The sequence below is a fragment of the Lactuca sativa genome, chromosome 4 (assembly GCF_002870075.4).
Source record: "Lactuca sativa cultivar Salinas chromosome 4, Lsat_Salinas_v11, whole genome shotgun sequence".
In the NCBI taxonomy this organism is placed as follows: Eukaryota; Viridiplantae; Streptophyta; class Magnoliopsida; order Asterales; family Asteraceae; genus Lactuca; species Lactuca sativa.
Genome location: NC_056626.2, coordinates 240407627 through 240479715, shown reverse-complemented (window position 1 = coordinate 240479715; position 72089 = coordinate 240407627). Strand labels below are relative to the sequence as shown.

Sequence of the window (72089 nt, the reverse complement as noted above, 5' to 3'; positions counted from 1 at the left end):
TTTTAGAATTGAAATGAAGTATAATTTCCTCTCCCTTAATTATAGCAAAACAACTTTTCCAACCCCTGCAACTTCACGAATTGAAACCTTTTCTTTTCTATAATTAATTTTGCTAACTTGCAATACTTATCATAATTATCATGCTCCCACTAACATGATGATTATTAGCATAACACTTATGCTGCCCCTAGCTTTGACATGTATCCAGAAAACAGCTAGACTTCTATAAGTCAATACTTTATTGTCTTTCAAAGTTCAGATTTCTGATACGAGATTGCTTTGATAATACTTTATCAAAAATCATACACCTTATCTTAGATAGCTCACAGGTGTGTCTAAAAAATTTCAGAACTATGAAAAGGGATGCCGTAATCATATTCTCAATTGCTTAGACCTTTGCTATTTCTCATAAGTCCATGTTAGTGTGCTCTACTAACGACTTTGAGAATGCAAAGATTGTTATCTACTTAAAATCTACTTGGTGGAAGTGTTTCCTCACCATCATTTTTCATGAATCGGAGAGAAACCTTATGACCCTTAGATTTTGTGGTGTATGTGTTCTTATCCACATGAATTGGTCAAAACCATAATCACAAGACTAAGTTAGTGACAAATCCTCACTCATATGGATCGAACTTGTGCAATCTTAACTTCTTTCCACCTGGCAGTACAGGGCTTGTCATTGCTTCCAAGTAATTATGCAAACAACTGAGAACATGTAGAACTCAAATGTATAGCCAACTTTACTCGAATGGGCACAGAAATGTCAACACGATAGATTATAAACCTCTAGTCGTGTGCTAGTGATGAATTTTAGGTTTTATTCTTGATTAGTTCTTGAGAATTTCAAAATCTTTAAGACTCCCACTGTCCTCTTGACATATAAGACTCTCTTGTCAAACATTCAAGAGATGGCGTGGATTATGTATTAGGACTAACACTTCACACAATTGGCCTAAGTTGGTCTCTGTTTTATCCAAAACATCACAACTTACCAAATTCAAATGTACAAGAGTAGAAAACATTTTACTCTTACATTTGACTGGTGTTAATAAACCTTCTTTAAGATGTGTCACTCAAGTTACAATCTTGGAGTATGACTCTAAGAATTGTTTTTGGAACGAAGTATGAAGTATCTTCTTGATCTAACCATTATAACAGTTCATGTCTCTTCTTCTTAGCCATAAGAGTGCACTAAGGTGTCCTTATAGGATGAATTGTGACATGGTTTGTTAATCATTAAGATGATCATATATCATGATACTAAAGTACTCTCCCATCTTTTCAGATTTAAGAAACTTTTATCCTTCTGCCTAATTTGATTCTTCTTATTCGCTCTGCCATACATTGAAACTTTTCCAATGTTTCAGAATTATACTTAAACTTGTAAGTATAACCGTATTTACTGAGCTTTAGTAAATCATGACGAATAGTCTTATCGATCTTTGTGGTGGACTCGACCAGTGCATAAGAATGTGTACTTGATCCCTTAGTCCTTCACTTGACTCACATATACATGTGAACAAGAAACAAGTCCTAATTTTTTACAAAAGATGGAAATTCTCATTCATCATGCTATACAACTAGCATGATTTTAAGTTTCTATCCAACTGAAACTTGGGTGATGAGAATCTTTCCTTATTTGGTAATTTAGACACTACCACAAATGAAAGAATCAAATTCATATTTCCCCTCTTGCTATTAATGGAATCATATAAGCAACAAAAATTTTCACAAATGCCATTGTAAGGATATTTTAAAGTAAATAAAATCAAAATTTTTCCTTTTATTTTAAAAACTTTGCGGAAAAACTATCCTTACAGCACATGAGAACTTTGTTGTTATCTATTCCTAAGCAATATATCATAACTCCTAAGAAGTAGCTCAAGAATCCGATCTTCAAACTATGCGATAGAAATCCATCTACGCGATCAAATTCAGCATATTCTTTCTTTAGGTTTCTTCACTTTTCTTTGATTCTTAAAACATCAACATGTGACCCAGTCACATCATGTATCAAGAATCTCATAATAGAAACTTAACAAAGTTAGATAGTGGACTTTACCTGAAGTAGAGTCAAACTTATTGACTTAACATCCTTAGATAAAATTGGCAGCTTCGCAACTATGCCCCTTCCTTTGGCAAGAGAAACATATGGACTCTTTGGGAATGGTACATGAGACTATCGTAGACTTAACCTTTCTCTTTACCATTTGGTCAACCTAGTTGACTATGGTCAATCTCTTTCCTTGGGAAGAGAAGGTTTTTTCTAGATATCCAAGCTTACTATTGTCAATGTCCATGGTAGTTTGGGAAGTTGATCTACTAATCAAATTTACTCTCCCAGTGCTGCTAATTTAGCGGCACCAAGCAAATAGATAAGATCATTAAGGATCATGTCATAGTCTGTTTCATAGTAGTCCCAAACAAACTCACTATTTGACTTAGAAAGTGATTGAACAACCAACTTTCTTAAGACTTTGACACCCAACTCTCCCGGCTTGTCTATATGTGACTTCATCTCCAAGATGTGAGCACACATAGACCTTGCTTGCCAATAGGGCTAGAGTGACCTTGAATTGTGGGATAGGGAGAATAATTGGAATAATTGGAGGAGGTGGAGGAAGTGAAGTTCCAAGAGATTTGGGAAGATCATAGATGTCTGAACTAGACATCTTTTAGGAGATATTCAAGATAGTTGATCTAAAGTCCTTAATATAATACCCAATATGAAATATTAAGGTTAGGACCCAACAAACTATTTTATAACTTGGAAGAAGGATGTCGTAATCCAAGCTATAAAATATTTGAAGGTAGGTGAATGACGACTCACCAATTTCCACCATGAAAACGAAATAATATTATTAGGTTTTGTTTGGATTTGAAATTCCTAGATCTTTTGAGAGTCATTGAACTGTTCAATGGCATGTTTCAATCTCGAGTGTGCCCTTCAGGTTTTGTGACTAAGATGCCGAGGATCACAAAACAAGGTGTGAATAACCATGCAAATATACTTGGTACCCTTAATATTTACCCCTCAATTGATGTGCCGGTTAACCACACACGCTCCACCGATGCTATGATAAACATTAAGTTACCCTTTGCCTACCTTCTTAAATCAAGCTAGTGTGTCGGTTAACCACACACGCTCCACTAACTGACTTAAGCAAAGTGCAAAGTGTTATTTCATTGGTTAGCACCACATTCACATTTTCCTAAGTAACTAAGATTGGGAATTTATAAATGTTTAGTTACTTAGTATTTATCATTAATACTTTTAATGAACGGAGAATTGTAGTCCTTGTCCTACCCGTTCGGCTAACAACCCTCCACCAGTCAAGGAAGCGGTGGGTGAGAGTTCACACCCATTAAATTGCCATTTTATAGGCGATAACCATATACCCCCCTTATAGACAGGTTTCGTGAATGAGGCCTACTAACGGTAAGACTGACATGCTCTTATACATATATAAATATTATTAACCTGTAATATTATAAAGTATAAGGGTTTAATTTTAACTTTTTTAAAATTCTATGGGCTTAACTTGGAATTAAAGTATTCATGAGAGAAACTTTATAAATTCCAAAACTTGAGGGTAAGTTTTGAAAATATTCAAAACAATTTAATTCCATAACTTATGTGTTTAAAGTAGTTTTAATTAAAAACTCTTCAAGTTCCATAACTTGAGGGCAAGTTATGGAAGACTTTAAACTATTAAAGAATGTAACTTTTCTTCTTTTGTAACTTATGGAACTAATTAAGGCTACACATTTTTAACATTTAATGAAGAGACTCTCGAAAGTCCATAACCTGAGGATAAGTTATGGATTCATAAAACCATTTAATGAGGACAAGACTCTCAATTTTGTAACATTTGCCAACTTTTATGAGTTTTAAGAAACTTAAATGTGACCTTTCATGTAACTTGACGACAAGTTACACAAACGCATTTTAGGATCAACTCTTAGATTAAAATGGATTAAAGAAACATAATCAATTAACTTTTTCTATTAATCTAAGCAACTCATATGAACAAAGATAATTCACATCAAACTTTTTCATGTAATTAGCATAACTTTTAAACTAATACAAAACATGAATCTATTGACAATTATCTTTGAAATTGGATTAGCATGAACATTACCACATAAAAAACAAGTTTATAAGGTCAAAAACAGTTTAGGGTAATGTTCCTAGTCTAATTCCAGCCAAAACAATCGAATATATGTTGTCTGGAGGTCCAACTCATCAAGTGCATGAACAAACTCGGCGAGTTGGATGCATTTTTCCTTGGACTCAGTGAGTCCCTCCATGGACTCGGCGAGTCTGTTGTGCAGACAGCAACAAAATTTGTTTTTTTAGCTAAATTTGCAAGTATAACAAGAAAACAAGCCTAGGCTCTGATACCACTGTTGGGTTTTGAGCATTCTAACACTCCTAAGTGTACATGCAACCCTAAATACCTTGGATCTATATTTTTTATATTATACATAATAATATGAATATTCCAAGGTATTACCCTATCTAGCATACAATCTATGATACTTGGGTGATAAAACAAGTTAGAATACATACATTGTTTATGTAACTTGTCTTCATGAAGCTTGAGTGCCTAGTGCCCCAAGTGTGACACCTCAAATGGTTCACACAACACCATGAACACTTGGAATAACCTTGAGAATAAGGATACTTTGGTTCTCTCTAGTGAAATTGACATTGCCCTTTTGTGTACACACACTTGTATCAATTTCACCAACCAAGGACATCTTTATATAGTGTGGAGGCTAGGGTTAAACCCATGACCTTTCATTTCATATGATCCATGGGTTAAACACTCCATGGACTATCCATGAAAGCTTAGCCCAACCTAAATGAACTTGGCCCACTACACATATATATCTAAGAGTCCATATTTAATTAGTTCCTTTTGATCACTTAATTAAAATTAAATTAATTCTTGATCACTACTAATTAAATAATATGATTATATATTAATATATTAGAACTTATAATATATTAATATAGATCACTAGTATCCTTTTTCCTCATCTTGTCAATCCAATTGTCTCGATGCCATGCAACCCAAATGGACCATGTTGGGTCGGGTCAAGTCTTACCAATTAAAGTTATGGACTTAGACATTAATCCAACAGTTGAGGGGGAGCAAACTGAAAATAAATTTTTTGAGGGGGAGCTAAATATGTAAAATAATAATCAAGATGAAATTTTTCATGACCTAACTGATAATGTTTCTGCTGTAGGTTCTGAAACAGAAGAAATGTTCGAATATGCACCATTAGATTTTGATCATTCATATCCTCTAATGGATAAATGGGTTATAAGTCATCCTAAAGAAAAAGTGATAGGAGATCCACATGAATGAGTGTTGACAAGAGCTCAAATACACGCAAAGAATGAGGTACTCAATACTCATCATGATTTTTGCATGTTTAATGTTTTTATTTCGAAAATTGAACCAAAGTCAGTTAAGGCTGCAATGGAACACTATGATTGGGTTGTTTCAATGCAATCTGAATTGGCTGAATTCGAAAGAAACAAGGTTTGGAGATTAATTTCTAAACCAAAAGATGTTTCAATTGTCGGATTAAAATGGATTTTCAAAAATAAAACTGACAAAGATGGTAATATTGTTAGAAATAAAGCTAGGCTAGTTGTAAAAGGTTATTCGCAACAATAATGTATTGATTATGAAGAAACCTTTGCCCCTGTTGCAAGACTCAAGGTTGTTCGAATTTTTTTAGCCTATGCAGCTCATAAAGACTTTGACGTCCATCAAATGGATGTCAACTATGCATTTCTAAATGGTGAACTCGAAGAGACAGTGTATGTGGAACAACCTCTAGGTTTTGTAAATGAAGAATATACTTGTCATTGTTATATACTAGATAAAGCATTATATGGATTAAAACAAGCACCAAGAGCATGGTATGGAACTTTAACCTCTTTCATAAAACAATCAAAATTTAAACAAGGATCAGTTGATCCCACTATCTTTTGAAAGAAAGTTGGGGATCATCTAATGTTTGTTCAAATTTATGTTGATGATATTATTTTTGGCTCTACTGACCCTGCTTTGTCTAGTAAATTCAAAAATCTGATGAAAAGCAAATTTGAGATGAGTATGATGGGAAAAATTAACAACTTTCTTGGATTTAATATTCATTAAAGCAGAGAAAGCATTTTTATAAATCAATAAAAATACACAAAGAATCTGCTTGAAAATTTTGGCTTGACGAATAGCACAAAATTGCGAGTACCAAGGCTCACACCTTCGTTAGATAAATCTGTTGTTGATCTTACTTTATACAGAAGCATGATAGGTTCATTACTTTATCTTATAGCAAGTCGACCTGACATTATTTTTTCTGTTTGTAATTGTGCTAGATATCAAACGAATCCCCGAGAACCTCATTTAACAGTAGTGAATGATATTTTTCGATATCTCAAAGGCACTACTTCGTTAGGATTGTAGTATCCTAACATGATTTTTCATACAAGCATTTTCAGATGCTGATTTAGGGGGTTGTAATCTTGATAGAAAAAGCACAAGTGGCGGATGTCAATTACTCGATGGGAAACTTGTGAGCTGGTAATCGAAGAAGCAAACATGCGTTTCGATTTTGACGGCAGAAGCAGAATATGTAGCTGCTGCATCTTGCACTTCTCAAATTATTTGGATTCAAAGCCAACTGCGAGATTATGCAAGTAACATGAATAAAATTCCATTATATTGTGATTCACAAAGTGAAATAAGAATTTGTCAAAACCTTGTTCAACATTCGAAAACCAAGCATATTGCTCTTCGATGTCACTTTATAAAAGATCATGTAGAGGATGGCAATATCGAAGTTCATTTTGTAAAAACCACTGATCAACTTGTTGATATTTTTACAAAACTTTTGGATGAAAAATCATTTGTTCGAATTTTAGTAGGGTTAGGAATGATCGAAGGAGGTTCAGTTCAAGGAAGTGATTTGAAAGAATAATACGGTGAAAAAGAAAGACAGCAGACAGAGTCAACGATTACTGTTCATAGTCTAAGGCTTCTATATGCTTCGATTTCGACATCTTGGTGAATGTCTAAAATGAAAAATCTTCACAAGTTTAGTATATTTACTTTTCTTGTTTTCGAATTTTTTTTTCGAAAAATCAAAAACACCAAAAACATTTTACTTTTGTTTTGTCTTTAATTTTTGAAAAAATTCAAAACTCTAAAAATATTTTCTTGTTTGTTTGTTGGTTGTTTTTCTAGTTGTTATTACAGCTTAAAGTGAAGACCATTATTGGTTCAGGCTTGCAGTTCTAGAGTTAGGTATATTTTCGAAAAACTTTGTACTAGTTAGGATATCCCTAGAAGCATGTCGCAGCATGTTGACCCAAGCCTCCTTTGACTAAATGTGTGATTTCGAAGCCTTAATGAAGTTTTCATCACGAAAACTTCTACCAAATCAGACTATATTCACATTAGTCCATGAGCTACCATACTCTACTCAAATGAGTTTAGAGTAATCTGCTTGGTCCAACAAATAGCAGTGTTACATTCGAAATTCTTTAACCAATCTTTTTCATCTAAAAGTTATTACAATTTCATACACAATGACATATGTCCAAGAGATCTCTTGTAAAACCAATCCGGATTTAGACATATCAACATTCTGTGTTAATGATCTAACATCATGAGACCATGATGAAAGTGAAACCCTAAATATCAAACCATGTAAGGAATTGACAGGGAGCATTGTTCCATATTTTACGAAACATTTGTTTCTGTACCAACCTTCGATACTCCAAATCATATTCGGTTGTTTTGCGTGGTCTTGATTAAATGTTTGAAACCCACGACATTTGTTTCCCAACAAAATCCAGATGATATTTTGTTTTCTTGAATATTATTTCCAATATTATTTGTTGCTTGAGTCAATTAAAAAAGTTTTTCCAAAACCTAATTGTCACTGACTAAACTGGTCAAACAAGTAATTTCTGTTACACTTACTCACATTTATATTAAGTGTTGATATGTAAAGAAATCTTAAACCACCCAAGAAGCTTATAAAAAAGAGGCCCTTCGATACTTCTTTACAAGTATTTGATTGTAATTCACGGGAAACCACACAAGTTGTTAGTCATCTCTCTTGATGAATAGCGAAGCAATCTTTGCCCGAGATTTATCTTCTTTTATGTCGAAAACTTAATTTTTCGACATCACAGATCCAAATTTTTCTTTATTTTCTTCTTATCTTTTTCCTTGTCACACTCCACTCACGAAATCCTTGAGGTTCTGAGTATTACCAACTCAGGCTGATGATTTCGGCAGTCTGGCATATGACTTCGATTTTCCACAAAAAAGTGAAAGAGTCTAACCTCCATTCTGAAGGTTTCTGACGGTTTTTATTCCATTGGGTCATGTTACCAGGCTGTATGACATGACGTTTTGTATTATGTCTGGGTTTCAAGGAGAAGTGATGCTCACATTATCACGCATGGCTATTTTGTCGGCATATGGGTGCGATTTTCAAGGTGCCACGTCAGCTATCTTTAATGTTGATCTCGCTTCAAATTCAAATCCAAGGGTCACCTATAAAAAAATGTTTCAAGGGTTCATTACACGGTTACGCTTACTGAAAATTCCTAAATCACAAAAAGAACTCTTTGTCTTCTTCATTCATCTTCAAACCCTAATCATGGCTAATCCCGCTATTGTTGATGCTCCATCTCAAACAACAGAAGATGTTTCTTAACAACCCATCATGAAAATCCAAAACACAAATTATCAAGTCGAGAGTGATGTCTCTGTTTATCTTGAATAATTATAGATGTTGATTATGGCTTTACAACACTCTGTTCTGAAGACTGCAATGTTCAGTTCCATTGTAGTTCCAATTTCTTGGCTATCACTTGTAGGTTCTATTACCACATATAGCAAAACATTGGATGTAATCACCTTCAATCTAATCAATAAAAAGAAGTTTCGTTTGTCTAAGAAACTTTTCTATCAAATCCTAGAAATACCCAATTCACCTCCCTTCTACAAAGTCACAAATGATTAAGTTTTTCATATGTTCAACGAGATGGGTTATCAACCCATTCTCATTAAGATAAGCCATCGGCGGAGGGGGTCCCCCTTTTCACCAAGGAAGGGACGAGCCGCATTGACGATGAAGAAAAGGTAACACGAAAATAGAACAGCACCTAGACTCTTAATCATAGACAGACTTGCAACCTCAACATAAAAGGATGAGCCTGGTCTGCGGGTAGTGAAAGTGGAGCAAGAGAGGAATGATTTCTCCAACAATTGGCATACAACCGAAGCATATCTTTCTACCATCCTCATCAAAGGTCTCGAGATTTAGAAAGCTACTAACCAGCTTATAACAAACTGAATCCTGCCGACCCATGAATTCTTCAGAGCGGGCCGGCAGGCCGGGCGTACGGGAACTGTCGAAGAAGTGCCTCAATGCGCCGAATTCAAGAAATCAAGCCTCCCTTGTATTTGGAATTTTCTATTTGGCATATACCTTCGATGCCCTATTGGTCGAAGTGTTGGATTAGATAAATGGAGATTGGAAGTTTATGCTATGGTTGCTTGCGTATACTATGATATTTCTGTGGATTATGCTACACAGATGTGGAAGGAATTTCTCAAGAGTGTTGAAAACACAAACATGGTGGATGAGATATCTTGTGCTAGATACTGGAGTCTGATTCTTAGATTTGCATATGAAAAGGAAGGGATAATGGTACCAACTGATGAGGCCACAGCAAAATTTTTGAAGTATAATTTTCCAAAGGCAGTTGAAGATGATGCTGAGGAATTTCCTAATGCTGCTAGGATTCCTGGTGGATTGCTTAAAAAGGTGGATCCTTCAAATTCAGTTACAAGATTACTTGTAGACTATCAATCCCTCAATCGAGACTAGTGTTCTATTACCTTGATCTAAAGAGGGTTCTTCCAAACGTTCTAGATGTTCAAAGAAGGCTGAGAAGAGTCCTTCGAAACCCATTCAGGAGAAGAAAAGGTCAAACTCTCCAAAGAAGAAACAAACAGAAGAAGTTGGTGTTTCAAAGCCGGAGGAAACACCAATTGCACCAGAGACTGATAAACCTCCAAAGGAAGTGGTTCCTTCAAAAACTGGGTTGTTCAAGAGAATCAAGAAGATTGCACACAAGTCAAGAAGTTCTTCTGACTGGTCTCCTAGTTTTTCTCCATCAATGATTCGCAAGCCACACGTTACAAGAAAAGGTGTTGTACTTCGTGAAGTTCACGTTCCTGTTTCCCATCAGCAAAGAAATGCAAAGCCGAATATATGGCCAAACACATTTCCAAGAAACAGAAAAAGAAACTTCGAAAGTTGGTGATTAATGGCGAATCTACAGAAGAAGAAGTTGTTAAGGATCCTCCGGTGACAACATCTCAAGTCCTTCAAATGTCGAAGTGATTGGTATCTCTTCGCAAGTGTCTCAATCAGAACCAATCATTGTTTCTCTTCCTTTAGTGTCAAATGTTGAAACTTCACAGCTTTAAGGTACACCTATTATTGTTTCTTCTCTCTTCAAAACTTCAACCATTAACAATTCATCCAAATTACCTCCATTTGTTACCACTTCACTTAACACCAACTCACCCACTTTTGATAATATTCTCAATCAACCTATTACTTCATTATTTTCTTCACAATCTACTGGACCCCCGGTTACTCATGAAGAAGCTCATACTTCATCTGATGATGATGAGAATATTTTTAGTGTCACTTTTGTAGATATTCAGTTTGATCCAGAAGAGGAGGAAATTCCAGACAATATGATTCTTACAGGTAAACAATTCAAAATCCTGAATCGGAAGCTCAATTCTTTATTAAAAATTCAAGCTGATGGAGGAAGGAAACATTCGGTATCAAGTATGGAAGTTGATCTTATGCTCAAACGATAAGAAGGCTGTCTTCATGAGGCAATTTCTGATGTTGACAGGAATAATGAGAAATGTGTGAAGAATCAATTATCTACGTTCTCTTTCAATCTTAAAGACCTGAAAGATGTTGCAAAGGAACATCACATCTTGTTCATTCAAGATGCCAAGAAGGTTAGGGAGGATGTGAACTTAAAGATTCAAGAACTTTGAGATGATATGAGCAAGGAGATAGTTGATGTTCAACAAGACTATGCTTCCCTAGATCAAAAAATTCACATAATTGTTGATTCAGTTACGAAATTTGTCAAGTTATATGAAGTTCTTGGTCCGAAGGTTGAGCAAATGTCCAAGGATGACGTTCAGAGCTTTTTGGAAATCAAAAAGTTGTCGACTGAATTAAAAGAACTTGTTTCGAAGTCAGGGTCTTCTACTTTGATAACTCCTGAGTTTTTGTCTCAAAAGTTTTGATTATTTAAAACAGTTCTTCAAAAATAATTAGCCCCATTATCTCAGCTTGTCAGTTTTCTACCAACAAATGCCCCACCTGTTATCAAAGGGGTGCAAGGGGGAGAAAGGAAGTATGTTGGTGAAGGAGCTTCTGGGAAAACTGAAGATGAAGCTAAGGTTGTTGGTAAAGTGTTTACAACAAACATTCCTACAACAAAGCCAATAATGTCGAAAGCTGACCTAGTGGTTTCAACTGGTACAACTACAAGGAAAATTTTAAAAGGCATTGTGATTGGGACAACTGGTGAAGGGAGTGCATCGAAACCAAAAGAAACACCAAGAAATCAAGACATGGGGAAAAAGGTTATAATTGAAATATCAAAAGAAGAAAGAAAGGCAGATATAGAGGCTGAGATGGAGAAGCAAAGACAAATCCAAAGCATTTTGAGACATCGTCAAAGTGATCCTCCACATTTGAACAAAGGAGATCCCAAAAAATTGCATAGTTATGAAAACATCGAAGCAAGGGTTGCTTATAATGAAATGCATGAATTCGTAAAGAAACCCATGAATAGTTATGCTATCGAAAAATCATAAATGAATCAACTTGATTTCCCAATAAATGAGATGATGTTCATTACTGCTCAGTACAAGATTGTCGATTAATTCAAGAATCCAAATGATTTCGCTCATATGAAACTGAGATTTCATGCAGTTTTAGGAAAGTAACAAGAAGAGGTATGGTCACTTGTGAAGATTGTCCAAGTGATAAGTGCTACAAAAGATGACTTATTCGAAAATATGCTGCAAAATTTTCGATATCATGTTATAAGGGCTAACAAGGTTGCATGTAATTTCTCCATAGTTGAATTTCCTTTAATGAAATTGAATGATCTTATTCAAGTTACATACATTCTCAAGGATTCAGATGCTTCGAAACTTCAGGGAACCAGCAAAGAATTATTGCACTTGGGATTAGGGCATATCAAGCTTTTCATAGACAATTACTATGATTGTCTAGCATTGACTGACAATGAATTAGCAATGTCAATGGGACAACAAATGTCAGTTCCTCAATCAATGTTGAAAAGCCAAGCTGATCTGAAGAAATATATCGATGGTGAGATATGCTTGAAACCTTTTGGAGTAGTTTTTGTTGGGAAGAATAAGAAGGGAAAACAAACAAAGTTTCTGTTCCAGACAAGCAATGTGGAAAAAGATACAACTGCTCAATATACAAACTTAGTTGTTCGTATGAATAGTTGTAAGAAGAATAACGAAGGGGATAAAGCTGAGTTAAAGAAAGTTATGAATTGGTAAGCAGAGATTCGAAGAACTTTACATGTTGTTGCTCAAGTTTTAATCAATTGACTTCGACATTTATTAAAAAGGGGGGAAATGTTAGTGTCGAAATGTTTGTAATGTGTCGAAGTTTGTATTAGCAGTTTCGAAAGTCATTTTATCTATTTACTAAGATATTTTATGTTTCAGCATCTTGATGTTTAGTCCTTAGTATTTTTTTGTATACTTTCAGATTCTCCTATAAATAGGAGTTGTACTCAGGGATTAGATAGAACTTTTCTAGGTCTTTCTGACTAAACATTCTCTGTGTATTCGAAAGTATTATTGAGTTATAAACCAGATCTTATTTACACCTCGTGTTCATATTACTTTGATTACTCTTATTACTTTCATACTCGATTAATTCACTTCTACAGATAGCTTATGCTTCGAGGCAGCTGAATCCTCACGAAGCTAGATATCTGATGCACGATTTAGAGCAGGGGGTGGTGGTTTTTGCTCTGAAGATTTGGTGACATTACCTATATAGGGTCTGTTGTACCATTTACACTGACCATAGGAGTTTAAGGTACCTCATGGATCAGCCGAATCTAAACATGAGGCAGTGTCGGTGGTTAGATGTGGTGAATGACTACGATTTTGAGATCCTTTACCACCTGGGGAAGGCCAACGTTGTGGCTGACACGCTTAGCCGCAAGGCAGCCCCGATCAGAGATATATGTCTGAGGATAACAGTAGTGACTCTGCTGTTGGAGCAGATCCACGAGGCGCAGGTGGAGGGTTTGAAGGAGGAGCACCGGAAGTGCGAGTGGATCGTGGGCCAGGTGGCCTCGTTTGACTATTACAGTCGCGGCCTGCTGACCCTACACAGGAGGGTCTGTGTTCCATATTAGGGTAGAGTGTGGCAGATTCTGATGGATGATGCCCACAAATCCAGGTTTTCTATCCATCCTGGGGCGACAAAGATGTACAGAGATCTCCATCCTGACTACTGGTGGCCCTGCATGAAGCGGGATGTAGCCTGGTACGTCGAGAGGTACCTAACCTGTAGAAAGGTGAAGGCAGAGCACTAGAGGCCTCACGGCAAGACACAACCGTTGGACATCCCCATGTGGAAATGGGAAGATATTACTATGGATTTCATCACCAAGCTTCCCAGGACCGCACGGGGAGTGGATTCGATATGGGTCATCATGGATCGGTTGACCAAGAGTGCCCATTTCATACCGATCCAGGAGAGAATTTTGGCCGAGAAGCTGGCTGACATCTATATTCGGGAGGTTGTAGCCCGACACGGAGTGCCAGTCTTCATGATTTTAGATAGAGACGCGCGGTTTACTTCCAGATTCTGGAAGAAATTTCATGACGAGTTGGGCACTTGTCTACACTTTAGCACTGCTTTTCACCCACAGATGGATTTTCAGAGCGAGCGGACCATTCATACATCGTAGGATATGTTGTGGGCTTGTGTTCTAGACTTCGGTAGTAGCTGGGATACCTACCTTCCTTTGGCAGAGTTTTCCTATAATAATAGCTACCACGCGAGTATTGACCGTCCTCCCTTCAAGATGTTGTATGGAAGGAAGTGCAGGACCCCGATATGATGGGGTGAACTTTGGCAGAGGGTCATGAGGAGCACTGAAGTAGTGCTCAATACGATGGAGAGGATTCAGCAGGTTTGGAGCAGGCTTCAGACTACTCAGAGTCGGCAGAAAATTTATGCAGACAAGCGTCGTTCGGACCTGGAGTTCCAGGTTAGGGATATGATCCTCCTGAAGGTGTCACCTTGGAAAGGTGTCATCCGATTCAGGAAGCGGGGCAAGCTGGGTCCCAGATATATTAGACCTTTCAGGGTTGCATCCCGGGTGGGCAAGGTGGCGTATAGGTTAGACCTGTCGGCCGAACTTAGCCAGATTCACAACACCTTTCACGTCTCCCAGTTGCGGAAGTTCCTGGTAAACGATTCAATAGTGGTGCCCCTAGAGGATATTCAGGTGGATGACAGCCTGAACTACATCGAGCGGCCAGTAGCTATCCTCGACAAGAAGTCGAAGGATCTGAGGAACAAGAGGGTCGAGCTGGTAAAGGTGAAATGGCAGCACCGCAAGGGCTCAGAATGGACTAGGGAGCTGAAATACGAGATGAGGGAGAACTACCCCGAGCTTTTTTCGGATTCAGCAGCAGACTTCGAGGACGAAGTCTAAAATAAGTGGGAGAGATTTATAGCACCAGGTTGCTGGTACGTATTTTTAATTCAAATAATTGCATGTTTTACACTGTGACTCGACGAGTTGGAGGCCCTACCCGACGATTTGGAGGCTCTACTCGATGAGTTGGAGGCCCTACTCGTCGAGTAGACTGGATTATGGTCACGGGATTTAAGTAACCTACTCGACGAGTCGGGAGACCGACTCGACGAGTAGGACTGCCTGGAGGAAACCCTAATATTCAATGTTTACACCCGATTTAAACACCTTAACTGGGTTCCTTTACAGCCTCCAGCACCCTCAGATCACCCTCACGAAACCCTAATCAATTTTGAGTAACTTTGAGCTCTTGGTGCCATTTTATGTGTGTTAGAGGCTTGAGAAGGAAAAAGTAGACTTGGAAGATCAAGAGAAGGCTAGTAGATCCAGAGGTTTTGCATCATTTCCAATTCATTCAAGGTAAAAAGCTTCAACCTTGACTTCCAATTTTATAGATCTTCTCTAGGACTTAAATCTTATCATTTTTGGGGCATTTTTGGGGCATTTCTAACTTTAGATCTAGAGCCATTGAGGGTTCCTATGGCATAAAGGTGCCAATTTTATGGCCATGAGAGCCCCATGCACCATATAAACCCCATTTTAGAGCCTTTTGAGCCAAAAACCCCATGCATAGACACCAAGCTCGTAGCTTTACGTATAAATTGGACCCTAGGAGGTCAGATCTATGATTTGGATGCATTAAGACCCACTGTGGACGAGTGTATAGTTTTGGACATAGAAGGACTCGGCGAGTCATTCAAGGGACTCGGAGAGTCGGGTCGTATTTCCCATCAAACCCTTTCTGTTAATGGACCGGTGTTAAGATAGAAGAGCACCCAATCGTCGGGGCTTATTAGGGACCTGGAAATCATGGAACTCGGTGAGTGTATGAACTAACTCGGCGAGTTCAAGGCAATGTCCCAACCCCATGAAGATGGACTTGACGAGTTCAAGGAGAACTCGATGAGTCATAGACTAGACACCTTCATTCGGATGAAGATGAACCCGACGAGTTCAAGGATGAACTCGGCGATTCGGTTGAAGAAGGTCTCGATTTTTGGTTGAAGGAGAACTCGTCGAGTCTTGCTAGACTCGGCGAGTGGATTTAGGGTTTAGCATTTTGTGGAAGTGGAGACTCGACGATTTGGTGGACCAACTCGACGAGTCGAGTTAACCGGTTTTTGACTTTGACCAGGGTTTTGACCTTGACTTTGACTTGGACATGGGTTGACCCTTGTAAGGGGTTATGAGTACGAAATAGTAATCGAGAAAGGTTGTTGTGTAGAAATCGAGGAGTTGAGACGGATTGATTTCCATATCGAGGACAGTGCAGACACTACACAACATCGAGGTGAGTTACCTTCCAGTAGAAGTGGGTCTAAGGCACCAAGGTCGGCCCACTAGTAGTTGATTATAGTTGAGATGATTGTCTTTGTGATAATTGTCTGGTTTGCTACTACATGGTATGTTTATGTGCTAGCATGATATGTTATATTTGATAGTGATAGTAGAAGGGGAATAGTCCCCAAGATTGGTTGTTAGGACCGAAGGGTAGGTCGGGCACCCCATATATGCCTGACAATATGATTATGTTATGATATATGTGGTAGTAGTAGTAGTAGGGGTGAAATAGTTCCCGGAGTTCGGTTGTCAGGACCGAAGGGAAGATCAGCACCCCAAAATTGCTTGACACGAGTAGGTCAGCACCCCAGAACTGCTTGACAGGGTAGGTCGGCACCCCAGAATGGCCGAACCGGGTAGGTTGGGCACCCCAGAATTGCCCGGCAATATGTATGTTATGTGGTTGTATGGTATGTGGTATGATGGGAGAACTCACTAAGCTTCGTGCTTACAGTTTTCAGTTTTTTTTCAGGTGCCACTTTAGCGAAGGGGAAGGAGCCGGCGCGGTAACGGCACATCACACGCACACCAGATTTCGCACTATGTGATTCATGGGATTGTACTCTGATTTTATTACTAATGATGATACGATTTTGTGACATCTTTATTATGGTTATGGATTGATATGTTAGCAATATTTTTTTTGGTAAACGAGTTTATAAATTACTTATTTTAAAAACAAAATTTTTGAAAATTGGGATGTTAAAATAATTCTGGGTTTATGATGAGGCTACTGCAATGGTGGTGATCAAGTTGAAGAAAAACCAGTTTCGTATTGTTGATCCCAAAGGTTTGTTAAAATTTGGAGAATGTGATATCCACACTTTGTCGAACTTTCGAATCATTGTAGAGAATGAACTACTTGAAGCTGCCGCGAAAGCTTTCACTAGAATGGTAGCTACGATTATCGACAAGAAGTTGTGGGAAGGGGCATTTGACAAAGCAGATGTTTATCTTGTAGAGAAACCTTGAAGAGAACAGAAAGCAATAAACCAAGGGGGAGATTGTTTGGTTATATTTAGTGGTTTATGCTTTGTTTTGAGTGTATTATGTTGTTCTCGGTTTTAGACCGAAATCATCTAGTGATTTCGGTGGGCTTAGTGTGTTCTCGATGGGCTTATCATGTATGGTGTAACATCCGGGATTTCAGATATATTACTTATTCTTTTTATTTTGAGTTTTGTGGAAGAACTCGGCGAGTTGGTGCGTAGACTCGTTGAGTTGAGACGCGATTTCTCACCCGGATTGATCCCGGACTCGGCGAGTCTGCGCTGTTTAATGAAACCCTAGTTTCTCGGGTTTGAGGCATATTTAAAGGGCCTTATGGCCGTCATTTGCGCTCATCAGTCCCCAGAGTGAAACCCTAGAGCATTTGAGCGATTCAAGTGAGGGAAGGAGCCATTGTTGATCTTGGAGTTATTGTCTAGCAAGGAAAGAGGAGATCTAGCCAAGAGGAAGCAAGAGAGGGGTGGATTCCCGAAGACTAAGGTCCCGGACATCACAACTAAGGTACAATTCCGAATCATTCTCTGTTATTGTGATGTTCATGTAGATTTAGGGTTTTTGAACCCATTTGTGGCTAGATCTAGTGTCCTCATGGTCCCTTAGCGAGTTAAGGTTCTGGATCTGGACCCATAGAGGTCCAGAGCACCTCTTTACCAAAGCTTTATATGCCTCCATGGAGGTTTTGGCTTGAGATCAATGTATTTGAGGCTAAAATGCCATTCATGAGCTATTCGGTGCTTAATGAGCACGAAGACTTGGACTTTACGTGATCAATAAGCTTAAGGAAACTGGATCTACGAGTTAGTAAAGCGGATCTGACCTCAGAAGGTCATTTGGGGTTGTGCATGGAATGCACTCGGCGAGTTGGTGCGGGTTGTTCAGTGATTACGAACCAGGGGTTGAGTAACCGAGTCGGGTGAGTGACTCAGTGAGTCGGAAGAGATTCCGAGGGATCGGGTTCCCGTAGGGACTCGGCAAGTCCACGCCAGACTCGGCGAGTCGGGCCAACCGTTGACTGTTGACCAGAGTTGACTGGTTTGACTTCGTGGTATTAGTCAACCAAAGTCAAGGTAGTATTAAGTAGACATATGTTGTGTTGTAGGAGGACGATAGCTCGGGAGATCGAGCACTAGTGGTTACGAGATTTACAAGTTACCAAGATACGCGAGGTGAGTCTTCTCACTATACATCACCTTGAGTGGTATTTCGAGTTGACCAGAGGGTCTTATGTGCTATGTATGAGATTATGTGTTGTCTTAGAGATTTCATGCTATGTGTTATTTGTATGCTGTATGATTATATCGACCAGGCCGGATGGCCCAACGATTCTGACCGGGCCAGAGGGCCCAATGAGCTATGACCAGGACCGGAGGGTCCGACGAGCTGCGGGACTGGAGGGTCCTGCTGAGACATCTAGACCGGAGGGTTGGATTAAGCCTTGAGTGGCGTATTTGTGGTATGTGGTATTTTGGGAACTCACTAAGCATTTATGCTTACCGTTGTTGTGTTTGATGTCTCAGGTACCAACGAGGATTGTGGGAAGGCGACGGCTTGACTTGTACACACCCACACCGATGGAGTTCATGTTAGAGAGATCTTGGGATTTGTTTGAAAACACTGTTGTTATGGATTTGGAATTATGATATGATATACATTTTGTGGTTTTAAAAATGAAAATTTAAATTGGAAATTTTACGTTGTTACAAGTTGGTATCGGAGCCTTGGTTTGAGGGATTCGGATGCACCTCCGGGCGTATTTGAACTCAAACCGAGGATTTGAGAAATTTTCAAACAAAACTAAAATTTTCTAAAAAGAAAAAGAGGTTTTGGAACTAAGCAGAGTGGAAGGTGTGTACGGTCAGGCAGCACCCGAACGGTGAATTTCCAAAATACCCTTACATTATATGTTATGAGTTATGAGATATTATGTTGTGCATGTTAGAGAGGCTAGGTATTCCTATTAGGACTAGAGTGGCCTGATTTGTGATGCCTTAGCCTAGGAGATTGCTGCTGCTATGAGATACTTGAGAGTGAGTAGGTAGCAGTGAGGAGCTCATGAGAAGTCTATTGAGGGTAGCCAGTGCATAGCGAGAGTAGAGTATTTACGATTTGGGATCCTAGGAGGAGGACTTGGGTTGTATATTGATTCGGTGTGGACGATAGTATTGGGCCCGTACTATTGAAGACACCGGATTGGTGCGCAGTCCAAGTAAGAATCCTTGGAGTACCAGAAGTTGAGGATGATTGAGTTATCGAGTGTGAGTATGCTCAAAAGTGTCCCTAATATTTCTTATGTTATATTTCAGAGATCGATCATGGTCAGGACACGCCATACCACCGGGGGCAGTGGGGTGAGTGATGAGGAGATCCGTCAGATCATCCATGAGGAGGTGGCTGTTGCCATCAGAGCCGAGATTCCGGAGATGTTTGGGTCTATTAAGACCACGCTGATCGAGACGTTTGACGAGCGTTACGCTGCTTTGACTGATGCTGCTGTTGCTGCAGCCACAGCAGCTATTGCTACTGCGAGACCCCAGGGTGGTGATTCGTTGTTGTACCGAGAGTTCAGCAACACGAAACCACCAGAGTTAGATGGTACACAGGATCCGATCGCCACCATGAGGTGGATCTCAGACATAGAAGGGTGTTTCTATACGTGCTCATGTGCGGAGCACTTGAGGGTGCGGTTTGCACTCAACCAGCTTCGCTTGGGGGCGAAGGACTGGTGGAAGTTTGTAACTGCGAGCTATTCGACAGCTGAGCTGACTGCAGTGACCTGGGAGAGGTTTACTGCGATGTTTCGTGATGAGTATGTTCGCCAGGTGGAGAGGGAACGTTTAGCCCAGGAGTTTCTGACCCTCAAGCAGGGGACTGAGTCGGTGACAGTGATTACGAGGATGTTTCATGAGCGGGCATTGTTTTGCCCGGAACAGGTGTCCACTGATCAGGCTCGCATGAGCCGTTATCTGAGTATACTGAGGAGGGACATCCGTGAGTTCGTGGCGAACTCGACTTACCAGACATTTTTCGAGCTCCAGGCGAATGCCCAGAAGAGGGAGATCGAGCTTGAGACACAGGCGAGGGAGGAAGTCGAGACTCAGAGGGGTGATCGGCAACCGGCGCAGTCCCAGCCGGCCGCCAAGCGGGCAAAGCCTGCTGATTCGAGGACGAGTAGTTCGAGGGCCGTACTTGTGGGAAGTGTGGCAAGAGCCATGATGGGTCATGCAAGACTGGGGTATGCTACAAGTGTGGGAAGGAAGGACATTTCGCAAGGGATTGTCCTAAGGGGTTCTCGGTTTGTTTCCATTGCAACCAAACCGGTCATCGGAAGGCCGAGTGCCCCCAGCTTCAGAGGACAGTGCAGGGATCTGTACCTGCAGTTCGAGCTACTGAGACCCGGCCAGCAAAGGCCAAAACATCGAAGGCTAGGGGGAGAGCCTTTCAGTTGACTGCGGAGGAGGTCCGCGCAGCGCCTGACGTCGTGGCAGGTACATATTCTTTATCTATTTATGCTGAGTTTTTGCTATTGTGATGACTATATGTTATGCGTAGGTACTTTTCTTGTGAGTTCTGTACCTACATTAGTGTTGTTTGACTCGGGTGCGAGTCGGTCGTTCGTATCTGTGACTTTTAGTCGGCACATTAGTATTCTGAGGGAGGCGTTGAGTCGACCTCTGCAGGTTTCCATAGCCGATGAGCGTGAGGTGTGTGCTACCGAGGTGATACGTGGATGCGTACTGGAGATCTTTGGAGTGGAGTTTCCGATTGATTTGATACCGATTGCCATGAGGGATGTTTGTGTTATAGTGGGCATGGATTGGTTGAGCCGTTTCGGGGCTGTCATAGATTGCGAGCGTCAATTGGTGACCATCAGAGATCCTAGTGGGGGAGTGCTGACAGTTTATGGCGAGGGGACTCATGGTGGTTTAGTATTCTGTTCGGCTGCCAGAGCGAGGCGGAGTTTGTAGCAGGGCTGCAAGGGGTTCGTGGCCTATGTGACGGATATACGGGAGGCCGTCGGGAGGCCAAGTTCAGTGGATGATGTGCCGATAGTGTGTGAGTTCCTGGACGTGTTCCCCGAGGAGTTGCTGGGTGTACCTCCCGAGAGGCAAGTGGAGTTTCGTATCGATTTGATTCGCGGGGCTGCGCCTATCGCTAAGGCGCCATATCGCCTAGCGCCGCCAGAGATGCAAGAGTTATCCTCACAGCTGCAAGAGCTGTTGGGGAAAGGGTTCATCCGTCCCAGTAGCTCTCCTTGGGGAGCGTCGATCCTTTTTGTCAAGAAAAAGGATGGTTTACACTGAATGTGCATTGATTACCGGGAGTTGAGCAAGTTGACGGTCAAGAACCGTTATCCATTACCGAGGATCGATGATCTATTCGATCAGTTGCAGGGGGCGTCTTGGTTCTCCAAGATAGACCTGAGGTCGGGATATCACCAGATCAGAGTTCAGGATGAGGATATCCAGAAGACGGCGTTTAGGACTCGTTACGGGCATTACGAGTTCATGGTGATGCCATTTGGGCTCACCAATGCACCAGCGGCATTCATGGATCTCATGAACAGGGTGTGTAGGCCAATGTTGGATCGTTCGGTAATTGTATTCATTGATGACATCCTGTTGTATTCTAGGACCAGAGAGCAGCACGAGGAGCATTTGAGGGAGCTCCTCGGAGTTCTGAGATCGGAGAGGCTATTCGCCAAATTCTCCAAGTGTAATTTTTGGTTATGGGAGGTCCAGTTCTTAGGGCATCTCATTAACCAGAATGGGATATTGGTTGACCCGGCCAAGATCGAGGCTGTGATGAGTTGGGAGGTGCCGAAGTCACCTACGGAGATCCGGAGCTTCTTAGGGCTGGCAGGCTATTATCGGAGATTTATCAGGGATTTTTCCAAAATCGCCGTGCCACTTACCAAGTTAACCCGGAAGGGTGTTACTTTCTCATGGGGTCCAAAGCAGCAGACCTCATTTGAGACCCTTCGCCAGAGATTATGCGAAGCTCCCGTGCTCGCATTACCGGAAGGGATGGAGGATTTCGTGGTGTACTGTGATGCATCGATATCGGGTTTGGGAGCGGTGTTGATGCAGAGAGGGCATGTGATCGCATATGCGTCGAGGCAGTTAAAGCCTCATGAGACGAGATATCCCACCCACGATCTGGAGTTGGGGGCTGTGGTATTCGCCCTCAAGATCTGGCGTCACTATCTGTATGGGGTTCGGTGTACGATATACACGGACCACGAGAGCTTGAAGTACTTGATGGATCAGCCCAATCTGAACATACGGCAGAGGAGATGGCTGGATGTGGTAAAGGATTATGATTGCGAGATCCTGTACCACCCGGGCAAGGCTAATGTGGTAGCTGACGCCCTGAGTCGTAGGGCAGAGGGTGCCCCGATGCGAGATATCTGTATGAGGTTGACGGTGATGACTCTGGTATTGGATACCATCAGAGGGGCCCAGGCCGAGGCAGTGAGACCGGAGAACCATAAGACAGAGCGAGTTATCAGGCAGGTTTCGGGGTTTGTTACCGATAACCGCGGGCTTATGGCCTTCCAGGGACGGATTTGGGTACCGTTTGTGGGCGGGACGCGTACTATCTTGATGGAAGAGGCGCACAGATCGAAGTTTTCGATCCATCCTGGGGCCACTAAGATGTATCTGGATCTGAAAAGGGAGTATTGGTAGCCCTGTATGAAGAGGGATGTGGCGTGGTTCGTTGAGAGATGCCTAACCTGTCGTAGGGTTAAGGCCGAGCACCAGAAACCGCATGGTAAGCTGCAACCACTTGAGATCCCGGAGTGGAAGTGGGAGCAGATATCCATGGATTTCATCACCAAATTGCCGAGAACGGCAAGGGGTGTCGACGCGATTTGGGTGATAGTGGACCGATTGACGAAGAGCACCCACTTTCTCGCCATTAGTGAGAGCTCTTCTGCGGAGAGGTTGGCAGAACTATACGTAAGGGAGGTGGCATCGCGGCATGGAGTACCCATCTCGATCGTGTCAGACCGAGATATGTGTTTCACTTCCAGATTCTGGAAGAAATTTCACGAGGAGTTGGGTACGAGGTTGCATTTTAGTACCGCATACCACCCACAGACTGACGGGCAGAGTGAGCGGACGATTCAGACACTCGAGGACATGCTCTAAGCATGTGTGTTGGATTTCGGCGGAAGTCGGGACGCATATTTGCCCTTGGCGGAGTTTTCCTACAACAACAGCCATCATTCGAGCATCGGTATGCCGCCCTTTGAGCTGTTGTATGGGAGGAGGTGTCATACCCCTATTTGCTAGGGTGAGGTGGGGCAACGCGTGATGGGTTCTACGGAGATAGTGCTTCAGACAGCAGAGCAGATCCAGCAGGTCAGGCAGAGGTTGTTGACCGCTCAGAGTCGCCAGAAGAGTTATGCAGATAGACGTCGAACCGAGCTCGAGTTCTAGGTCGGTGATTATGTCCTCCTGAAGGTATCTCCTTGGAAAGGAGTGATCCGATTCAGGAATAGGGGCAAGCTAGGGCCCCAGTATATTGGGCCGTTTAGAGTGATCGCGAGGGTGGGCAGGGTAACATATCGCTTGGAGCTACCCGCGGAATTGGAACGGATTCATAATACCTTCCATGTGTCTCAGTTGAGGAAGTGTATAGCTGACGAGTCGACGGTAGTGCCGTTAGAGGACATTCAGGTGGATGCGAGCCTAAACTATGCGGAGAGACCAGTTGCGATTGTGGATCGAAAGATCAAGTTTCTGAGGAACAAGGAGGTGCCTCTGGTACAGGTTCAGTGGCAGCATCGGAAGGGATCCGAGTTGACCTGGGAGCCAGAGCGGGAGATGCGGGAGCAGCATCCAGAGCTATTTCAGGAATGAGACTTCGAGGGCGAAGTCGGATTCTAGTGGGGGAGAATTGTAACATCCGGGATTTCAAGTATATTAATTATTCTTTTTATTTTGAGTTTTGTGGAAGAACTCGGCGAGTTGGTGCGTACACTCGCCGAGTTGAGACACGATTTCTCACCCGGATTGATGCCCGGACTCGACGAGTCGCCTTGGTAGACTCGGCGAGTCTGCGCTGTTTAATGAAACCCTAATTTCTCGGGTTTGAGGCATATTTAAAGGGCCTTATGGCCGTCATTTGCGCTCATCAGTCCCCAGAGTGAAACCCTAGAGCATTTGAGCGATTCAAGCGAGGGAAGGAGCCATTGTTGATCTTGGAGTTATTGTCTAGCAAGTAAAGAGGAGATCTAGCCAAGAGGAAGCAAGAGAGGGGTGGATTCCCGAAGACTAAGGTCCAGGACATCACAACTAAGGTACAATTCCGAATCATTCTCTGTTATTGTGATGTTCATGTAGATTTAGGGTTTTTGAACCCATTTATGGCTAGATCTAGTGTCCTCATGGTCCCTTAGCGAGTTAAGGTTCTGGATCTGGACCCATAGAGGTCCAGAGCACCTCTTTACCAAAGCTTTATATTCCTCCATGGAGGTTTTGGCTTGAGATCAATGTATTTGAGGCTAAAATGCCATTCATGAGCTATTCGGTGCTTAATGAGCACCAAGACTTGGACTTTACGTGATCAATAAGCTTAAGGAGACTGGATCTATGAGTTAGTAAAGCGGATCTGACCTCAGAAGGTCGTTTGGGGTTGTGCACGGAATGCACTCGCCGAGTCCATTCCCAGACTCGGCGAGTTGGTGCGGGTTGTTCAGTGATTACGAACCAGGGGTTGAGTAACCGAGTCGGGTGAGTGACTCGGTGAGTCAGAAGAGATTCCGAGGGATCGGGTTCCCGTAGGGACTCAGCGAGTCCACGCCAGACTCGGCGAGTCGGGTCAACCGTTGACCGTTGACAAGAGTTGACTGGTTTGGCTTCGTGGTATTAGTCAGCCAAAGTCAAGGTAGTATTAAGTAGAATATGTTGTGTTGTAGGAGGACGATAGCTCGGGAGATCGAGCACTAGTGGTTACGAGATTTACGAGTTACCGAGATACGCGAGGTGAGTCTTCTCACTATACATTACCTTGAGTGGTATTTCGAGTTGACCAGAGGGTCTTATGTGCTATGTATGAGATTATGTGTTGTCTTAGAGATTTCGTGCTATGTGTTATTTGTATGCTGTATGATTATATCGACCGGGCCGGAGGGCCCGACGATTCTGACCGGGCCAGAGGGCCCAACGAGCTATGACTGGACAAGAGGGTCCGACGAGCTGCGGGACTGGAGAGTCCCGCTGAGACATCTAGACCGGAGGGTCGGATTAAGCCTTGAGTGGCGTATTTGTGGTATGTGGTATTTTGGGAACTCACTAAGCATTTATGCTTACCATTGATGTGTTTGATGTCTCAGGTACCAGCGAGGACCGTGGGAAGGCGACGGCTTGACTTGTACACACCCACACCAATGGAGTTCATGTTAGAGAGATCTTGGGATTTGTTTGAAAACATTGTTGTTATGGATTTGGAATTATGATATGATATACATTTTGTGGTTTTAAAAATGAAAAATTAAATTGGAAATTTTACGTTGTTACATATGGGCTTTAGGTTATCGGTTGTGTGTGTGTGTGTGTGTGTATATATATATATATATATATATATATATATATATATATATATATATATGTATGTATATATATATATATATATATATATATATATATATATATATATATATATATATATGGTTTGTGTATAGCTATTCTAGTTTGATGCGTTTTTGGTGAATACTAATGATACACTGCTGAAGTGTGATTGAATGTACAATTATTCAATAGATTTGTGTGCATTCATGTTATTGAAACGTGTTCTTGATATATCAAATTGACTGTTTCGTATCATTGTTTGATTAAGTTTCTGCATTAAATCTAATGATTGCATTGATACTTGGATAGATTCAAATTCAGAGACTTACAATATTGATTTTTAAAATCCATTTTCATAAAAACCATAAGTCATATAAACATTGTTTCCAAAACATAGTCATAAAAATCAGAGTCTCAAATAACATCTCTCAATGTAAAACCATAAGATGATGTGTACAGTCATACCTTCACCTTTTCTTGATCATCTAAAGTACCTGAAACATTTAAATCTACAACTGTAAGCCAAAGCTTAGTGAGTTCCCTAAAATACCCCACACAACAATACACATACAAAGCATGCACACATGAGCCTACAGTTTGATTGTACCGCCTAACAAGGCCTATAATACACCTAGACCATCCGGGGTATCTTAGCCTATAGCACAAAGCGGGACCGCCTCATCCCAACCACAATATATCAACATAAAAAATAACAAACAAACATAACAACATACAAGGATACATACTACAATACAAAGTATAGTGATAAAACTCACCTTGCAGACTAGTCGATAGACAACACATCTCTCACGCGTCCAAAACTAGTACTACGAACCACCTATATCACATATAGAGGCGCAACCTCAATCTATAGTCCCAAACCTCTCAAGTTAACCAAAAGTCAACTTTGTCAAAAAGTCAATGGTCAACAGTAAAAGTCAACGGTCAAAAGTCCATCAATTGGCTACCATGTCGTGGCCAAATATATGCCACGTAGTGGTGTCCTCTCGACAAAACAGTTATAGAGGATGCCTATCGTCACATCGTGGTGGTTAAACCACCACATCGTGGAACATACTCTGGCTAGCTTAATGCATTAAGTTCTTAATCTTTCAAGCAACCCATCCATACTTTCTTACACCCAAAACATCATAAAAATCTTTGTTTCATAGACATGCATGTCTTAAGCTCAAACTAGGTCAAAATGGTGAAAATGAGGCCAAAACCTCATGCTTGACATCAAAACTCTATTAACCTTCAAATCTGAAACATATAATTACAAGGGGACTTCAAGGATCCATAAATTTCCCAACTTTATGGAATCGATCAATCCAAACTCTCCCAAACATGGAGAAAGTTATCCAAAAGCCTAAATCTTGAAACATCAGACACAAGATCAGAACTTAAGGACTTACAAGAGTCCAAAATGTGTGTAGGAGATTTGCTTATTTGGTTTATGCACCAAGAACACCTTCTTCAAGACACCAAAAGCTCACAAATGTCAAAAATTAAGGTTAGGGTTGCTTTAGGTCGAGGTGATAGAGATTGGGGGTGTACAAACCGTAGTCATCACAACCCTTAAATAGGGCTTTAAGCCCGAAAAATTAGTGTTTTGCATGCTGATGGCCGCCACGTCGTGGCCATCACCCTACCACGTCGTAACGCCTTAAATGAATGTGCGCTTTCATCGGGTGCCGCCACGTCGTGGTACTATCACCACCACGACGCTGCCACCAAAAATCATATAATTCTAAGTCTTAAATGTCAAATTCATAAAAGCAGTTATTAGAACTGATGTTAAAGATATGGAATTTTTATGTAGTGTTTTTATTTAATGGTCGTTTTTTAGTTATGGAATTGTTTTAGTTTAAATTAATAAACTGTTTTTTTGTTAATTTTATATAATTTTATTTTATCAAATTATAGTTTATTCATTTAAAAAAACGTGATAAAATGTGATATCGTGGCAGGTCAGCAATAAAGTGTAATCGTACGGTGCGCTGCTGTGAAATCACCAAGCAACCATAGATCGAGACCTGCGGATCAGTTATTATTAACGGAGTAAATTACACGAATGGTCTCTATGGATTGGGGTAATTCGCATACGTCCCTAACTGATTTTTTAACTTGAAAGGTACTTACTGTTTGTTTTTGTTACGTGATTTGTCACTACTTTTTGTTTCTGTTACACGTTTGGTCCTCATCTTACCTAAACATACTATTATTTAAATAGAAAAAAATGATGGGTTAGGGGTTGGAGGTGTGTTTATTTAAATAAATTAAAAAACCAATGGCAAAAAAGTCTTTTTAAGTAAGACAGAGACCAAACACGTAACAAAAACAAACATTAGGGATCTTCCGAGTTTAAAAAAATAAGCTAGAGACCAAACACGCAAATTACCCTAAACCATAAACCATAGGACCATTCGTGTAATTTACTCTTATTAGTGTGGCTTTTCTCCCTGCTTCTTCTGCTCATCTTCCTTCAGTATTCGCCACCGGAATCGGTGTAACTTTTTAGTGTTAGTTGTAGGGTTTTAGAAAAAGAAATCAAAAGTTTGTCATACGAAGTCGATGGGTGGTGATATTCCTCGGAAACAACCTCTATTTTGCTTAAAATGGCCATGGGATGTAAACTCAAACGCTAATCCAAACAAACCCCTCGGCTCATGCTCTTCGGGACCTCCATGGATTTTCAAATCGATCCAAACCGTCGGCTCCCTCGCTTCAACGCTCGTCGAATCGATCTCAAAACCCCAAACCAGAAACCAACTCCAGTTCTCGAAATTGGCGACGAAGACGAAGGGTTTGAGTGGAGAGGAACAAGGGGAGTTAGAACAGAGAGCATTGGCATGTGCTTTGGCCAATGGAAAAGACGCTACAGTGATCGAATTCTATTCTCCCAAATGTAGTCTTTGCAATTCAATGGTTGATTTTGTGGGGCATGTGGAGAATAAGAACGCTGATTGGCTTAACATTGTTATGGCGGATGCTGAGAATGATAAATGGTTGCCTGAGGTACTACTCTCTGATTCCCTTCCCTTCTGTTCTATTCACCAATACCAACCCATAGAAATGCACTCTACCTGTTCGATGAAATGTCTCCTTTGGTTTTATGCAGCTTCTCAACTATGACATAAAGTATGTTCCCTGTTTTGTATTGTTGGATAAACATGGCAGAGCTCTTGCCAAAACGGGTGTGCCCAACAGCCGGCTTCATGTTGTTGCAGGTGTTTCTCATCTTCTTAAAATGAATCGCCCATCTGAAAGATAAATCATCAAGAATGGTGTTATTATGGTATATGAATCACATTGCTTGATAGATAGATTTAAAGCCTTTTTTTCCTTCTATGGAAGAATGATGTATGCATGAAGGAAGTATTATTGTATGAATGAAGTATGAACAAACTAAACATGTTAGCTACTTAGTAATGAACAACATTGCAAAAACAAACAATTCATGATGCATATACATATTAACTTGAATTTAATATACATATAGTGATCTTAGCCTATAATGAATCGCCAATTTTTTTCCTTCACAACTTTTACAAAAAAGAAAATGCTATATCGGTAAAGGCCTCTCCCTTATTCACTGTCATTGTCAGTCCAATACATGTCAAACACAATACAACATGTTATATCTGACAGAAGTTACAAGCAACTAAAGTTCAAAGATTTAAGAGTTGTTGAAGAATGCTTCTTCCTTCACTCAAAGTATCCAAATGAGAAACATGAGAAACCCATATATGTTGGAGTGGGAGCATCACCAAGTCCAATCTCCTTAACCTTTCCTCCAACTCATTCACACCTTTCAAATCCAGCATACTCCCCTCAACATTCTACATAACAATAACCATAAGTTAAAACAGAGGCATTTCATCGAACATGTAGAGTGCATCTTATTGACTACTTAATAGTAATACTCACCCAAGTGTTGATGGAGCAAGCGTGGAGTAGTATGGACTTGAGAAACTGCTCATCCGACTCCTTAAGACTGCCCGAACTGCCCGAAACTTTAACATCCACACAAGAGTAATCAGAGAAACATCCGTAGTTCTTCACTACAATCGAATCATGTTCATCTAAAATCTTCATTAAACTTGTTCTTGAATGTTTTAATGTCAATCCCAAAAGAGAAGTAATCATGCTTTCATTATCACTCCAGCAACAACATGTTGATGATCCATCATCTATTTATTTAAAAAAATGAACATGATCAAATATTATCACATTATTGGTTAAATAATGATCTTCAAGAAGAAGCATATACCGATTAAGAAACCAGCAAGTGGGAATTTCTTCACATTTGAGTGTGGGAGCTCGTTCTTCTTTTCGAATACCAATACATGAATTGCTACAACTTTGCAATGGATTCGGAGGATTTGTTTATGGTGTGAGAAGTGAATCATTTCAGAAATTAAAGTTGCAGGAAGAGAATTTGCTAATGAGGAAGTGGTGTCCATATGTGGTGATGTGTCATTTGAGTCATTATTGATATTTAGGTCATCTTCAGTGGTGATGGAGTTGATTTCAATGAAAGATGCAGGTGTCAACTTAAGCACACTCCCTTCACTAAATATTGTAGAGTTTGAAATAACTGATTAGGAACTATGAATGAATCAATATGCCAAATTCATTATAATGATAAAGTAAGCATCAAATTATGTAGATTCAAAGAAAAAAAAAAGGAACTTACTTCCATTTATTTGTGTATTACAGCATTCTACTTCCATTTATTTCCATTAAAACATTGAACTTTCCATTATTTTCTTATTGAGACATATTCTACTCATTTATAGCATTGTAGTTTTAAATACTTATTTGGGTTAATCTCATAAAAGATCTTATATTTTGTGTTTTTTCCGGATTAAGCATCAACTTTATTTTTTTCACGAAAAAGACCTTGCATTTTCTTCATTTTTTCCGATTTGGCCCTTTTGGTCATTTTTCTCTAAAAAAAGTTGTAAATTTTGAGGGTTTTTTTGGGAAAAACTAAAAAAGTTGAGGATTTATTTGAAAACATTTAGAAGGTTGAGAATTTTTTTCGGGAAAAAAAAAGACAAAGATGAGGGTTTTTCATGAAAAAAATAAAGATGAGATTTAATCCAAGAAAAACACAAAATATAAGGTCTTTTATGAGATTAACATATACAGGTAGATGTAGATTGTTCAAAATAATTAAGAAATAAAGCACATAAAAAAATAATATTTGTAGATTGAGATTTGAGGACACATACGATGTCAAAAGAACACGATAAAACTTAGCTTTAACACCTCGTCCAAATCCAATTGGATAACTTTGTTGACTTAAGCTACTATAAACCTTCACCTAAATAACACAAAGTATAAGAAAAAGAATCATAATCATAAAAAGAAGAATAAATAAATAACGAAAAAGGAAAAAAGAAAAGTAGTGTTTACCATGTTATTGTCGATTAATACATGAATACAGATACTACTACTTGAGACTCCATGAAAGATACGATGATGAAAAAGTTGATGAGTATGAACACCTAACACAAGTCCTTGGAATGATAATAAATCCCCTTTGGGCAAATTCACACCAGATACCAAAGGAATCAAACAAGTGTTGAATACTTGTTTGATTGATTTAGTTGGGAGAATAAGATCTTGTTTGAGTTGTTTGAGTTTGACCTCAAAGTCAACTGACACATTCGCATAAATATCTGGACATATCTCAATCTCATTTAAGTTATGAAATGAAGCCTCATCATCATTACAAAAAGAAACACTAGTCCAAAAATGTGATTTAGTGTTCACAAAGCTACTACACTCCTTTGAAGAGTTGCATACAACATCTTTCTCATCATGCTTTACCAAATAATACCCACCAATTCTCAATAACTGCCATAACAATGTCATCATGTAAGTTTTTTTTTTTTTCTCTTATATTATAGAGCATCCTACTTTCATTTCTTTCTATTTCATTTCTTATATTAAAGTTTTTAAAAAGGGTTTTAGGCAGAAAAGTCTCATTATTTTAGGAAATTTTTTGATAAAGTCCTGAAAAAGATTGAGCAAAAAAGTCTCGATTATTTAATTTGACACAATGATCTGTCATTTCCTGTTAAAATAAAAGGGCTAATCTCAAAAAAGACCTTTTATTTTGTGTTTTTTCCGGATTAAACCTCAAATTTATGTTTTGCATGAAAAATATCTTTTTATTTTTTCATTTTTTTCCAAAAAAGCCCTCGACTTTGTATTTTATTTTCCGAAAAAAAAAAAACCCTCAACTTTTTTAGTTTTTCTCGAAAAAAACCCTTGGATTTTACAATTTTTTTTGGAAAAAATGACTAAAAGGTCCATATCGGAAAAAATGAAAAAATACAAGGTCTTTTCAAGCAAAAAAATAAGTTTGAGGTTTAATCCGGAAAAAAAAAAAAAAAAAACTCAAAATGTAAGGTCTTTTTAAAGTTAACCTAAAATAAAAATAAGGACTTTTTCGTTAATTTATGCAAAATATTAAAATAATCGGGACTTTCTGTTAAAAAAAAAAATAAGTCTTTATCAAAAATTTCCCAAAATAACAGAACTTTTCTGCATAAAACCCTTTTAAAAATTGCTTTGTATTTGGATGACAAATTGCTATAATTTGTTGATTTTTCAAAGTAAAATGTTGTAATATAATATAAAGAAATAAAAGCCTATAATGAACAAATCAATGAAAGTAGCTTGCTATTTCTTGCATTTAATCCAAATCTAAATAGATAAGTTGATAAATATGAAAATGACTAACCTCATACTTTGAGAAACTATCAGATTTGAACTCCAAAAGCACCTTCCTTGCAGCTCTTTTACAAAAAGAATCTTCCTGCATATGCATATTTACAACTCTGCCATTTAACATGTTAACAGATTCTGAATCTCTTTCTCTTTTATAAAGAACCAAATTCCATGGAAAAGCTATGGCCTCAACATATACACTTAAATTATTTGTAGCAACATCATCACCTGCAAACTGAGAAAAAATACAACTTTTTTTTTATAAATTAATAACATTACAAGAAGCAGTTTTATAAATTAATAACATTATTCACATTCACATACCTTTTGTTGTAGAGGAAATTTGTGCATTAAATAAAGTAAGTGAAAGTTTCCACTTTCTAGCTCTTTATACTTCTCCTCCTTATCCATTCTAGGACATAAAATATGATTTCTTGATTTTGTGTCTCTTATATAGCAATAAATATAAATTGTAAATTGTTTTCTCCTTGATGATTGAAAATGGTTGAAGATGTTTTTGCATGAAAATGGATCATTGTTGAGTGATTGTAAATGTTGTAGTTGTCTTGGGAATCCTTCAATTACAACACTGAAGTCATTTATCTGGTGAAATAAACAAGAAACAAATAAAATAAATGAAGATATGAATATAAATAAAGATCATTACAATTTATAAAAAAAAAATTAGTTACCTCATATATGTCTTTAATGCTCCAATCAGATGAAAGATCAGGTATGACTATGTCAATACTGCCTGTTGCATCAACTAACTGCAACCTTCTAGAATATTCAGAAATCTACATGATATTTACACAACTATGTTGAGAAATGGGATAAAAAAAATAAAAAAGGAAATTCATAAATTTGTTAAAGAATAGGCTTCTTAATGACCTTTAAAGATCCAAGCAAAACAATGTTCAAATCTTCACTTTTCAAGATTGTTCTAATTGGTTGATCATGAGAGTTCCCTCCACAAACTAGATTGCTAAATTGATTAATCATATCAGAATCTTTCCCACTTTGATATAATTTTTTTATGAATATGTCCTCACATTGACTTATGAGATTGGAAATTGGCACAACCTAAAAGAATTGAAATCATTTCATTAATACATAATACTAAAAGGAAATAATGAAACAATATAGAAAGAAAATCACAAAACCCTAACTGCTAAAAATTAAAATATACCAATTTTGGAGGGGTGTAATCGATTTCTTTGCCACATCCATATAACTCATGCTGACAATATTCTGTGAGAACTCCATGCTGTGAAACCAAACATGTTTTTAGAGAAATCCATATAATGTTATAGTTGGGTAGATTTTTCAAAGTATAATAATAAGGGAAACTTTAAAGTATTATGCTTGATAAAAAAAAATGACTTTACCCGAAATCGGAATACTGATAAAGGTAAACATGAACTGGAATATTTCTGAACTAATCCTTCCATCTGCAAAATACCTTAACTAGTTCACTTTATGTGAAATCATAACAGAGTATTTATCCAAGAAAATGACTCATAACAGATGAAATACTTAATTACATGTTTAGATCCTAAGATCTCCATCTCAGATAAAATCCCAGAAAACTTTTTCTTCAAAGATGAGACAACAAGCAGAACCCTGAGATTGAATCTTGTGAGCAAATGGGAAAATACAAAATACCATGAAGGCAAATAAAAAAAGTAATAGTAAATGAGCAATTGTTCGTACCATAATCTAGCAGAAAATGAAAGTGATTCAATGAACTTCCTGAGAAGGCTACGAGATTGTAAAGATTGGTAGCATCTGTAAGCAAAAAGAATGAATAATTTGTTAAATACAAGATTTCTAAATAGTTGCCACAAAAAATATATAGCAGTAGCACTAACCCGCTTTCAATTGGAGAAAATATATTGACATGGATGCTAGTCTTATAGCATGATCCAAACACTTTTACTTTTGTCCAAGAAAATTTGGGATCCTCCAGATGAAAATTCCTCACTGTTACCTATCATCAAGAAAGCTCTATATATTAGAAAAGGGATCAATTGAAGAAAAAGCAATTGGAACCTCTGTATTGATATGAAGAAGTTAATGTACATACAGTTGCACCAACTCTTAAACTATGTGGCATCAAGAGTTGATGATCTGTGAGCAACAAGAACACTTGTTGATCCAATTCTATAACCATTCCCTGCATGTAGACCCCAGTAATACTTCCTGTATGGGCACTGCATAGCCCCTTCTCTCTGGTTGCAATATTTCTTCCATTCATGGCTCTTTTACTCTTAGAGACTGGAAGATGGAGGATAGCTTTCTCTGTGGTCACATACATCATCAAAGACTTCCCTTCTCCAAGGAAAACCATCTTCTTCTTCATGCCGGAGATAAGCATAATGCCTCCCACCAACCTTGAAATAACAGGATACGAGATCGAGGCAGATTCACAAAAATAAAGAATCCTTGATTTAGAGAACTTATGAGAGTTACTATGTTCTCTAGTTATATCATGCAATAACATTACCTTGTCTCTGGAGCTACACAATGCGCACTCACAGATGGTAATCTCGGCTAGAAAACCGTTAACGTTTCTGGTACCGGTTTTATGAGCTGTACATGGAACATTTGAGACAGGGCTAATGGATTCCAGTAAACCGTAGATTAAGTGACGAGGAACTATACTTTCTTCATACGCAGGAACTGCAGAGTTCAGATGGAATGCATTAAATTTGGATATGGAATTTTCTTCAGACTGATCGAGGCTCCACCTGATAATTTCTAGATATCCGCCTTGAGGTTTCAGAGGAAGGAAATTCCAGGCAGTGATTCTGATTCTTTGGCCAATAACCCGAAGATCAAGGTCGAGAATGTCGCAACAAACGGCGGCAGAATGGTCGGAGAAATTGAGGCAACTTGAATTAGAACAGGATGAAGAAGATAAGGTTAGGTTTAGGGTTCCGACGAGTACTGTCGGGTGGTTAAGAGGTTTAAGGATTTTATGTATGTTAGGGTTTTGTGGATCAGACGGCTGAGGTTTCTCTTTGTATAGAGTGGGACGACGAATTGAATGGCTGGGCAAGAGTGACGACGCGCCGGTGATAGGGCGGAGACGGTGGAGTAGGTCGGAAACCGAAATCAGTTTCACTGAACTCTCTTCTTCCATTTCCACCGAGAGAAAGGGGGGGCTATAGAATAAAGCGGGAAAATGTTTCCCCTGTGAAGTTCATTGAACTTAAATTAGTCAATTTTCTATTTATATTTTTAGAAAATGATCAAATAAAATTGTGATTTTTGACGAACCTAATGTTCAAATTTAAAGATGTCCAATTTACTTGAGATAATGAAATCAACATATAAAAAAATTTGGTTATTTATTTGGGTTAGGTCAATTCGTTACTTTTGGGGTTTTATTATTAGGTTAATAATTTAGAAGCTTAACAAATTTTGTTTTTTTTGTCTGTATTTAAGTAATCATGTTTTTTTCGTATATATTTGACCATTAAACGTGTATCACCAGTTCAAAATAGGGTAATATGATTGTTAATTATCGGTGAGATTATCCTATTATGAACATGTTAAACAAGTTTAATGGTCAAATGTGTATGAAAAAACATTGTTACCTAAATGTGAACAAAAACTAAAGTTCCTTACATGTTTTTGATAATAATCGGGTTCTTTATACTAAGAATCATAAGACTCACCGATGTGACATAGAATTGAGCTATCTGATCTTGGTGTCATATATAGGTTCTTTATGCTAAGTGCAAGTAGTCATAAGACTCACTGATGTGACATGGAATTGGGCTATTTGATTTCATTCATAATTGTCATAAGAGAATAAAACTATTAGAACAGTCTCATGGACTGTGTCGTGGGAAGTTAGATCGATGTGTATGAGGATATGGTTTCTTCTAGATTTGTGGGAAAATATATGTATGTAATGGGGGCTCATATATGAGAATGAGAGATCCTCCACATGGAGGAGGAGTTTTTTGTATAGATCTAAGTCAATGAACAATTAGGTTAGGCTTAGGACAGCCTAGGCCCAGCTAGTCATGGGTTAGGTTGTGCTGCTAGGCATCTAAAATAAACCTAGCATGGCCCTTAAGCGCATATAGCCTAGCCCCTAACTAGTTGGGCTGACCATCTCCTCATACATATCGGTCTAACTTAATCGACGGAGCTTGCTCATGGGTTAAGTCCTTGAGACGATCTAATGCATGGTTTTGTTCTAAATATTAACAAAACGGACAAGGAACTTAGATTTTTGTTCATATTTAGATAACCGTGTGTCACACCCTAAAACCGGAACGGCGGAAACGTTCTGGGGTAGATGACGTCATGTCAAGTATCACAACATATGCAGTATAGTAATCAAAGTACAACAACCATTGCATTAATAGTAATAGTTTTACATGATTTACATTACATAGAAAACATCAGGTAATACAAGTAATAATATAGGTGCAGCTTGGTACTAAACTGTCTTCATCCAAAAGCTCCTGGAATGTACCTGTCTAAAGTTGACCTGAGAATACAAGTTATTTGAAAGCGAGTATCAGCATTTTTTTAAAAATGCTGGTGAGTTCATAAGTATTTAGTGTCATTTTACTCAAATAACTTTATAAAAGTAGTAGTTTAGAATCAACGGTGTATTAGAGTCCTTTCCAGAAAATCCTATATTTTCTAATTAAAAGTGGTCTTCTACCAAGACCCGATAGTGTTATGTTTTAAAGAAGAATTTCCCTAAAATATTATCCTTATCAAAATACGGTATTTGACTTTAAAGAAAGTAGGAGGATATTACAAGTAAAAGTATTAGGGAAAATAACATAGGCCTAAACAGGAAATACTGCTGACTGAGGCAAAAGAAATCATAGACTCCAGGAGAGTATCGAATGAACAACACGTCTGGCTCAGTCTAACGAAAAGAGACCCAGACCCCAGACAGTATCAAATGGATGATACGTCTAGCAAGGTCTAAAAACAGTGAATACAGACCCCAGACAGTATCAAATGAATGATACGTCTAGCAAGGTCTAAAAACAGTGAATACAGACCCCAGACAGTATCAAATGAATGATACGTCTAGCAAGGTCTAAAAACAGTGAATACAGTGTTAAAACCCGTTACCTTAAGGCCATGAATTATAAGGTAACCCCGAGATACTCGTAACCATACTGATAGACACTAGAGAACTTGACGCCCTGCAAGCGTCGGTGTAAGTATGACATTTGTCACCCCTTGGTTTAGTAGGCCGTGGACTGTAGCTAGCAGTCAGGGTGCGGGGGTGTCAATCCCGTATAGATCTATACACACAATGTCCGCTCTCCCTACAAGAGACTCTGGTTACCAACTTGACAACAGAGAAGGTCGTGTACTGAAAATGTATCTCGTATAGTGAGATCTGATGTAAAATACTGGACTAATGATAAAGACTCACAACTGAACTGACTAATGTAAACCTATATGTATATGCTTGTATACATAATATATAACTAATGATCAAACGACCTTCGGACGGACATCCGATCCCACCAGACCACATCTCAACGAAGAAAAGGAAATAGGGCGAACTAGCCTTACTAAGTCCTTTAAACATTATTTATATATCTTATACAAGCATAGGCATACATTTAACTAAGTAGAAACATTTAACGAAGTTTAAGTGTTTAACGAAGTAGAAGTGTTTCACAAAGTATAAGTGTTAACAAGTAGGAGCGTATCGTGAAGTAGGAGTGTAGCGTGAAGTAGGAGCGTATCGTGAAGTAAAAGTGTATCACGAAGTAAAAGTGTTAACAAAGTAGTAGCATTTAACTAAGTAGGAGCATTAACTAAGTAGAAGTATAATAAGGCAGTAGAATCTAACGAAGTAGGAGTATAAAACATGGAAGAAAACTTAGGTGAAAACTTTGGAAAACCTTTATACTTAAGAAAATCATGATTTGGTATTCTTTTATAAAATAAGTTTGAAAACCTTTAGAAATTCTTTGGAAACCTTTCATAAACAAGTTTTGAATGAAACGTTGATAAAACATTTTGGGTAAAGAAATCCTTTGTTTAACATACTGCCGTAACATGATTTTAAGTAAAACGTACAACGTGAGAAACAATTTGAGAAAAGCTTTGTACAAGTAAAGATGTTTTGGAAGACCATTTACAATATCATACTTGGTAAAAACAGTTGACAGTGGAATCAATCCTTGTGCATGCGGGTTATCAATCACATGTGATTGATATGATAACTGGCATGTTTAACTTGTATTCCCACCATAAAAGCATGTAAAAACATTTAAAAGGTTAATTCAGGGGTATGAACTCACCTGATGTAAGTGGATCGAACGAAGGTGCCGGTTGGGTGCTCGGTGTCAAGTAAAGACTTGAACACACTTAGTGACTTGTTTGGGGCTCGAAACGGATGATTTTGGCTCGAAAATAAGTTGTAAAGAGAGAGAGAGTAGAGAGAGAGTGGAAAGAGTGTGAATGGAGTCAACTCCCCCTTATATAGGGGTTTAAGTTGGGCTCAGTGGAAATCTACCCGATACTGCTGTTAAACGGGGCTTTTTGGTCGCACCCGATTAAACGGTCGTATTTTGACTTGGTTGAAACTAAAAATTTTCAAGGGAATCTTGTGGTGTTTCTAATTTATTTCAACCCTTACCAAGTCATTATAAAAGTCCCACATTAATTAACCTCTTCCAAAAGGTTAACAGACAGTTTAATAAAACGAGGTTTATTAACGGAAGGAGGGGTTAAATATGACGGAATAAATTTCAGGTTGTCACGCCGTGTTTTTTCGTACACATTTGAACAATTTACATGTTCATAATAGGGTAATATCACCGATAATTACAATCATATTACCCTATTTTGAACAGGTCAACCAAGTTTACTGGTCAAATGTGTACGAAAAAATATGATTACCTAGATGTGGACAAATACCAAAGTTCATTACCCTCCTATGTCATTAACCCTTTGTTATTTTTTAAATTTTCTTTTCATATTATATATTAAAAGTTATTATAAATTGTTAACTTAGAAGGATTAAGAACTCAATAGATATTTTGGTCTCTTTAAAAAGGATTTTGTGTCTGTTAAACACACAATGTTACATCTATACATTGATTTTGTATAATACAAAAACTACTTAAATTCTATCTAATAATTGTATATTGATTTGGTTTAATTTAACTATTATGATGATGTCTATCTAAAATTAATAAGGGTGTCAATCTAAAAACGTTAAGGGTGTCCATCAAAAAACATAATATAAATCTCTAAAAATTTTACATTCAAAGGGGTGCCAAACACATTTTGCTTCTTAGTAGCATCACCATTTACAGATGTCAACGGGACCAAATGAGAACAGAAATAACTTCTTCATCCCCCGAATTCACATGTGTACCCTTAAACAAAAATGGGATCTCATGAGGATTTTTGACATCCCTGTTACCATTGATCACATTAACCGCAAAAATATTTGTGAAAAGTAATCATAACTAAAAGATTAAAAGGGGACACATAACTGTACCTATGTACTAAAGACATTAGCGTGTTGTTTGCTTTTTAAAATGTAAAATGTATGCAACATTTTTCACATCAGCGGAAGATTATGTGGACCAAAAGTTTACAGTCTACAAAAAAAAATGATTATTTGTTTTAAAGTATGTAAGGTACATAAATGATATTAAACCACATTGATCATATAGTATACAAAACAAATAAACCATATGTCACTTTTACTTATTCTAATGTTTTGTATTACGGGCTACAAAATGTGTATGAGAATCCACCATAAAATGTGCCCTATTACGAAAAAATGTATTTCTCATGTTGGGTTTTTTAGTTTCTCAATGGGTCACCTTGGAATGGTCGACCCTACTGCGAAATAAAGATTGATAAATATCGTTGGGGATACTGAAGAAAGAAAGATTCATTCAAGGGTCGTAATCAGTTCAAGAGTACATCGTTGAATTCATTGATAAATCCCGATTTCAAGGCACTTGGTCGATACTAAAGAAAGAAAGATTGATAAATATCAGTGGGGATTAAGGACCCAAATACCAGATTTTATACGATATTCCAAGTATACCACTTTTTCTCAGGTGGTAGATGTTGCAAGGGACCGTGAGATATAATTGAGTCGTCAGGATCAAGAAAAGGAAAGGGTTGGAGATAGAGAAACAAGAGGAGAAAAATGTCATTAGGAAAGCAGGACTGAAGGATCGTCTAAAAGACGAAAAGTGTCAAGAAAATTGTATTCCACCTAGTCAAGAAAAGATGATGGTAGATTGTGTGAGAAGTGTCGCAAAAAGCATGTGGGAAATTGCGACAACAGTTCTGTTCCATTGAAATGTTTTTAGTGCGGGAAAATGGGACATACTACAAGTAACTATACGATGAGTAAACCACTATGTTTTAATTACGGGAGAGTGGTCACTTTTTTGTGAACTGTCCAAAGGCAAAAACTATGTGCCAAGAAATCTTGGGCGAAGCAATCGATGGGAACCGAAGAATGTGAAGAAGAACGAGGAAAGGAGCATTGTTATGAGAGGACGGGTTTTCCAAATGACTATCGAGGAGGCTAGAGACAAACCCGATGTTGTCTTAGGTACATTTACTTTAAACTCACTCCCAATACGTGTTGTATTTGATTTGGGTGCAACCTTTTCATTTGTGTCGAGTCAATTTGTTGAAAAACTAAATATACCGCTAGCCCCGTTATACAAGAATATTACAGTAGATATGATTGATGGGAGTTGGATCTTAGTTAAAGATCAATATTTAGATTGTCGGTTTTAAATTGATGGGAACATTTACCCTATCAATTTGAAACCGATAACTACCAAAGAGTTTGAGGTTGTCGTGGGAATGGATTGGTTGGCAACTAATTTGGCCCGGATTATTTGTGATGAGAAATTACTTGTTATTGAGCCCCGAGTAGATCTAGATAAATATACGAGGAGATAGATGTTTTGAGAAGGTCTCAATAATTTCTATGGCCATATTTGCTCTAATTGCCCTTGTGGTTGTTACCCGTGCATAGTAATACCCATTTGGCGGACTTAAGTGGAAGTCTTTCTCAATTTTGTTAAAGTTTGACCATTTTGCCACTTATGTGTCCATGTGGTTGTCCTTGGTTTTTTGTTGAATTTCAAAAGTTGGTTGTTATTGTTGGTGTGAGCTTTAAACTTCATTGCTATTGTTTTGAGGCTTTGAGGTATGCTTCATGGGCAATTTTCACAAGATGAGTTTCCTTAAGTCATTTTTTTATAGTTTATGGATGTTGCATTATATTTGGTGTTGGTCAGTTGTTTCTGTTTTTTTTTCCCTTTTTCTGTGTACTTTGATTACTTTCCAACTTCCTGCCTGGGGTTTAGTTTATGAAAGAGTATGAAAACATTCAAGTATGTAAGAACAACTACAAAAAAATCATCGTGAGTTAAAACGGGATTTATGTTCGTTATTCAATATAACCCATTTCTTTGTTCTGCGCATTATTTTTTATTCAAAAGATAACACGAGATTTGTGATGACAAATGTTATTGTTTTTGTTTATTTTTTTTTTTCTAATGAGTAATGATTATTAATTATTTTAAGTTCTTTTTTGGTTTAGTTCAATAAGTTTGATAAAAGTTGTTTTTGTTGCATTAAAATACTAACAACTTTTTATTTTTAAAATTTTACTTTTAAAAAGATACTTTTCATGTGAAGGTTTTTTTTAAATTATTGATTTAATATGTTTTTTTATTTATAATTTGTTTGTTTTCCAAATTTAAATAAATGAAATAATTGATTTAATATATAAGTTGATGAGAGTCAAGTTGATAAAATAAGAGATGTAAAATACAATCAATTTTTAATTTTTAAAATTTTACGTTTAAAAAGATACTTTAAATCTGAAAATTTTTAAAATTATTAATTTATTATGTTTCTTTTAATATATATTATTTTTGTTGTCCAAAAACATCTACCTCCTCTAATAAACAAAACCCATTTTTGCCACTTGTCCCTCTTCTATATTGCCACTTTGCCACGTGTCATCTTCTATAAAATCCCTATATTTCCTATTTAAATAAAATAATTCAATTAATCAAAATTATTCGACAATTAGATTAGATTAGATTAGATAGTAGATTATATAGTAGATATTATCAAAATTCCCGATTTTATATAAAGTTATTATTGAATGGTTCAAGGTTTCAAATTCAAATTCAAATTCCATGTTTTTTTGGAAACAAAAACAATTGACGTAAATCTTTGGTTACATATCCTAATTATTTTTTGAATCATTTTAAAGATTTCAAAGAATCCCAAAAAATCAGCTTTTTCAATTCAAATTTTAATAGATACATATCAAATACTCCAATAATACGTCTTCAACTTTCGTTCCAATTCCAATTGTCGACTTTCATTATGCTTTCTTCTTCAACATTACGTTTTCTGCAGAAGATACATCATAAGAAATTTGGTTAGTTCATCTTCATATCTTCATAAACCAATAATTCTAACATTTTTCTGAAAATACGTTAATACCATTCTACTTTCAGTTCTTATTTCTTTGTTCGGATGCATCCTACTTCACTCATCTATTTCTGGTTCAATTTCTCCATATATGTTTTTAACATAAAGGAAGCTGCCCCTTTATGTTCAAGATATATGTTCTGTTTGTATACATCTTGAAAAATTAGATAAAGATATATGTTTTGATTCACTGATTTCATATAGATTTTGATTTGTTTGTTTTGTTTTCTTATTTTTTCTGTATTATGCTAGAATTCTAGGGTAGTTATTTGAAGCTTCATATAAATCTGGAAGAAAAACAAAAAGTAGTTGTTAATTATATCCCATAGCTATCTGTTTTTGATTTGTTTGTTTTATTTTCTTATTCTAAATCTGGAAAAAAAATCAAAGAAAGAATAGTCGTTAAAGATATCACATAGCTATTTGTTTTAAAGATTAAAAAAATCGCATTTCTAGACTAAACATTTCATTACACATTTTTCTAGAATGAAAAATAATGTTTATTATATAACCTTAGATAAAGATGTATGTTTTGATTCACTGATTTCCTATAGATTTTGATTTGTTTATTTTGTTTTCTTATTTTTTTCTGTATTATTCATAATTTTAGGGTAGTTATTTGAAGCTTCATATAAATTTGGAAAAAAAAATCAAAGAGTAGTTGTTAACGATATTCCATAGCTATCTGTTTTTGATTTGTTTATTTTATTTTCTTATTCTTTCTACTGAAACTACCCCTTTATGTTCAAGATATATGTTCTGTTTGTATACATCTTGAGAAATAAGCTTGAAAAATAAGATAAAGATGTATGTTTTGATTCACTGATTTCATATAGATTTTCATTTGTTTGTTTTGTTTTCTTATTTTTTATGTATTATGCAGAATTTTATTGTAGTAATTTGAAGCTTCATATAAATCTGGAAAAAAAAATCAAAGAGTAGTTGTTATGATATCCCATAGCAATCACCTAAACAATTTAATAAATACTAAATCTGGAATCTATTCATACAATTATTAGTGCATCTTCTGCAAAGAACGAAAAAATTTTATTTTACCTTTATTCCTCTTCTTCAAACGTGTTTTAGCAACGACGCCGTTATTTCTTTAAAACTCTTTTTCCAGATTTTGACCTCCATCGAGGTATCTTTGTTCTCTACTCTCTATTCATTCCTTATTCAAGAACAAAGTCGCACCCAGGTTGAAAAAAAGGGAAAAAAATCGCAAGGTTAGAATAGTTTAGGGTATTAGGTTATGAAAATCATTTTATCTCAAGAAGCTGTAAGTTGTTTTAAAACGCAAATCCTTACAATTATATAAAATAGAACTTCACCACAATATCATATTACATGCAACGGAACTCCGGCGAGTTGATTTGGCGACGTTGGTAGGCTTCTCTTCCTTCCTCTTGAGTCTTGAGAGTTGAGACGACTGTGAATTACTCTATTCATCTGTTCATTGCCACGTAACGTTGTTTTATTAGAGTGAGTTACAAGTATAGTCCCTAGACTATTTTACATAAAATTTTGGGCCCTTGGCTTTCACTTAAACAATACATTTTTAAATGTAATTAATTAAGAAATATGATATTATTTCCAAAATAAAAACATATATATATATATATATATATATATATATATATATATATATATATATATATATATATATATATATCAGTTTTCAAATATATAATCCAATGTAATTTTATTCCCGATATATTCTTATAACATCTTTACAAATATATATCATCTTTCTTAAAATTTAAATACTATTTTTTTTGCAGATTCAAATAACAACATGGACTACAGTCATGCTAAAGAAAAGTGAAAACTTAGAAAATTATATTTGGATAAAAAAAATCCAAAAATAATTATTCTACGTCAGTACCTCATAATTCATCAACCGTACATGTTTTTAACATGAAAGAGAATGGTGATGGTATCAATTTTTTTATCCAACTTTTACTATTTTCGCGATTAATTTACTAACGAATTACAGGAGGATATCTTAAAACGATTTATAAATCTTTTTAAGTTTCCCGATACATTTTGAAAATTTAATTATATTGTGAATACATTTTACTGTAATATTTTTATCGTTTAAAAACTTTTGTTTTACAGAACGAACGGACATGTATTATAATAAAGTTGTACTTATTTACCATCCAAAATCAAATGCTTTTTTACAATTATTAATTTTTTTGGTGTATAATTTTTTTTAACTTATCTCCCGTGGTTTCCACGGGTTATAACCTAGTTAAGATATGAAATAATTGATTTAATATCTAACTTGATAAGAGTAAACCTGATATAAATAAGATAGAAATATATGATTTTATCTCTATTAGAAAAAAAGTTAGAATTTGTCACACATTCTACCAAAACTACTTGTCGCTCAAAAACTGATCAAATGAAAATAATAGCTGTAATTGCATCCTGCATGGAAACACTAATACGGCTATATATAACACATTTTCTATAATATAACATGTTTCCAAAATAGGGAAAACTTTCCACATGATTCTCATATTTAGTTAAGTCTTTAATTTAATCATGACAAAATTACACAAATGGTCCCTGAGTCCACAAATCCATTCCTTATAAACCTTTTAACAAACAAACATAGTCCCTCATTGTAAGAATTGCAATAGAAAAGACCATTTATTTAAATTTTTTATATTTTAGTTTGTGGCTTTTCCAGCACTGATTGTTAAAATGTCACCTTAACCCCTTTGAACTTTATAAAATATTATCTTTACCCTTTTATTTTTTTAAACTTTCGTGCTTATTATCCTACTATATAAAATTAGATTTTCAAAAATATTTTTGGTTGGTTGACGTAAAAAGATATTGGAAGCCATTCAACAAAAACAACTTGTAAAAAAAGTTATTCATTATTGGTGTAGTTTATTATAATATTAGGAGTCGTTCAGCAAAAAAAATTGTAAAAAAATGGATGAGACATCATTTGCCCATGTTTTGGCCAAATTTCATTTAAAAGTTTTAGTTTTGTGGACACATATTATAAATTTATTTTAATGGTAACGACAGTGCCTAAACCTAAATCTCAAAACTTAAAACACAAAGGAAACTAATCACCCAAAGGAAACAATTCATCATAACTGTTCGCCTATTTTCAGTCTAATGCCACATCTGACTCAACAGCTCCTTCTTCCTCTCCTCTGAGAATTCTACTTTGACCGACGCTGTATCGTGTGGGTACCCCATTTATATGTGTGTGTATATATATATATATATATATATATATATATATATATATATCCCTATTCTAATAAAAGAATATGTTTAATATCCTATTGACAAGTGTCATACAATTAGAACACCTCATTAATGTTATATATTTATTATCATGCCATTTGTCAACCTATTAATTATTCATTTTAAATTTCAAATTTTAAATTTTTTCACTCTAATTACATTAAACTAATAATTGATTCTTTTATTTAAATTTCAAATTTTAAAATTTTCCACTCTAATTATATTAAATTAATAACATTAGATTGAAAAAAAAAAAATTTAATACATATTATAAGATGATATAACTTCAATTATTTATTTAAATCAACGATTATAATTTGATATAACTAAAAAAATTTCTCTTAAATAATACTTTATTTAGAATAATTAATTAATAATTTTGACTTTTTATATGAAAGTTTAATTAATTTTATAACCGTAGTTCTTACGGGTTATAAACTAGTATATATATATATATATATATATATATATATATATATATATATATATATATATATATATAATTACGATTACAAATGTAGTTGATTTTTTTTGTATATACATTGTAACTAAGTTATTCCAATAAAAGCATGTGAAGATATAATACTGAATCTTTCTCGTTATTTATTAATTTCTAATTACTTAATCAGCCGGTAAAACACTAAAACACAACCCCAATAAAATTAGGACAGATCCATGTTAGGGGTGGTTTGAAAGAGAATGTCTTGCCATCAGTGGGATTAATGAAGTGCCTCAATGGTCATCAAAAGATACAAGATACAGTTGGTAGAACTTCAAGGGTACACCTCGGTGAGGGGTGGGTGGCTGGTGATTCTCATGTGGACGTTTGAGTGCTCTATCATGTTTGTTAGCCTATGTGATTGTTATGGTGTTGGTGTTTGGTAAGTGTTGCATTATATCTTTGTGGTGTGCATGCGATTCTTAAGGGGGTGTTTGGGGTATCTTTTCAGAGGGCAAAAGATCTTTTGGCAAAAGTTCCAAAAAGCTAGGTTTCCCTGACTTTTCCAAAAAGTCAGTTTTCCTTCTTTAAAAAATCCAAAAGGAGCTTTCCCCAAACATCTTTTCAGGGCCGGTCCAAACGTATATGGGGTCCGGGGCGAAAAGAAAAAAAGGGCCCCTTAAAGAAAAATATAATAAAGATTAAAAAAAATCATTTATTCTTCTCTATAATCACGTTCAATTAGCAATAACAAGCAAGTCAAATTGTTTATCTTTTGAGCTAATTTGAGTTTGAACCAAATTTAGGCCCTAAAAATCATTTTGGTAATAATTGGTTTATATATATATATATATATATATATATATATATATATATATATATATATATATATATATATATATATATATATATAATCCAGAAATTTTGGGCCCGTTGAGTCGTGGGCCCTGGGCGGTCGCCCGGGTTGCCCACCGTCTGGACCGGCCTTGCATCTTTTGTTTGTTATCTTTTCCCAAAAGTTTTTTTGCCCTCTCAAAAGATATCCCAAACACCCCCTAAATGATATTTTCTAGGATACAATTTAAAAATATGCATATGAAAACTAAGAATAACACATTCGTAAAGGGAAAATTATATAAAAATCACTATATTTTGGACATTTTATGGTTTAACCATTGCATTTCAGTTTCGTCAATAAAAGTCGCCCCAAGTCTCATATTTTTTCTATGCTGACCACTATCAACTTTATATAATTATAGTTGATTAAAGTGGTCATAATATAACCTTTTTAATGTTTAGTTACATTAGCAAAAATACCGACACACAATATTTCATTAAATACACAAAATTTTGATAATTTTTTTGACAAAAAATTTGTTGTGACTATTTTAATCTGCTATAAAGATAGTTAAAATGGTCAACATAGACGATGATCTATGTGTATTTTTTATGTACTAGTTTTAAACTTATTAATCCTAATCTTTCGTATGTGAAATAATCAAGGTTCTAAAAAGCGGGACATGGCACGTCATGACTCCAACGCTTGTTCTTACCGTCAAGCTTTGATAAAATGTCGCGTTAAGTCATTTATTTATATAAAAATGAATAATAGTAGAATATATAAATATATATATATATATATATATATATATATATATATATATATATATATATATATATATATATACAAAATTGTCGTTTTAAGTCACACCTTACAAACGACATGACTTCCCACAACTTGAAAAAATTTGAGGTTTGACATTGCCGTCAAGTCATGTCTTACGTTATTTAGAACCTTGAAAATAATACAAATTACAGGTAGTGTACCTAATCGTGTATTGATACAATTTTGGTAAAAAAAATGTGTCGAACACAAAGAGAATGAAAATGGTTTAGATCAAATAGTTCAAATGTCAATTAAACTTGTAAACAATAAAGTAAAAAGGGTATTGTTTAAATTTAACCAAACTTAACTAAAATTAAGAAAACTAAAGAATAAATTTAGAGACAAAATAAATAAAGATGTTTTTGCATAGATTCAATTTCGCCTTCAGATATGGTGGGTTTTGTTATTTTTTTACCGATTTCTAATGTAATTATTTATCTTGGTCTGATTAACTAATATGTATAATTATAAAGATGCACAACATAATTTCATGGAATTAACTATCTAAACAATTATAATTAAGTTTTTATTACGAGAGATTTGATTTATGAATTAACTTCAATGATCATGAAAGTCGATTATATAAGTGATTAACAAATGCTCTCTTACACATTTAAGTTTACGATTATACTACCTGACCTTAGGATTTAATCAATCACTAGACCTAACAACTTATTGCTCATAAACTAATCAAGATTCAAGTTAATACAACCAGATTGGTTGTCTAAATTCTACTAACTTAACAATAGATAATAGAAATCAAAACTTTAACACGTAAGATACTTGATCAAACAAACATAACATATTAAATAAAATTAAATATTCAAACAATGGAATCACACCAAGTCATAAGGTTACATCTTATCTAGTGAAAACATAAGGGTTTTACCCCATAATTAATAGACAAAAATAGAAAAGCATCACTGAAGGATTGCTAGACACGATTATCAAGCGAATCAAAGTGAAATCCTAATATTTATAGCTTGCGATTCTTCAAATCTTTGCTCCTACTATTTCTCCAGCTTTGAAATAACCCCTAAAAGGGTTCTGGACGACTTCTAATACCTTACCAAATTATGGTGAGAAAATCATGTATTTATAGACTCGGCAACTCAGTGTCACGATAATAGGAGTCTAGCGTCATGAAAACCATGTCTCCATATTCGTGTCAATTTGAACTCTTGGACGAGGCACATAACTTGAATTTTGGCAGGTTTTCAAGTATGGTCCTAATCATCTCAATTCTTATCCTAATCTTTTCATTTTTCTTCTCACTTTCGATTTTTACTATATTTGTCCAATATAAAACATATTAAGTATCATTTATCTTAAAAGTAATTTATAACCTGTGAGAATCACGGTTATAAAATTAATTAAACTTTCAGAGTAAAAACTTAAAATTATTAGTCAATTAATATTTCAAATAAATTATTTTAAATAAATTATTAATTAATAGATATTTTTTAGGTTTTCATAAGGTGTCTTTTTTAAATGTTTCATAATGATTTTTGTCATTGTTTGCAATATTTTCTTCAATTTTAAACAATCATAACATTTTTATATGAACTCGTATTGTTTTGATTAAAATGGTAATAATAGAAATTTTGGTTAAAGTTTAGTGACTCTAATGAATATTTTGACGCACCATATTTCACTAAATCCACCAAATTTTGACAAAAATGTTGTTGTGACATTTTTAACATGTAGAAGATCAAAATGGCCACCATAGATAAAATTGTTAAACTTGGTGTTGGCCTTTTGAAATATAGTGTGGTTAAACAAAGAAATAGCCAAAATCATTCATCAAACGTTTGGTAACATTTATAAAAATCTCATAAAACATTGCAAAAAATGCAAATATGAAATGTCTACCGAGGATCCCTATTCGCCAATAAATTGTTTTCAAATTATTATCTACTCGTTTTAATCCTATATACAACATTAATCATACAAATACAATAAAATCATATGTAAAAACAAAGGAGAAATTATATTATTCTTTTTTCATATTTGTTTTTCTTATTAGGAAAATATACTTTGAAAATTTTCTTCAACCATAGAGTGTAGAGTGTTCTGCTTTTGGATAACACTGCTATATTTGGATTTGTAATATAATGTTGTAATATTAATGAATGAAGTCAATGAACCCGTCGAAATAATTTGAAACTTTAATACTCCGATATCTGTTCATAGGGTTCAAATTTACAACAGCGTATGCAATATATCTAAAGCAAATATGACCAAAACACACACACACACAACAAGATACATAAATAAACATCACAACATCACATTTAGAAGCAAATAGTATAAATCTAAAGCGTAAAATGTGAAATAAGAGTGTTTCTCAGTGAGCATAATGTGAAACAGACAAAAATGTGAAACATGTGTAATGTGTTTCCTTCCTTTCAAGCACAAGTAGGCCAAAACAAACTTTTACGTAAGTTTTATATGTATAAAATCACCTTTAAAAGAAAGTCCACTTACTTGATTCTGCCTATTTTCTCAAATTTCTCAATGTGAAGTGGAGATGAGAGAGTTTGAAAATATAAGGGTGAAAATGTGAAAAAAAAAATCTAAACTTTTTTTTTTTTGGCTTAAATACAGGGAGACCACTTTTTGACCATTTCATATTTCACAGTAGCCCTTGCAAAATGCTTGACTATTAGTATTAGGAAGGAATCATTTTTTTGGTTAATATATGCCAAATTATTAAGGAAAATAGATATATTTATCTATTTCTCAAAAAGTAATAGTCAACTAACATTATATAACGACCAAAAGACATTACACCACAAAAAAATGTTATTGAATAGTTATCTATTAGTACAAATCACATCACAATACAACATCACAATGCAACGAAAGTCATACTATGTGGTACAACAATTTTACATAAAAATAAATTTATAGAATCATATATATACAATATACATTGTAACAACATTGCTATTCAAATAAAAGCATGTGAAGATATAACAATGAATCTAATTTCTAATTTGTTAATCAACCAATAAAAAAACACCAGATACAACTAGACTATGATGACCCCCTGTCAGGAGTGGTTGGAAGAGAATATGTCCTGTGACCACCATTGGGGATTTGTGAAGTGCCCCAATGGTCATGAAAAGATACAGTTGGAAGAACTTCAAGGGTCGACCTTGGAGACTGGCGGGTGGCTGGTGAATTCTCTTGTGGATGTTTCCGGGCTCTTCTATGCGAGGGTTGCATTATATCTTTGTGACGTGCATGTGATTCTTTTGGATTAAATGATATTTCCTAGAATATAATTTAAAAAATAAGCATGTGAAAACTAAGAATAACAAATATGTAAAATGCAATATATATATATATATATATATATATATATATATATATATATATATATATATATATATATATATATATATATATATATATATATATATATATAAAAGCCACTATGATTTATTCGACCATTTTGTGGTTTATTAACCATTGTATTTCAGTTTCGTCAATAAAAACCGTCAAAGTTTGACAAAAATAAGTGTTCTGTGGTCACAATAGAAAACTTTTGTCAAAGTTTAGTGACTTTAAAAGACACTAAATTTTGACAATTTTTTTTTTGTTGTGGCCCACTTTATATAAAAAGTCAAAGTGGTTAAGATAGATAAAATTGCCAAACTTTGGTGGCTTTCATTCATTAAACTAAAATATAGTGGTTAAACAAAAAAAAATTGGCCAAAAATGGCTTTTATATATTTTTCAAATAAATAAATGACTAAATGACAGAAATGGTCACTAAGTATCATTGTTTTTTACAATTTTGGTACCAATAAGTTCTTTCTTGCAATTTTTTTCCTAATTTGAGGTTTCGTAAGTTTTATTTATTTATTTATGTTTCATAACAATTTTGGTCATTGTTTCAAATAAAATGACTATTTTACCTTCTTTTTTTTTAACTTCTTTACAAATTTTATTAGTGATTTTCTCTTTACAAATGACAAAATGCCACTAGATAATAAACCAAGTTTCACATTTGTTCCACCTACTTCCTCAAAGCATTTTTTTGAAAAGATTTAACACTCAACTTTCTAACTTTGGTCATTTTTTTAAAACCTTTTGTTCTAGTATTATCAAATTTTCTAATTTGTGGCGTTGATGTGGAGATATATGTGACATATTTATTGAAACATTAAACATGTTAATGCCGAAATTGAAACTTGACTACTATTTAATAAATCTGTTTCAATAAACCAGTCACATGTCATATGTCCATATCAATGTCATGTCCACAAAAAGTACAAACTTTCATAACAACAAAACAAAACTAAAAGTCGAGTGATTAAACATTTAAAAAAAAAGTTAATGAAAACGTATATAAATAAATAAAAATTCACAAAATTGGAACTTACATTCAATCTCAAACGAGAAAACGCTTGTTTGCAGAGTGCAAAATTTGGATCAAATGAGTTACACACAAAAGGATGTTCAAGCAACAAAGCAGCCGATGAACGATTTTCAGGATTCCTTTGCAAACATCGTCTCAAAAAATCTTTTCCTTCTGATGATAAAGATTCAGGTATTGGTGGTGATCTTCTTAACATGTTGAACATCGCTTGCCCCTAACAATAAAAAAAAAATTGTATAAACATATAAAGTCCTTACATTTTGACCTCATATCCAATTATGTCCTTATATTTTTTTGAGGGGAAATCTCCGATAAATTCCCAATATTTTAAGTCAGTTTACGTTTAATCCTAACATTTATTTTTTGAACAGAAAAGTCTTGATTATCTAATTTTACACGATAATTTGTCGTTTTATGTTGAAAAAAATAAAGACTATTTCGTTAATTTGGGAAAATATAAAATAATCAGGACTTTTCTGTTCAAAAAATAAAAGTTGCGATTAAACCGTAAACTGGCTAAAATATTGGGACTTTATCGAATATTTCCTTTTTTTTTTTCTGATTAAATCCCGAATACCGGTTAAATTATTCAATTGTGGACAATTTGCAGGTTAACAACATATGTTGTGTCAAGTGTAGGGACTTAATTGAATATGAGGTCAAAATGTAGGGACTTAATTGAATATGAGGTCAAAATGTAGGGACTTAATTGAATATTACCTCAAAATATTATAAAAAATACCAACTTACTGCATTGAACTCATTCCAAGGAGGTTTTCCAGTGACCATTTCAATTAGGGTACACCCCAAGCTCCAAATGTCCATGGTACACGTGTCTTCCATATTTGCATCTTTTCTAAGAACAGCTTGCAAAACCTGTGAAGATGATGGCAGTCTTTATCATCGTACATAGGAAGGGTAAATTTGTAATTTCAAAGAAATACCTCTGGAGCCATCCAGTGTGGACTACCCTTTAAGGAAAGATCATTTGAATGTGCAGAAAGCTGTAAAGCCACAAAAGGGATAACAGATAACTATTAGGACACTTTTTTCCTTTCCTTTTTTATTAATATAATATTGATAATTGATAATTGATAATTGAGAAATATATAAGATTATTTTTCAACTCACATGTTTTGCCAATCCAAAGTCTGCTAGCTTCACTACCCCGGATGCATCAACGAGCAAATTTGCTCCTTTAATATCCCTATAAATATAATAGAGATATATCATCTTACTTATAGTTGCAATTATCAATATGTATGTGAAGAGAAATAAATCATAAATTAATATCAATAATAATAATCACCTGTGAACTGTTTTCTTGCTGTGTAAGTAAGCCAATCCTGAGAGAATATGACGTGTGAAATTTCTAACTACAGATTCTGTTAAAGCTCCACAGTGTTCTTTCACATATTTATTAATGGCGCCAGGGTGAACATACTCCAAATATATGCAAAATCGATCCTCAATCTGCATAGAGCAGAGTAATTTGTTGATCAACAAAATCAATGAAATGTATAGAGTAAAGAAACTTACGATTTCAGAACCCAGATACTGTACGATGTTTGGATGTTCTAAGGTTCGTAGAACTCTTATTTCCTGCTCTAATTGACGTATACATTCAGATGATTTTGTGTCGTCTGGAATGATGTCGACTTCTTTCATTGCGCATAAACTTCCAGTTTCACTATAAGAAAAAATTGGAATTTATAATGCAGAGAGGAGAAGATGAGAAGAAGGTAGTTTTGAGTTATGATTATGGTTATGGTTATGGTAGATGATGACATACCGATTGATTGCTTCATATACGCTACCATAAGTTCCACGACCGAGGAGTTTCCCTTTCTGCCATTGTCCTTTTATCGATTGCCCATCTGATTGACGACTAGACACATGTCTCGGAGGTGCGGGAGGCCGGGGAAGTGGATAAACATTAGCGTTGTTGCTTTCTGTCCTTGCCATGGAAGTTTCCGGCGGAGATTTGATGTTAAGTAAAGGGACTGACGGATTCCGGTAAGGACTCTGTAATGGCGGACTGTGGAGTTGCGATCGTCTTGTTGATGGCGGAGAAAAATGAAATTCTCGAGGAAAAGCGAACGCAGAATCAAATATATCGACGGTGCTGAACCTTTTGGGGCTGAGTGTAGGGCTTGTGGAGGCGGTGGTAGGGGCACTCCTAGCCGGAACATCTAACCTGATATCACCGCCATCCTTTTCGCCGTTTATGCCTTCAGGATAACATTTCCGGCGATGGTAAGTAGAAGTTTTAGACGATATTGAGATACCACGACTGTTATTGTTCGTCGGAATTCTATCAGATCTGCAACTATATAGTTTCCAGATTCAGTTTCACAATAAGATGGAAGCATAATCATATCAATCATATCCTCCCTTTATGATTCAAAAGTCTCAGAAGCTTACCGTCCATCTCCTCTGCTATTAGCTTCCGCCGGAAACCGCAATTCATCGTTAGGAAGCGGCAATGGTTGGGGAACGGCGGACAAGGACCAGTGTTGCTGCAACTTATATGGCGACTTTGACTTGGAAGTTGGGGAAACTGGCAACGATTTTGACCTAATACTAGCATCATCTTCCTCCGGCGCACAAAAGTCCTCCATTGTCAGGTGGCGGAGTTTACGCTGCCTGGTGAGCCTCTTCTTCAACTGCGGAGAAAAAAGCCCTCCATTCATCGACGACCCACACGGCGAAGAAGAAGACGAACACGGAGACGTCGATGCAAAATTCGCATTCTTCGAAGAATTATTAGAAGTAGAAGTAGAGAAATGCATCAGATTAACAGGGGAAGAAAGATGAAACCTCCTTTTATTGAAGAATTTACCCATGAGCAACCAAATTCGCAACCAAAATAGCCAAATGCCTTACGAAAACGGTGATCCAGAAGCTAGTAGAAATTGAGGGTTATGAGGTTGAGGAGTCGTCGCGTTTACTACCATTTTGTCAACATTTGAATCGGCAATTGAGACGTTTGTTTCCTCCATGTTATGATTGAAGTAAGGCACACGATTATATATATACATATCGTCATCACCAACATCATCATCATACTCGTTATCGCTTCCACTCTGTGTAAACGCCAAGAAACAAAGTCCAAAGTCAATGCTCGTGTGCACTACATAGTGCATACTTGGTCGTATATATATACATATATACTTTCTGTATGTATAGATGCAGAGGGGGAAGAAGAGATGTTCCACTGAATTTTCAAAAGCAGACGAAACTGTAGACGGTGATGTTGATTGGAAAAGTCGCGTTTGACCCTGGTGTTTTTATTTATATTATCAAACGACCCCTCTCTATTTTCTTTTTTTATATTTTTTAATTAAAGAAAAGGCTTTTTTACAATTTTTTTTCATAATATTGTATTAGGTAAATACTCTTATTATAAATTATAAATTTGTGACTGTTTTTTAATAGTAGCATAAAACCAACTGTTTTAATATATTATAATTATGAATGGAGACTCCTTCAACATGAAGATCGATTTTGATGTTATATTTAGACCGGAGGGTGTGGGAGGGAAACTTCCCTCATTTTTTGTGGGTCATACCTTCATTTTCTTCATTTTTCTTTCCCTCACCTAAAAGCCAAGGAATGGGACACTCCGACTCGCTTACTTGGTTCATTAATATCCACAACCAAAACTCTCTCGACACAACGAGTTAAAGCTTCAAACTTGTCGAGTCCCAAAGGAATTTGTAAACAGTTAGAGAAATAAACTTACACCGGAACCAAGCGTTACAAAAATTGGGCACTAATGTAGAATGAACCATAAGTGAATGAGCCAACATTACCGCAAACAAACATTGGGTGTTGATCCATGTCCTTGTAAAATAATGTTTACCAAATGTCAATTCTCAGTTGCAAGAGTTTATGGACTTAATAGAGACAAAAATTTATTTGGATAGATATATACGACTAATTCTGATTCTTTTTATGAACTAATCCTAGAAAGTAACTTGGTTTACATGCCACTTTTTCTCTAAAGTCTTAAACCAAGCAAGCCACTATCAATTTCACGCCACATTTAAAGATCGATACAAATTGATGTTAATTCTAAAAATCTTCAAAGAAACTAATGTTTATCTTTACCTAATTAGTGCTTGCCTTCCTAAAGGTTCCAATATTGTCTTGACATTGTCAAGTTCTTTATTTTTAATTTTACAATTAAACGACAAACTGAATCATGTTGCCACTACATGGATCTGAGCATTCTTTTAAACTCGATGTTTTTCTCGTTCTCATTTACTTTTACTTGTGGGCTTGATGTTCTCCAACAATCCGAGACAGCAAAAAAAAATTATAGAAAAAAAGATCCTTAAAAGAGGTTATCTACATAATTCATAGTGAGAGAATATGTTGAACATAAAAATATAATAAAATTTTAAAAAAGCTACAAAATACCTTCAAACAAATACCATCAAACCAACCATTAATCAAATTTAAAATAGAGACCCGACATTAAAGGAACATTGAGTTGTTGATTCTTGAAGCTACACAACTGAATAGACACACATGTATACTTAAAAAAAATAAAGAAATCATGGTGGAGAGAAACAGACATTGAAGACACTGGTGTCTATAAATCTTTGCCTTCGAGAATGGGGCAGAGATAAGGTTAGGAGACGAAGGCAGAAGGAAGCCATTATTGTTTATGGAGGACTCTTCCAAATGAAATAATTAAGACCGTTAGAAATGGATATGACTGACAGAGAGAAGACGGGAACCATAGGACTCCATCACTTCAATTTTCAACACCTTTTTGGGCTAAAACACACTCCATCACTTTAATTTTGAGACACGCATAGATTTTCTTTGTTGATACTTGATACATTTGTAATATTCAAGTATAGAACTTGACGGTAGTGAAGATCACATTTTAGTTTAATATTAAAAAATGGACTATTAAGAACTATAGAGTGTATGTACGTTGATAATTTACTGAAAATGGGCTATCATTTTTATAAATAGTTGATCAACTTGCTTACCTGGTGGTTGAATTTGGTTTAATTGTTGTGTTAAAAAAGAACATGGTTGTTAGCTATTTTTTCCAGTCAATATTTTGAAAGTTGTTTGTAGGTTTGAAGGTTACATGCTTTTGATTTTGATTTAATTTGGATAGAAGTTGTACTATAAAACTAGCCTTTCGTCTAAGGGCATATTTGGTACAGAGCTTTTGGAAGCGTTTGGGAGCTTCTAGCTTTTAGTTTTTGATAAAACGCTCTAGTTTAAACAAAAAACTTCGTTTGGTAGTACGAGCGTTTAGTTTTAGTTTTAACAAAACGCTCCGATTCTAAAAGCTACTTCATGTAGCGTTTAACAAAACGCTCCTGAGCTTTTGAAATCAATTTCCAAAATTACCCTTAAAAATATATTTATATATTTATTTATTTTTAATTAGTTGTCCTTTTATATAATTTTATATATTTCAAAAGCTTCCAACTACTTTTGCCAAACATTCATATAACAAATAAAAGCTACAACTTCCCGCTACCAGCTACCTGTTACCCGCTACCAGCTAACCGCTATTCGTTTTTAGTTAACAACTACTTTTGCCGAACACGTCATTAGATATTTAAATTAATTCAAGTAAATTTCAAAAGATTTGTTATGGGCGAACACGTCCTTAGATATTTAAATTAATTCAAGTAAATTTCAAAAGATTTGTTATAGGACTAAACACACTCCTTTTGAGGCATTGTCGTTTAATATTGCAATTTGTTATGCTAAGTAGATATTTAAATATGTTTAATCGTACTAAATCTTAGAAAGAGTGAGCATTGGAAAAAATCACATTTTATGTTTCAAAACTAAACATTCGGTGTTTATAAATTTCTGAAAACGGCTTATTATAATTTCATTACATAATGCGTTATATTTTAATATCTAAACACATATAAACAAGTAAGGTGTTGTTTGTTTTTTCTGAGGGAATATGTTTGCAGTCTGCGGACCACATCTGTAGACATCTGCAGTAGAAGAGGTGGACCAAACGTCTGCAGTCTGAAAAAAGAAGACTGTTTGTTTTTTTAACATCTGCAGACTACTAAAATAAACTGAAATCTAAATAAACTGATTTTTTTTAACTTCAAAGTGATTTTTTAATATTTTTATGACTTTGTTATAAATAATTAACAAATCTAGATCAATTTTTATGTATTTTTGTATAAAAAACAAAAATAAAACTGTTATGAATTAACGTATATATTTAACAAAAAACCAACAACTTTGATTGAAAAGTTATAACTAAACATTATAATTAGGGATCAAAGAATTTGATACATAAATGGATGTAAATAAACTTCGATTTTTTCAATTAAATCCATTAAAAACGTATCATAAATATTTTCTCGAGAAATTAATGATAGTGTATTAAACAATGTTTTATAAAATTTGGCAAAAAAATATAAGATTATATATTTTGATTTTTTTTCATATTTATGTAAACAACTTCAATGATTATTATTGTAACAAATATTTATTTATAAATTTGTCAAAAATATCATGTTTGTATCGTCAAACGTCTTTTTTTTTTTTTTTTTTTTTTTTTTTTTTTTTTAAGTTTTGTATTTTTTTTTTCAAATTGTTTATCATTAATAAAGTTGGAAAAAATATAAATTAAAAAAAAACTTAAAAAAAATAAAGATATATGTGTTTTTTTAGGCTAGAAGATGTCTAAAGATGTTAGAAGACTCATGTCCACATCTACGCCAAGAAGAGGGTGCACAGACATTTTTAGGTCTGCAGTCTTCAAAAAAACAAACAGTCTGCGAAGGCTTAATGTCTGTGCGTGGTCTACGCGGCGCAGACAGTAGATGTCACGCAAATCTGCAAACAAAAAACAAACACCACCTAAGATACCTAAACACATTTATCTTAATTTGATTTCATATCTACACATATCATTACATAAAAAAGTAAGTAAAATAATATTTAAATATTCTAGTAAATATATTATGCAATAAACCAATTAAATATTTATATATTACATAACCAAATAAAAAAATAAACTAATCCATCTTTAATCACAATAAAATAAACCAATTGTATTTTGAAATGACAAATATATATATATATATATATATATATATATATATATATATATATATATATATATATATATATATATATATATATATATATATCTTATAAAGCTAGCATTTTTCCTTGAACCTCATGCATTTGAAACTCCCAAGACACCACATTCATTTGAAACTCCCATGACTTTTCAATTTCTTTCTAATAATGATTATAAGTTGTTTAATAATGTTAAATAAATATCAAACCTAAAGTGTAATCATATATAAACCAATTTTCAATATTAAAATAATATATTTACTTTTATTTATAAAGTTATGTCTTTAACTTTTAACATATTATACTTTATTTATTTATTTTAAAATGTTATGGTACGTAAACCATTATCGTTTTAAAGCTACAACTTTTTAACAGTTTGGATAAAATACTTAAATTGTTAATTTAAATATAATATTATATAGTCAACTTAAATATAAATTTTAGTTCAACTTAAACAACGCAAAGAATATTTTGTAAATAGTTATAAGTGACAAATTGTAGTGTCTTTCTAATAATGATTATAAGTTTATTAATAAAGTTAAATAAATATCAATCCTAAAGTGTCATCATAAACAAAATAAATTTTAATATTAAAATAATATCTTTACTTCTACTTATAAAGTTATGTCTTTAATTTTTAACATATTATAGTTATTTATTAGAGTTAATATGTTGTTATATATAAACCATTATCAGTTTAAAGCTACAGTTTTTGAATAGTTTTGATAAAATATTTAAATTGTTAATTTAAATATAACATTACATAATCAACTTAAATATAAATTTCAGTTTCACTTAAAAAAATCAAATAATATTTTGTGAATAGTGAAAAGTGATAAATTGTAGTGCTAAATGCAAAAACTAAATTGTAATATCAATTTAACTAAAATATTTCCTAAATATATTTTCATAATCATTTAAATTTTCAAATAAGTAGCTTAAAATAACTTACAATAACAATAGTTAAAACTAACTTTATATAAATGATTATACTATTACTTTTAAAAACAAAAAAACATTTTTTTATGTTTTAAATAATTACAATGATAGAAATTAAAATGTTAAACAAATAAATTTTAAAAAATTAATTAACAATAACAAATAACATTAAACCATATTTTATTTTTTATTCTCATTAATGAGTAACCCGTGGGTAAAGGTCATTTAAATGATTAAGATTATGTAGTTTTAATAGATGTATATATTATAATATAATTCAAATAATCAATATATTATAGCAATTTCGTATACGAATATTATGTCAAATTTAGCAACAACATTATTGTTATATTTAAGAAAACATATATTTGTAAGGATTTCAACTATATAGGTGTTTCTGCGCAACACGCGGGTATTCGCCTAGTATTGAATTATAATCTATGCAGAAAGTAGATGGTTGTTTGCGTATTGTTTTGTCTAAAATATAAGGATTGTCATATTGTTTCGAAAATGATAATTATGCAAAAGTTGACATAAAGTAGAAGAGGTGATTTGTAGTATGCTTTGTTTTGTAAATTTTTTATATTATTTTATTATTATTAAGAGTTGTCTCAAAGCATAAAAAAATAAATAATAAAATAAGACCTTCTGTTATATTGGCCATGAGCCGGTTTGTGGTTGTGACAACCCGAAACTTTCATCCTATGTAATTGGTCCGCGTATTGTCTTTAAATCTTGAATTCATCATCCTTTGTAAATCTTGTGGTACCAAATGCGTGTTTTGGACATAATATAGTCTAGTTATGGGTCTTAGGAGGTGTTGGAAAGTGTTTTGCATCATGAAATTGGATCAAACACACCAAAAGAGGTGTGTGCGGCCACACTTTTGTGTGTACGGCCAAACACCCATGTGTGCGGCCGCACACCCAACCGCACACCCTCCAGCCTCACACCCAAACATATATATAGATGGATACCCACTTCATTCATTCATTTGGATGCTCCTTACTCTCTCTACTTTCTCTCTCTAAAATCTTCAACCAAGAACACCTTGAAGGCCTCATATTTGTGATCTAGTTCATCTTCAAGCTTATTAGTGGTAAACACTTTAATCCCAAGCTTTAAAACTCATCATGTTCATCATATTCATGGTTCCTTGAAGGTGTATGGCCGCACACCTTCATGAGGGGGCAGCACACATTCAAATCTCCTTAGTGTGAAGAACAAACACTTCATTTGGACTCACAAGAGGAGTGTACGGCCGCACACTCCTGTGTACGGCCGCACACACACCCTGAACGACCGCACACACTTGTGTGCAGCCTCACACACCCTTCTGGCCGCACACCTCAGCCGCACATTCAATTTCAAGGCCATGCACTCACTCAAATGCCCACTTTTGGCCCTAAACTTGCATGAATCATTAAGTATGGATCATGAGACACTTGTACTCAGTAATGCCGAGCCCTAAGGATGTTTTTCCATCATGTTTAAGCATGAAACACCCTAGTTCTAACCCAATTATGCGTCATCACATGATTTATAGGGACCATTGGCATTCAGGGCATCCGTTGACACGCGAACCCTACTATAAACTGTGAGTTTATACCCCTTTAATGAACCTTTCAAATGTTTTTAATGTTTTAGGGGGGGGGGGGATACAAGTCAAATATACATGTTTATGAAAATTAATTACATGTGATTCACTATCCGTAGTTCAAATCATATGTGATTTATCACTATGCCTTATAAAAGAACTTTGCGTTTTCAAAACTATTTTGGATAAATAAACTATTTTCTAAATGTTCCCTTTTGACAAAATTTTTATTAAATATATTTTCTTATAAAATGTAACCATACCAATATATTTATATAAGTAAGACTTGAAGGACTTAGGACCGATAGCTCGCCTTATTTCCAGTTCTTGTTTGATTGTGGGCTTAGGGTAATTGTCATCCGTCCGACTGTCGTTGATTTCTTAATTATATATCATATATATTGGTGTTGGATACGAGTATTTTCATTTCATTCGATGCCTATACTACTAAAATGCCAAGAACCATACACACTAAGTTAACTATAATAGGTATAGTTAAGGTCACTACTACTCGTTACTGCCACTACTTTATATACTATAATACACACTATTACGAGACGACACACTAGTAAGAGGACTCACTATGAGCTATACAAAAGACTACTACACTATAATACAAGAGAAAACACTAATCAGGGGATAACACACTAACTCACTACGAGATACGCTATTCGCTACATACTATGCCCAGAGTTTTCCAACAGGAAGACGACGCTACATGTATAGATCTATACGGGGCAGACACTATTACATCCCGACTGTTAACCTCAGTCCGAGCCGTGCAGGCCCAGGGATGCCGCTACTTCTCTACACTATGCATGATCGGGAAGGTCATGGGGTACTCTATTACTCACACTATCAGTAGCATACAAGGAATACACTACATTCACATTAAAATACTAACACTAAAGAATAAGTTAAAATCCCAAAGTAAATAAGTATCTATTTCTTATGGGAGTTTGCCCCACTATTACCGATATCAGGCATAACTTTTCTTATTACACTACCTATTGGAGACTCACTAATATACCCTTACAACAAATGGTTTTAAATGAAGATAAGTACATGCAACTTAAAGGCTTTCACTTACAAGGTATTTTCGGGAAAATATAGGATTTTCTAGGGTTTTCTACTACTTACGAATGTAAACTGCAGCTTTTCACACTATCTGCACTAATACATTTTATACTAAAATTTACACTAAACTCTTATGAACTCACCAGCCTTATGCTGATACTCGTTTTCAAAATAACTTGTATCCTCAGGTCAAAGATAGACAGGTACAGGTGCAACATTTTGTAGAAGGTGGAGCATACAAGATCCATCTCTTATTTTTGTATTACTTTTGGTGTTTGATGAACATTACAGAACACACTTGTAATTAAACTCACTATGTAAATGAAATGGTTGCATGTTTCTTCTTTTTATTATTATACAATTGTGATGATACTGTACATGACGTCCTCAACCCCGAAACGTATTCCGCCGTTACCGGTTTTGGGGTGTGACAGATTGGTATCAGAGCATTGTTTATAGTGAATCAAGTATATCAACCTAAAAAAGATATACGAACTATAAACACTTCGGGACTAAAACACTCTGACCAAGAATATATACTGTTAAGCATCTAAAAGATTTAACTAAGTATATATATGCACACATCTCTATAAAACACAGAAGTCAGTATCACACTAGAACATAACAAAAGTATTAAGATTGTTGGACAGCACAATTGGGCTTAGAGACATATAGTCACAGTTAGGGGGATGTAGCCTGATCAACTACGTTTCCCTAGGAGTGAATAGCATGTGCCTAAGCTTGGTTGTGGTGTTGCAACAAGTCTAAAACTTACCAACACTACCACAATAACGTCAGTATAAGAATACTATAGGAGTATTCTGTATCTCTAAAACATACATATGTGAGAACTAAAAAGGGTCGTTACTAGTGGAGCAATGGTTGCTAAATGGATACTTTCCGGTTACCTGTGATTAGGGCGTTATAGACTTAGAATTTGTGATCTTTGCTTTACTTCCTGTTCCTTGTTTGGTTGTGGATTTAGAGTTAGGGTCACTTATTCGACGGACTATCCTACCCCGATCGCATGTAATTAGTATGCATTATGCAAATATTGGTCTAACTCGTGACGATCATCTTATAAGTAATTTATGTTAGTACGTCTATTAATCTTCTTTTCCCCTTTCTCGCATAGATAGCATGGCTGGCTTCCACCATCCCGGTGATCCGTGCTATCCAAACCAGGGCAATGGAGGATGGCTCGATGAGGAGTCAGATGATGATCACCCGATCCCTTTGGATGATCATCATGCTGAAGGCTTCTTGGATAGCTCCAGCTCCGAACCAGAAGTTAACAACCTACCTCCTAAAGCTCCGAACCCCAACCCTCGTCCGGCATTTCAGGGACCCACTCCTATGTGGGCCATATCCTTGCACCGATGGAGCGAGGAGCAGGGCCAGCCTTTACCTTACAATGGAGACCGAAGCTACTACAACATAAGAGAAGGAGGATCCGCGGACCGAGTTCTAACCATCATGATCCGAAGGATTGCCAGGAATGTCGAGCAGGGTCAAGCAGCCATTGGTCGAGTTGTAGAAGTGGATGCCAACTCGAATCTCAACACTGTTCGCATCCGTCAACTTGAAGAAGCCATGGACAGGACAAGGAGGACCAACGAGGCTCTGCAGCAACAGCTAGCTGCATCCCGAGCCGAAGTTAGGGAACTTCGAGCACGTCAAAGGATTCATGATCGACACCTTCAGGAAGCTATGCGTCGACTAGCGGATCTGAGGGTTCGCCCAACAAGTAACCGTCACCAGTAGAAGACATATAGTTACCTCACTCTTTTGTCTAAAGGACTAGCCTTTTCTCTCAATGTTCTGTAGATCTTTTGTTTGTAAACTTTCGTAGCCTTAAAAGTACTCTAACTAGACCTCTAAACTGCCAACATTTTCCCTTATGGTTTGATGTAAGACCTACTGTTAGGTTAATTTTCATGAACTTGTATTACATCATCAATACCAGTATATTGGCAGCTAACTACTCTATTACTATGAATCTCATTCTGATCCTTGGATTATGTTGAATTAATCCATGAAACACTCTATTCTTATTTCGCAATAGACTCTTACTATTGCTATCATTCCTATGATCTTCCAGTAAAAGTTGCCTCCACGAAAGCGTTCAAGCAGAGGAAGACCAACAAATCAAACCCCTCCTCCACCACCTCCTCCTCCGCAGTTCGATCCAGTGCTATTCCAAACGGCTGTGATCGTGGCTGTGACAGCAGCCATGGCTCAAATGAACTCCGGGGACGCGAGCGGTGGTAACTCTAGATTTGGTGAAGTCCATCAAAGAGTACAAGGATGCACTTATAAGGACTTCATGAACTGTAAACCTACCTTCTTCAATGGTACTGGAGGAATTCTGGCATTATCCCAATGGTTCGAAAGAACCGAAGCTGTATTCGATATGTGCTCTTGCCCCGAAGAGAGCAAAATCAAGTTCGCTACTGTCACCCTCACTAACAGGGCTTTGACATGGTGGAACGGCCATGTCAGTGCACTCTCCTTGGTCACAACCAATGCCATGGGCTGGGACACTTTAAAGGATCTCATGAGAAAGGAGTACTGCCCGAGGGGCGAAATTCAGAAACTTGAGGAGGAACTCTGGAACCTCAAGATGGTAGGGACTGACATAATAGCTTACACGGCCAGGTTCTGCGACTTGGCGGCTATGTGTCCCAACATGATCCCATCTGAAAGCAAGAAGATTGAACGATACATCTGGGGTCTAGTGCCCCCATATCGAGGAAATGTTCTAGCCTCACGCCCTACCACATTCGACAGTGCCAAGGAATTGGCCTAGAGTCTGATCAACCATGAAGTCTCTTCCACTCCAGCAACAGCAACCACAACTACCATTGCACCACCTGATTCATCTGACAGAAAGAGGAAGCGATGGGATAAGAAGAAAGGCAAGAAAACTGAAACCTCCTCCAAGGACCAACAAATCGTGGCGGTCCATGCTGCCATTACTCCAGCCACTCCTGCACCGCCAAAGGCTTATAGTGGGAATCTGCCCAAGTGTCCCAAGTGCCCTTTCCACCACAACGACACCTGCTGTGAATTGTAGTGTTCCAACTATTGTCGGAAGGGCCATACTGTGCGATTCTGCAAGGCCCCTCCCAAACCTATCTCACAAGTTTCCGGTTCGGGAGTGACCCCGACGTGGTATGGCTGCGGTGAAGCTGGTCATTTCAAGAAGAACTGTCCGAAGACTGCGAATGCTGGGGGAACTGGTAGGCTACTCGCTATTGGTCACAACGAGGCGGTAGCGGATCCCACAGTAGTCACGGGTACGTTTCTTCTCAATAACTCTTATGCCTGTGTCTTATTCGATAGTGGTGCAGAAAGAAGCTTCATAGATCAAAACTTTAAACACTTACTCAAACAATCCCCTCAACCACTAAAAGAAACATTCGTCGTAGAAATGGCTAACGGGAAAACTGAAAGCTCTAACGATATACATAGGTTGTACCCTCATGTTAGACGATCACTCATTTCCAATCGATCTCATACCAGTCTCTATCAAAAGTTTCGATGTCATTGTCGGTATGGACTGGTTGAGTCTCCACCGTGCCGATATTCTATGCTTCGACAAAGCCATTCGCCTGAATCTTCCAAACCACGAAACTCTATTGATCTATGGAGATAAACCCGGTACGAGCCTTCGTATCATCTCTAGTATTCAGGCTCAGAAATACTTGCGTAAGGAATACCGCGCCTTTCTTGCTCACGTAGTCGACACAAGCCAGAAATCGAAAAATCCAAAAGACATTCTCGTTGTATGCAAATTCCCTGACGTTTTCCCAGAGGATCTTCCAGGTCTACCTCCCAAACGTCAGGTTGAGTTTAGGATCGACCTAGTCCCAGGAGCTACTCCCGTAGCTAAGTCGCCTTATCGTTTAGCGTCTGCAGAGATGCACGAACTATCCGGTCAACTTAACGAACTGCTCAGCAAGGGCTTTATAAGACCAAGCTTCTCACCCTGGGGAGCTCCGGTCTTGTTCGTAAAGAAGAAAGACGGGTCGTTCCGTATGTGCATCGATTATAGGGAGCTCAATAAACTCACTGTCAAAAATCGCTACCCTCTCCCTTGTATCGACGACCTATTCGACTAACTGCAAGGAGCGAGTTACTTCTCCAAGATTGATCTTAGGTCCGGGTATCACCAGTTACGGGTGCTTGAGGAAGATGTTCCGAAGACAGCTTTCCGAACCCGTTACGGGCACTTCGAGTTCGTAGTAATGCCCTTTGGACTGACTAACGCTCCCGCAGTATTCATAGACTTAATGAATAGGGTATGTCGTCCGTATCTAGATCAATTCGTCATCGTCTTTATTGATGATATACTCATCTACTCTCGGAGCGAGGAAGAACATAAGGATCACCTGTGACGAGTCCTGGAAACACTGCGATCAGAGAAGTTATATGCGAAGTTCTCTAAATGCGAGTTTTGGATCTGAAGAGTTGAATTCTTAGGACACGTGGTTAGTGAAGAAGGAATCCACGTGGACCCCTCCAAAATTAAAGCTATTGAGAACTGGTCAGCATCGAAGACGCCTACGGAGATTCGTCAATTTCTAGGCCTCGCTGGCTACTACTGCAGATTCATTCAAAACTTCTCTAGGATTGCGAAGCCTCTCACCATGTTGACCCAGAAGGGCGTATCATTCGACTGGGAAGAGAAACAGGAGAAGACATTCCAGACCCTGAAGCGAGCCCTATGCACCGCACCAATATTATCCCTTCCCGAAGGAACAGAAGACTTCATGGTATACTACGATGCATCGAATCAGGGACTCGGCTGTGTCTTGATGCAACGAGGTAAAGTCATCGCTTATGCCTCAAGACAACTAAAGACGCATGAGGTGAACTACACTACTCACGACCTTGAGCTAGGAGCGGTCGTCTTCGCACTAAAAATTTGGAGACACTACTTGTATGGAACGAAGAGCGTAGTGTACACTGATCATAAAAGACTCAAATACTTACTGAACCAGAAAGAGCTCAACATGAGACAACACCGATGGGTCGAACTACTTAACGATTACGACTGCGAAATTCGATATCACCCGGGGAAAGCCAACGTGGTAGCAGACGCCCTGAGTAGGAAAGAGTATTCTGGTCGAAGAACCAAGTCATTAACAATGACTATCCATTCGCATCTATCCGCACAGATCAAGGAGGCTCAGCTTGAAGCCTTAAAGCCTGAGAATGTGATGGGAGAATCCCTGCGCGGAATGGATAAGAGTTTGGAGGTCAAGGGTGACGAAGTTTACTACCTTATGGACCGAATTTGGACTCCGCGCCACGGAGGTTTCAGAGAGGTAGTCATGAAGGAAGCTCACAACACTCGATACTCCGTCCACCCAGGTTTGGATAAGATGTATCTGGATCTCAAGAAGCTATATTGGTGGCCTAACATGAAAGTAGAGATCGCTACCTTCGTGAGTAAGTGCCTTACATGCATGAAGGTCAAGGTCGAATATCTAAAGCCATCAGGACTCCTCCAACAACCAGAGATACCGGAATGGAAGTGGGAGTGGATTACAATGGACTTTATAACCAAACTGCCCAAGACAACGGGTGGGTTGGATACCATTTGGGTCATCGTCGACAGATTGACCAAGTCTGCACACTTCCTACCCATAAAGGAAACGGACAAGATGGAGAAGCTCACGAGAACATACCTTAAGGAAATAGTACGGCTGCATGGTGTCCCTATATCTATTATCTCAGACAGAGATAGTAGATTTACCTCGAGATTTTGGCAATCACTACAAAAGGCTCTAGGGACGAGGCTGGACATGAGTACAGCTTACCATCTGCAGACTGACGGACAAAGTGAGAGGACGATCCAAACTTTAGAAGACATGCTGCGAGCTTGTGTGATCGACTTCGGTAAATCGTGGGATACACACTTACCTCTTGTGGAATTTTCCTACAATAATAGTTACCATACGAGCATCAAGGCAGGTCCATTCGAAGCCCTCTACGGCCGAAAGTGCAGATCCCCTCTATGCTGGGTGAGGTGGGTGACACTCAGTTGGCTAAAGGACGAGTTCCTGACAGCGTTCTCACTGGTCCGGAGATCATTTGAGAAACGACTGAGAAGATTGTACAGATTCGTGAACGATTAAAACCCGCTAGGGATCGACAGAAAAGCTACGCAGACAAACGAAGAAAACCCTTGGAGTATTAGGTAGGAGACCGAGTCCTTTTGAAGGTCTCGCCCTGGAAGGGCACGATACGCTTCGGAAAGCGTGGAAAGCTGAACCCAAGGTACATAGGGCCTTTCGAGCTTCTTGCTAGAATCGGTCCTGTAGCATACAAACTCAAATTACCCCACGAGCTAAGTAACATACATCCTACCTTCCACGTCTCAAACTTGAAGAAATGCCTGTCCGACGAGACTCTCATGATTCCCCTCGATGAGATCGAGGTCAATGAGAGCCTCAGCTTCGTGGAGGAGTCTGCGGAGATTATGGACCGAGAAGTGAAACGAACGAAAACAAGCCGCATCCCAATTGTGAAGGTTCGGTGGAACGCCAAGCGAGGACCGGAATTCACTTGGGAGCGCGAGGATCAAAAGAAACTCAAATATCCCCAACTTTTTGCGTAGTAGTTCTGTAATTACCCTCTGTAGGAATTCTAAATTTCGGGACGAAATTCCCTCTAACGGGGGGATAATGTGACAACCCGAAACTTTCATCCTATGTAATTGGTCCGCGTATTGTCTTTAAATCTTGAATTCATCATCCTTTGTAAATCTTGTGGTACCAAATGCGTGTTTTGGACATAATATAGTCTAGTTATGGGTCTTAGGAGGCGTTGGAAAGTGTTTTGCATCATGAAATTGGATCAAACACATCAAAAGAGGTGTGTACGGCCAAACACCCATGTGTGCGGCCGCACACCCAACCGCACACCCTCCAGCCTCACACCCAAACATATATATATAGATGGATACCCACTTCATTCATTCATTTGGATGCTCCTTACTCTCTCTCTACTTTCTCTCTCTAAAATCTTCAACCAATAACACCTTGAAGGCCTCATATTTGTGATCTAGTTCATCTTCAAGCTTATTAGTCGTAAACACTTTAATCCCAAGCTTTAAAACTCATCATGTTCATCATATTCATGGTTCCTTGAAGGTGTACGGCCGCACACCTTCATGAGGGGGCAGCACACATTCAAATCTCCTTAGTGTGAAGAGCAAACACTTCATTTGGACTCACAAGAGGAGTGTACGGCCACACACTCCTATGTACGGCCGCACACACACCCTGAACGGCCGCACACACTTGTGTGCAGCCTCACACACCCTTCTGGCCGCACACCTCAGCCGCACACTCAATTTCAAGGCCATGCACTCACTCAAATGCCCACTTTTGGCCCCAAACTTGCATGAATCATTAAGTATGGATCATGAGACACTTGTACTCAGTAATGCCGATCCCTAAGGATGTTTTTCCATCATGTTTAAGCATGAAACACCCTAGTTCTAACCCAATTATGCGTCATCACAAGATTTATAGGGACCATTGGCATTTAGGGCATCCGTTGACACGCGAACCCTATGATAAACTGTGAGTTCATACCCCTTTAATGAACCTTTCAAATGTTTTTAATGTTTTAGGGGGAAGGATACAAGTCAAATATACATGTTTATGAAAATTAATTACATGTGATTCACTATCCGTAGTTCAAATCATATTTGATTTATCACTATGCCTTATAAAAGAACTTTGCGTTTTCAAAACTATTTTGGATAAATAAACTATTTTCTAAATGTTCCCTTTTGACAAGATTTTTATTAAATATATTTTCTTATAAAATGTAACCACACTAATATATTTATATAAGTAAGACTTGAAGGACTTAGGACCGATAGCTCGTCTTATTTCCTGTTCTTGTTTGATTGTGGGCTTAGGGTAGTTGTTATCCGTCCGACTGTCGTTGATTTCTTAATTATATATCATGTATATTGGTGTTGGATACGAGTATTTTCATTTCATTCGATGCCTATACTACTAAAATGCCAAGAACCATACACACTAAGTTAACTATAATAGGTATAGTTAAGGTCACTACTACTCGTTACTACCACTACTTTATATACTATAATACACACTATTACGAGACGACACACTAGTAAGAGGACTCACTACGAGCTATACAAAAGACTACTACACTATAATACAAGAGAAAGCACTAATCAGGGGATAACACACTAACTCACTACGAGATACGCTATTCGCTACATACTATGCCCAGAGTTTTCCAACAGGAAGACGCCGCTACATGTATAGATCTATACGGGGCAGACACTATTACATCCCGACTGTTAACCTCAGTCTGAGCCGTGCAGGCCCAAGGATGCCGCTACTTCTCTACACTATGCATGACCGGGAAGGTCATGGGGTACTCTATTACT

The 72089-nt window shown here is 36.5% G+C and overlaps 3 protein-coding genes and 1 long non-coding RNA gene across 5 annotated transcripts; 1 reads left to right on the top strand and 3 right to left on the bottom strand.

Moving 5' to 3' along the window:
* Nucleotides 1–28351: 28351 nt before the first annotated feature.
* LOC111919177 (uncharacterized) lies at nucleotides 28352–29365 on the top strand. Its single transcript, XM_023914786.3, has 2 exons — nucleotides 28352–28926; nucleotides 29030–29365. Exons 1-2 carry the CDS (start codon nucleotides 28483–28485, stop codon nucleotides 29180–29182), a joined length of 597 nt encoding a protein of 198 aa, XP_023770554.1. The 5' UTR covers nucleotides 28352–28482; the 3' UTR covers nucleotides 29183–29365.
* On the bottom strand, nucleotides 29355–35850 carry LOC111919176 (CST complex subunit CTC1). The gene is made up of 15 exons (XM_023914785.3): nucleotides 34742–35850; nucleotides 34527–34645; nucleotides 34369–34443; nucleotides 34200–34278; nucleotides 34044–34106; nucleotides 33845–33922; nucleotides 33547–33738; nucleotides 33348–33452; nucleotides 32980–33258; nucleotides 32669–32890; nucleotides 31333–31776; nucleotides 31149–31240; nucleotides 30182–30483; nucleotides 29839–30101; nucleotides 29355–29750 (listed from the first exon to the last, which is right to left on the bottom strand). The coding sequence occupies exons 1-15, from the start codon at nucleotides 35798–35800 to the stop codon at nucleotides 29580–29582; spliced, it is 3543 nt and encodes a 1180-aa protein (XP_023770553.1). The 5' UTR covers nucleotides 35801–35850; the 3' UTR covers nucleotides 29355–29579.
* Nucleotides 35851–42816: 6966 nt separating this feature from the next.
* On the bottom strand, nucleotides 42817–44614 carry LOC111919172 (uncharacterized). Its single transcript, XR_002859424.3, has 3 exons — nucleotides 44470–44614; nucleotides 44218–44332; nucleotides 42817–43080 (listed from the first exon to the last, which is right to left on the bottom strand). It is a non-coding gene; the product is annotated as an uncharacterized LOC111919172 (long non-coding RNA).
* A 6785-nt stretch (nucleotides 44615–51399) lies between these two features.
* Nucleotides 51400–56185, bottom strand: LOC111919178 (mitogen-activated protein kinase kinase kinase 5). Of its 2 annotated transcripts, none has more exons than XM_023914788.3 (9): nucleotides 55357–56185; nucleotides 54725–55255; nucleotides 54472–54622; nucleotides 54242–54405; nucleotides 54064–54139; nucleotides 53877–53936; nucleotides 53683–53808; nucleotides 52937–53146; nucleotides 51400–51821 (listed from the first exon to the last, which is right to left on the bottom strand). In XM_023914788.3, the coding sequence occupies exons 1-9, from the start codon at nucleotides 55776–55778 to the stop codon at nucleotides 51582–51584; spliced, it is 1980 nt and encodes a 659-aa protein (XP_023770556.1). In that variant the 5' UTR covers nucleotides 55779–56185; the 3' UTR covers nucleotides 51400–51581. The 2 variants fall into 2 exon arrangements, with proteins under 2 accessions (XP_023770556.1, XP_023770555.1); XM_023914787.3 differs by having other exon boundaries at nucleotides 54725–55261; nucleotides 55357–56184.
* Between the last annotated feature and the right edge of the window lie 15904 nt (nucleotides 56186–72089).

Bases quoted from the DNA above. Each gene is read 5' to 3' on its own strand.
- LOC111919177 (XM_023914786.3), top strand. From the start codon at position 28,483: ATGGGTGGTGATATTCCTCGGAAACAACCTCTATTTTGCTTAAAATGG. The intron at 28,927-29,029 runs GTACTACTCTCT...GGTTTTATGCAG, and splicing joins ATGATAAATGGTTGCCTGAG to CTTCTCAACTATGACATAAA.
- LOC111919176 (XM_023914785.3), bottom strand. From the start codon at position 35,800: ATGGAAGAAGAGAGTTCAGTGAAACTGATTTCGGTTTCCGACCTACTC. The intron at 33,453-33,546 runs GTCATTAAGAAG...AATATCATGTAG, and splicing joins TTTTGCTTGGATCTTTAAAG to ATTTCTGAATATTCTAGAAG. The intron at 30,102-30,181 runs GTATATGCTTCT...TTAAATAAATAG, and splicing joins ACTTGCTGGTTTCTTAATCG to ATGATGGATCATCAACATGT.
- LOC111919178 (XM_023914787.3), bottom strand. From the start codon at position 55,778: ATGGGTAAATTCTTCAATAAAAGGAGGTTTCATCTTTCTTCCCCTGTT. The intron at 54,623-54,724 runs GTATGTCATCAT...TTTTTCTTATAG, and splicing joins GTATATGAAGCAATCAATCG to TGAAACTGGAAGTTTATGCG. The intron at 54,140-54,241 runs GTGATTATTATT...TTATATTTATAG, and splicing joins AGCAAGAAAACAGTTCACAG to GGATATTAAAGGAGCAAATT.